Here is a 72089-nt window from a genome sequence, read left to right as displayed (position 1 = left end):
CAGTATGCTTTCTTAGAGATGTTCATATGGGGATCCTGGTCCTTCATGGGACGTTTCTCCGGTAGGCCCTGTATTGGGGGCAACACTTGTCCCAAGTATGTCAGTAATAACATCATCCATATTAATATGTCTTTCTTATTCATTGGTATTGTAGGCCGCAATTGTTTTCCACCTTCTCTCCTTCAGTGGGTCATCCTGTCCTAACTTGCTTCAATGATGGCACCAGCATGACTATTTCATTTTATATGCAGAGAGCACACTGTAATCACCTCATATGGTTACATGTTTTATATTAACTAACTTTCATTACTTTCTGCATTCATTTGATTAATATATTAAATGATTTCCCTTGTTACCGTCATTGGCTACACACTTTCTTGTAAGCTAGTAAATGTGTGCACACTCACACACATTTGTTGCATCTCGTTTCTAGCACTAAATAACACATGGGTCCTCTGTCTCCTCCAGGCAGGTGCCAAGCAGAGCCTGACTTTGTTCCAATTAAAAACATTAGATCATCCCTTTATTATCTATACACAAAAGGTTTCAGGGTCATTCACAGAGAGGCTATAATTCTCCTCAGAGATGGAAAATACCACAGGTGTTCCTTATCGTAAAACTCCCTACTCATTAACTTATCACATACACTTCATTTCCTCCTGTTTCCCAATGACTCTCAATGTCTGTCTCACATTAATGCACTTTCCCTTAACACAGAGAGGCCTTACGTAGGAAACTGCAAGCCAAGCTGTTTTGCATAGTTTCAGACTGTATCAGAATAATTCAGAGTATTAAATCAATAAAATAATTATCAAATATATAACATATCATTCATCTCCTCATACATATCTTCATTGGAGGAATCAATTTCCTCCCAGTTTGGTCTTTCTGTTGCATTGGACCATTTACATTGATCAGTATCATCTGCTTTGTTACATAATTATTTAATCAATGGTAACACACAATATTATATTATTCCCTCTCAAGAATTGTTGTTTCAATTATAATACCAATTGTAGCCAACCCTGCACCCTATTTCTTAATTAATTCCATTTATATTACCACAAGCAAACAAGACAAGCAATCTTAATCTTTAGTCACCACCATGTTTCTTTTCCATTCTTCATTACTTTTAAAATGTACATGAGTTCAATTAAAGCATCAGTAAAAGTAATAAATCATCTTCCAGTCTAAATGTATTATCATACAAACATTCCCATGTTTGTTTAATACTTCTATAATAAGTCAGGCACTCCTTTGTCTGCAACGGTTCTCAAAACTTTACCCCCAAAACAATCTATAAATAATCCTCTACACAGGGTATGATCCCCTTACAACACAGTGACAGAATGCTTAGTATTTAACACTGTGATAAGTTATTTTAGTAAAGCGGTTATTAAAATGCAGTCGGGTTCAGTGGAACTTTCAATTTTTGGGCAGGTCTCTTCTAGACCTCCCTTTTGATGCTTCTGATCTAAGAGCATTCATCCACTTCCTTAAACCCCTTTCAAACCTTCTTGGGCAGGTTTCCAGGATGGTGGCGCCCTGCCTTAGGCCCCCTCCTTTTTTACCTTTGGAGAGTTTTACCCATCATTGGGTCACCACCTCTTGTCACTGGTCTTGATACTGCTCAGTCCTCAATCCTTAATAATTTGGTATCAGTAAACAGATATTTATCACCAGAGAACCGACACAGCCAATGGAACATCTACAAATGCTTAAATATGGAGACAATTCAAAAAGCATTATTAAAAATTCATCAATCTATTAAAATTGTCCAAAGTAAAATATGCTAAACTAATTTATAGATCATTCATTTCCATTCAGGTTTTATTTCTGCTACTTTAGCAAATGTTACACAAAACTATGTATCATGGTGGAACTAACATCAGAACAAAGCGCTGTCAAGATTAATTCAATAATAGTCTCTAGATAGTTTTTTTAATCTACATTTATTCTTTCAGATTAATTTTCAACTTAATCTGTTGTCTTCAGTATAAACCCTTAACTTTACATTGCCCTCTGAATATATCAAATCTTTAATCATTGATGAGGAGAGCTGTTTGAACTCCTTCATATCAGTCTATCTAACATTATTGTCAAGGCACATCATTTTACATAATACATTTTTTTTATATATAAAATAAAATAAAACAACTTATGGATATTACTTCAAAATCTGCTCTTGTGTTTCTGTTTCAATCAGACATTTATCAAACATAGACCGAGAGTGAGGGGGGGTATTCCTCTCCCTCACACTGTTTCTAATCTCATTACAGCTATTTCTTTCATTTTAGAATCTCACAATAATATATTTAATTTATTCTTCAACAGTAAAAATAGTGATATTTATAATAATTGATTATATTAACGGCTTTCAAACTTTCCCATCCCGCACCATTTAAAAACAAAAAACTACTCTCAACTTACTTTCTTCTGTCCATTCAAACAACATACAAATAACCTTCTAATCTTTAATAAAACACAAGCTTTACATTCTCTATATAATCAATTCAACTTACTTTTATCCTTCTGTTCAAGCAGAGCTTTACATTTACCACACCTATCTTATTATTAATATATTATAATACATTTAATAATTTATTATTACTACTTTCTCCATTTCTTACACTTTCTCAGGTGAAGGAACTTCCATTCTATCTAATAAAATAATATAAATCAAGTTTTTAAACTAACAGAAAAGTAAAAGTTTAAACAGAATAAAGTCTTAAAGACAAACATATCTAAAAACATATCTCTTTTCTTGTGTTTTGAAATAATTGCTCAGTAAAATACACAACGCTCTTTTAATTTCTTGTGACTCTTAAATTTTTATCCAAAGTTTCATCATCATTTAACAGTTATCATTATTATACCTCTAAAATGATACTTTCATGTATTAACTATGGCAAACTAAAATAGTAGTAATAGAAATCGTCTAGGTTACGTATGTAACCTCCGTTCCCCGATGGAGGAACGAGACGTTGTGTCAGAGAAGCGACACTAGGGGTCTCTCTTGAGCGCCGATATCCACCTCTGATCTATGAAAAAAGGCCAATGAGAGTTGGCAACCAGTATTTGCATGTCCCGCCCCCAGACATACGGGTATTTAAGCGGCGCAAATACGGGAGTTCATTCAGGATTTTTCTGAGGAGCCGGAAATGGTCCGGCCACAACAGGGGCTCGGCTCAGCGACGTGGCAGGGGAGACACAACGTCTCGCTCCTCCATCGGGGAACGGAGGTTACATACGTAACCTAGACGTTCCTCTTCTGTCGCTCTCTCCACGTTGTGTCAGAGAAGCGACACTAGGGGTCCACTTAAAAAGAGCCATGCGCTGAGCCGTGTACGTGATCTGCTGATACAGGAGCGAGCAGGTATTCCTACGTGCAGAACGACCAACTGTATCAGGCTGCACGCACTCTTCCCCAATGCCCCATTTAAGCCATCAGGATTCCTTATCGTTACCCTGGAGGGGGAACAAGGTGACGGCCGCCAACATGGGAACGGGCCAGCCTGGCTGGGCCTCTTTTCTCTCTATGTTTCTCGCGATAGAGCAACTACGGCCGGGCCCTTACACGCATTGAAGGAAGGGGGTCTTAGCCCTTAGTAGGGCGGAGAAGACCCTGCGGAGGCCACACCTACCCGGGAGGGAGGCAAATTTTGAGTGGCAAATACATCGCATGGCCTATACTTAGGTCTTATGCGGAACAGTAGTGCGGTGGTAGATCCAGCCTCGCAGAGGGGAAGCATACAGCACGGCACCCGAGGCAGCTGTAACTGCCTAAGGAAAACACGGAGTCAACTCTCGTGAGGGGACAGAACTGTGGTTTTACACACAGGGGAGTCCGAACAGGAGGCTTTACCTGTGGGGCACCTATACCAGTACAGGGTAGCTAGTGGTACCGCGAGTGGTTTGGGTCGGCGAGTTCCTCCACGAGAACTGCGACCCACGAGGGCTAGGGAGGAGTCAACCAGTGTCCCAAACCTGGGATCTCCTGGGAAAGAAGGCGCACTGTTTCCCTGGTTAGGGGAAGGGCTGGGTGCAAGCGATTCACCCGGTCAGATCGTGGACGTGCCACCGAGTTCTCACGGGCTCGGTACCTGAGAGAACACGGGACGATACTGACTCAACTTCGGAGATTGTAGAATCTCGCAAAAGTGTTAGGTGTTGCCCAGCCCGCTGCTCTACAAATGTCTGCTAGGGCAGTGCCCCTAGCCAGTGCCCACGAGGACGCTAACACTCCTGGTGGAGTGGGCTCGGACCCGCAAGGGGGGCACGGCCTGGGTGTGATAAGCCAGGGAAATGGCGTCGACAACCCAGTGGGCGTAGTCTCTGCTTGGAGACAGCATTTCCTTTCTGCTGTCCCCCAAAGCAGACGAAGAGCTGCTCAGAGCGCCTGGTGCTCTGTGTGCGGTCCAGGTAAATACGTAAGGCACGTACTGGACACAGCAGTGAAAGGGCTGGGTCTGCCTCCTCCGGGCAGGCTTGCAGGTTCACCACCTGATCCCTGAAGGGTGTGGTAGGAACCTTGGGCACGTAGCCCGGTCAGCGGTCTTAGGATCACGAAAGTGTCTGCCGGACCGAACTCCAGGCAAGCGTCGCTAACAGAGAACGCATGCAGGTCCCCGACCCTCTTGATGGAAGCGAGCGCGATCAGCAGGGCGGTCTTGAGAGAGAGGGTCCTGAGTCCAACTGAGTCAAGCGGCTCGAAGGGGGGTCTCCGGAGTCCCATAAGGACGACCGAGAGATCCCAGGAGGGAAACAGGTTAGGCCGGGAGGGTGTCATCCTCCGGGCACCTTTTAGGAACCTGACGATTAAGTCGTGCTTACCAAGAGACTTGCCGTCTACCGTGTCGTGGTGGGCCGCGATAGCGGCAACATACACCTTGAGGGTGGAGGGGGACAGCCTCCTCTCCAGCCTCTCCTGAAGAAACACGAGCACTGACCTAACTGCGCACTTCTGCGGGTCTTCGGCTCGGGAAGAACACCAGTCCGCGAACAGACACCACTTCAGGGCGTAAAGATGCCTGGTCGAAGGGGCTCTGGCTTGGTTAATAGTATCTATGACGGCCGAAGGTAGGCCGGCTAGATCCTCCGCGTCCCGTCCAGGGACCAGATGTGGAGATTCCAGAGGTCTGGATGCGGATGCCAGAGCGTGCCCCGTCCCTGAGAAAGAAGGTCCTTCCTCAGGGGAATTCGCCAGGGAGGGGCTGTCATGAGGAGCGTGAGATCCGAAAACCACGTCCGGTTGGGCCAGTAGGGGGCCACCAGAGTGACTTGCTCCTTGTCCTCCCTGACCTTGCATAGCACCTGTGCAAGAAGGCTCACTGGGTGAAAAGCGTACTTGCGCAGCCCCGCGGGCCAGCTGTGCGCCAGAGCATCTGTCCCAAGGGGAGCCTCTGTGAGGGCATACCAGAGCGGACAGTGTAGCAGCCCAGAGGAGCCCTCAGCGTCAGAGCCCACGCCCTCCGATGTTGCGGCGAACTCATCTGCTTCCATCGCAAGAGGGTAGGCAGACTGGCTGTGAGGCGAGTCGCCGCCACCTCGAGCGGGGACGGGAGTCAACGAGCGTGCTGGGGCGCGGTGGTCCGAGGGGCGCATCCGGCGGAGCTGCACCTGCTGCCATCCCCAAATCACCTCCATCGCCAGCCGCGATCGTCCTCAATCCCGTGGGAAGAAGTAGCGACGCGGGCGGCTGGAGTGGCTTGCTTACGGTTGTAAGCAAGCCGTGACCGCTAACGTTGTCATGGTCATGTTCTCGCAATGAGAACATGAACCATCCACAAACGCAGCCTCAGTGTGATCGCTGCCCAGACACACGAGACAACGCCTGTGGCCGCCGGAAGCGGAGAGTACTCTACCGCGATCCAGGAACAACACAGGGGCGGAAAGGCATCTTTAAAAGACGCCGCCCTTAAAAGGACGCTCAACGCCGCTGTGTTTTTGCTCTTTTAGAGGAAATTACTCTTTTAAATAAAATCACTCTTTTATGAATGAAAGACTCGTGAGAGATCTTTCTTATCTGCAACTGTCGATGCGCTCAGGGGCAGGAAGTGCACAGCCGTGCAAACAGGAGAAAGCCGCTGTTGTGCGCCGTAGAATCCAACAGCATGCAGCAGAGGATAGCAGGAACTCGGTGTGTAATACGCAGCAGTCTGCAAACACGACCATCGGCTCCGAAGAAATTTTCTGAATGAACTCCCGTATTTACGGCTCTTAAATACCCGTATGTCCGGGGGCGGGACATGCAAATACTGACTGCCAACTCTCATTGGCCTTTTTTCATAGATCAGAGGTGGATATCGGCGCTCAAGAGAGACCCCTAGTGTCGCTTCTCTGACACAACGTGGAGAGAGCGACAGAAGGGGAAAGACACTCAATCAACACTTTGTAGCACACACTAACCTCCTTTTTTTTATTATTATTATGAGGGTACTCTCTGGAAGATTTGAGGGAGTAACCAATCCAATAGGTAACGCTATAACTTTGCCATATGTTTGTAATATTTACTCTTCAAATCAATAAATCAGAGGTTAGCTGCTGGATTTAAATTTAGACCCTCAGAACAATTTAGACATGGGCATTGAACCCCATTGATGGCATTCTGGAAAATCATAAAGTGATCTTATAAGACTGAAATCAACTTTTCCAGAGAAATTTTAATCCACATTATAAATGGCAAATCAATAATGATTACCAGCAGCAATGAGCGCAGGAGGACCAATCAGATCAATCACATCATTTTCAGTCTTCTTTGTGTCCGGATTTCCTCCTGCAGCATTAGTAACTTCTATAAAATCATCTTGCCCAGCGTCTGCAGTGGTGAGAAACTAGTTCCAGAATGAGTTAGTGAAACAACATACACATAATGATGACAAAAGAAACACAGAATAGACACATGAATATGAAGTTATTAACATTCATATTTGAGGAAGTTATGATGTTCAATTTAATCAGAATCAGAAATCAGAATCAGAAAAAGCTTTATTGCCAAGTACGTTTCTTACGTGTAGCAAGTGGCTCAATTTTAGAGACTACGCCACCCCAGGTTAACGGGGACAACAACCCAAATAAAGCACACAAATACGTTCCACCTAGAAAAGGCAAGAGGCATGGGCTTCCGTACAAAAAAAGGATTTTATTAACGCTAAAAGTTGATCAGCAATGATTTAAAACCAGTAATTCACATGGGTCATGATTGAATTGAACGAAGTCAAGAAAATAATAAACAAAGAAATAAACAAGATTCACAATAAATCTCCACAAGATTTACAATAAACCCTCACAAGATTCACAATAAACCCGCACAAGATTCACAATAAACCTTCTCAGGGGCTGAGGCTTCCGGACAGGAGCAGGCTAGTGTGCCGGCAACAGGTCCACCATAAGAAGCACGCCAACCCAACTTACACCCACCAAATTCACTGCAATTAGCCAAAGATAGTGACACGGCAATAATGAAACTGCACTAACACTCTTAGTGAAACAAAACCTGCAGTGAGACAGACAACCAGCCCGCTCCAGGAAGTCCTCAGCTCCTAAAGGAGAGAAAAAGAATATAGATAATTAATACACTAAATAATTCAAGTAAACAAAAAAAAACAAAATATTCAAAGTCAATTTATTGACTTTAACGAAAACCAAAAAAAAACAATTTACAATGCACCCAAAAATAAACAAAATATAAATACTATTAACAGAGTAAAGACAGACAATAAACAATTACAATGACCGCTGCAGGAACACCACACAGAATGAACTGCAGTATGCCCAGGGGTTATTGCAGGCAGAACGGCCACTCAAAATCAAATAATAAATGCACGATAAACAGGACAGGTTAATTCAACAACAAAAAAATATATATAAACAAAACGCATTCCAGGTCAGTCTATTGACTTAACAGTCCAATGTGACCGACACAAAAACAGAGACAACAATATTTACCTTGACCCAAAACAACCCAAAATAAATAATACTCTAAACACTCACGTTCACATCCAAACAAACAATGAACAACACAGTGACCGTAGCAGAAACTCACACCAAATACAGAGTTAACTGCAATAACGTTACGCCTGGAAGTGATTCCAGGCAGACACAGTCCCTCGGAGTCAACTAATAACTAGAAAACAAATCTACAAACAACAAAAGAAAAGAATTACCAAAAAAAACAAATAATCCTTCAAGCCCGCATAGACATACTTGACTTAAACGTAACGATGTGGAGAAAGCAGCAGCGTGGCTTTAAAGAGCGAGTGGCGGAGAGGGAGAGCGCGCTGTTTAATGCGACTGCTCACTTAACCCGCTTTAGCGTCCACGAAGACCTTCAGAACAGTAAACAAGAAAGATTACGACTAGCAAAGTGATCGACCAGTTACCCGTCCGATAATGCCATAAAGTACTATCCCAGTTTACCTACCAGAGAGTACGATCCAGTTACACGTCAACATATACATCAGAGAATCATTTAACAGCCTTGTTGACTGCAACAGCTGGTATTCCGATCAGTTAAGCTGCAATGCCACACCGATGGAAGCCCTGAAGGCGCATCGTACTAAAACAAATTACCACAACCTAAGTCAGGGAAAAAAAAGAAAACTTCCCACTACGCCCAAAGATGGTACCAAACCTACCTGGGAGTAAGCAGCAACCCACGCGCACAAACCCTCGGCAACCCAGCGGCACACTCAGTCTGTAGTTACAACGTAAGGGGCGGATGGACCTCAGCCTTCTGCCAGAGGGGAGTGTCTCAAAGAGATTGTGGCCAGGGTGGGAGAGATCAGCCACAATATTTCCAGCATGATTCAGGGTCCTGTAGTCGTACAGGTCCTGGAGTGGCGGCAGATTGCAGCCAATCACCTTCTCTGCAGACTGGATGACACGCTGCAGTCTGCCCTTGTCCTTGGCAGTAGTAGCAGCGTACCAGATAGTGATGGAGGAAGTGAGGATGGACTCGATGATGTATGTGTAGAAGTGCACATCATTGACTTTGGCAGGTTGAATTTCTTCAGCTGCCGCAGGAAGTACATCCTCTGTTGTGCTTTCTTGATGAGGGCGCTGAAGTTCAGCTCCCACTTGAGGTCCTGGGAGATGATAGTTCCCAGGAAGCGGAACTATCTTAATCTTAATCTTTCTCCACGGGCTTCACCTTAAATGATCCAAATCATTCTTAAATGTATTTTTCTTATTAGTTATTTTATCATCATATCAATGGCCCTCTTTGCCATTTGCTTTAATATAACAACACTTATCTTAAATACAACCTTTGTTTAAAATCCAATGACTTATTTGACTTTAGTTTAACGCAATACACTCGACTCAAAGCTTTATTGTTTGTACAGATAATGTGATTTCCCAACTGGAATTCAATCACTTTAAAGTGATCACTTTTATAATCTAAATATTCTTACTCATCACTTTGATATAACAGGAGTTATGATCTGGCACATGTCCATTCAACAGCTGCTCCCTCTCAGTTTAGTTATCTTACATCAGTTCCCCTTCTGTCACTCTCTAGACATTGTGTCGAAGGAAGTGACACAAGGGGTCTTCTCGAACGCAGAATCGTACCTCTGAACCTGAGAAAAGGCCATTGTCAAGTTGCCAGACAGAATTTGCATGCCCACCCCGGACATACGGGTAATAAAGGGAAGCAGGGCATCGAATGCCAGTCAGAATTTTTCTTCGAAGCCGAATGGTTGCGCAACAAGCAGCAGATCCTCACTGCTGTTCCACTCACCTCTATCAGTGTGAAGCATTGCTGTTGGATCCGTACGGCACATTTCCAGCTGGCGTCTCTCTCTCTTTGCACGCTGTGCAGTTCACACCCCTGAGCGCTTCGACAGCACTTTCTTCCTATTAAAAGAGTGTTCTTCTAAAAGAGTGTTCTCTAAAAGAGTTTGAGTTCCCACTCATAAACGAGCAATACACAGTAGGCGTTGAACGTCCTTTTCAGATGTCTTTCCGCATCTGTGTAGTTCCTGGATGCGGTTGATTTCTCTCCACTTCTGACGGTCATAAAAGCTGCCTCGCGTGCCTGGGCTGCGATCACGCGCAGGCAGCATTTTATGAATGGTTCATGTTCTCAGTGCGAGAACATAGCCATGGCAACATTGCGGTTGAGGCTTAATTTTCTCACGAGAGAAAGCCACTTCAGCCGCCCCCCGTGTCGCTCCTTCTTCCCACGGGATTGAGGGTGACCTGGCTGGCGATGAAGGCAATTTGGGGATGACGACTGGCTCGGTTTCGCCAGGTAAAAAACACCAACTCACCAACAAGTGCACCCAGTCAGTGCTCAGGTGCCTCGCTCACTTCGAGCCCGGCACAGCGGTTCCTCTAAAATGATTCCAGAGGCTCCAGGGGCATATGGCATCCTCAGCCACGGTCGCGCCGCTCAGGTTGATGCATATGAGACCACTACAGCACTGGCTACACACTCGAGTCCCGAGATGGGCATGGTGCCACGGCACGCATCGTGTGGTAATCACCCCCGCCTGCCATCAGACTTTCAACCCTTGGACAGACCTCTGCTTTTTGAGAGCCAGAGTTCCATTGCAGCAGGTGTCCAGACATGTCGTAGTAACCACAGACGCCTCTCGACAGGGTTGGGGCGCCGTGTGCAACGGGCACGCTGCTGCCGGCACCTGGGGAGGGCCCCAGCAGCGTTGACACATCAATTGCCTAGAGTTGATGGCTGTAATCTTTGCCCTACGGAGGTTTATTCCACTAATCCGAGGCAAGCACATTCTGATAGCACCGCGACGGTAGCGTACATAAATCTCCAAGGCGGTGTGTGTTCTCGTCATATGTCACAACTCGCCCGCCATCTCCTCCTTTGGAGTCAGCCGTGACTCAGGTTGCTGCTCGCAACTCACATTCCTGGCAACTGCAACACGACGGCGGATGCACTGTCGCGACAGGTTTCACCCAGCGGAGAGTGGAGGCTCCACCCCCAGGTGGTCCAGCGCATTTGGGACCAATTTGGCGAGGCACAGATAGACCTCTTTGCCTCCCAGGACAACTCCCATTGCCCGCTCTGGTATTCCCTGATGGACGCTCCCCTCGGGACAGATGCGCTGGCACACAGCTGGCCCCGGGGGCTGCACAAGTACGCATTTCCCCCAGTGAGCCTTCTTGCATAGGTGCTGTGCAAGATCAGGGAGGACGAGTCCCTGCCGGCGGACCTGTGTTTCCCTCAGGCAGCCCCGCTGCCTAGGCCCCGTGCCAGTTCATTAGTCAGTAAGTACCACTGCACTGTATCCCACGTCCAGCTTCACAACCCTTGTGGTGTATTTGCCACACATTACCTCCCCCTGGACTGGGCAAGGTGTGGCCTCTGCAGGGTCTTCCCCTCCTGAAAGAATAGGACATTTGCGGGCCGGACAGCTACCTTACCTCCGGTCCCGCCTCAGTGGCCGAGTTCTGAAGACGCCTCCTTAGGCCTCTTCCTAAGTCTCTAAGCCGCCCCCAACTGGGTGCGTAGAGCAGGGTAAATGCTTCGAGTCTTCTCTCAGCACCCTAGACTTGGGAGACCTGCTGCTCCTGACAGGCTCTCCTGCTGCCCCCGGGGATAGACCGCCTTCCCCGACTTAAGTTGGGCCCCAGCTGCTTTACGTCCTACGTGAGCGACATAGTGAGAGAGAAGGCCACGGCTGTTGGGCTTGCTCCCATGCTAGCATATAACACATTTTTCCCCCCCAGGGGTGCGGGAATACCTAAGGTGGGTATGCAAAATTTTCTTGAGGGGGCGTTGGGGAGGGCTACGTGCATTCGGCACAGGTGCCTCTAACACGCAGTAGCCTGCTTTGCTCCTGTTCCGACAGTCACGTAACACGCTCAGTGCGTGCCGTTTTTATATGGACCCCTTGTTTCACTTCCTTCGACACAACGTCCCTTGGAGAATCGAGGTTACATTAGTAACCATGACGTACTCCCTGTTGGCTTTAATTATTCAAAACAAACATTTTGAATAATTGTAATATTTACCAGAAAGCCACACATTAAATAACCTGACCAAGACAGCACACCTCTCTATTAACAGAATGGATTAATCATGAACCAAATGCTTGTAAAGCATTAACATACACATGCACAAAACAAAATTCCTGTAGGAAAACTTAAATGAATAAATTGAATGGACATGAAAAGCATAACAATACAAAAAAAGAAAAGGTACACACAGTGTTTTGTTGGCTGCAAATCATTAGTGGTATAGTACCATAAGTACAAAACAGTATATAAGCCAAAAATAGCTTTCTAAGAGGACAGGACTTTTAAGTATATTTCGACATTCAAAGTTCAAGCATCTTTCAGTGTAAATCCAGATAACAAAGTTGTAAAACATTCTCAGTGCCAACGTAATCTTCAGACATCTGTCAAAAAAATGTGTCCAACCTTAATCTGCTCTCCATTCATGACCAGCAAGGTCTGCTATGAGTGTAAGGACTCGGGGGTTCACTGGGAGCTGTTTTTTGTTATTCCTCGATTCAACTTTGGTGCCCGTCTCTGGGTTTATGCTGAAGAAGCACCTTAAAAAGATAATTGAATGACTGAATTTGTTGCTCATAAATAAACACTGATTAAAGCGTTAGTTTACCAAAAAATGAAAATTCTGTCATCATTTACTCACTCTCAAGTTGTTCCAAACCTGTATGAATTTCTTCTGTTGAACATGTGGGTAACCAAACAGTTACTTTACAAAAAAAGTTAACATTAATTACTCACCCTCATATCGTTCCAAATGCGTAAGACTTCAGTTCATCTTCTGGAAACAAATGAAGAATTTAATGAAATCTGAGATCTTTCTCTCCCTCCATTGACAGCTACACAACGACCACTTTCAAGTCCCAGAAAAGTAGTTAAGACATAAAGCAATAATTTCACTCCAGTGGTTTAACTTCAATTTTATGAAGCAACATGAGTGCTTTGTTTGGGCAAAAAACAATTTCCCACTTTATTTACAACAACATTGATCTGTAACACTTGTTCATGACACGTGTGTTGTATAATTGTGAGAGCAGACATTGTGTGAAAAACACATTGTGTTTTTTTAAATAAAGTAGTAAATTATGCTCTTTTGCACAAACAAAGCAATCACGATGCAGTTCATAAATTGAGGTTAATCGACTGGAGTCACATGGATTAGTTTTTCCTGAAAGTTAATGGTGCCCCACAACTGTTCGGTTACATTCTTCAAAATATCTTCCTTTGTGTTCAGCAGTACAAAGACATTCATACAGGTTTGGAACAACATGAGGGTGAGTAAATGGTCTGCACTTATATAGCACCTTTTTAACCTTAATGGTATTCAAAGCACTTTACACTGTGACTCATTCACCCATTCACACACCAGTGATGGCAGAGCTGCATGTAAGGCGCTAGCCTGCCATTGGGAGAAACTTGGGGTTCAGTGTCTTGCCCAAGGACACTTTAGCATATGGAGTCATGTGGGCCGGGATTCGAACCACCAACTGAGCCACAGCCGCCCTATGATGACAGGATTTTTTATTTTTTGGTGAACTATTCCTTAAAATGTTTTTATATGACAATACATTTTATTCATTCAAGCATGGGTTGAGAGAAATCTCTGCACTTCTGTATTTGGCCATCTGTGCGAACACAAAGTACATCAGTAGAGTTTGTTTCAGGCAGGTGCATCATAGTGCAATTCCTCAAAACCTCTGAATTTAAGAGACTTCAATGTCTCTTTCACAGGTACATAGTATGCAAATGGCTCTGTCCGATTCTCATCTCTACCTAAAAGTATTCTTTTTGGTTCAACATATTTGAATACTTTTTTAAAGGTCTGACTCCTTGAGGACTCTGTTCGCATAGGTACCTCGTGACACGCAGAAAACCACCACCATTGTGTCCTTGAGTAAGACACTTAACTCCAGGTTGCTCCGGGGGGATTGTCCCTGTAATAAGTGCACTGTATAATACATTGGTAATCAGGAGGTTGCTGGTTTGATCCCCACAGTCACCACCATTGTGTCCTTGAGTAAGACACTTAACTCCAGGTTGCTCCGGGGGGATTGTCCCTGTAATAAGTGCACTGTATAATACATTGGTACTCTGAAGGTTGCTGGTTCGATCCCCACAGTCACCACCATTGTGTCCTTGAGTAAGACACTTAACTCCAGGTTGTTCCGGGGGGATTGTCCCTGTAATAAGTGCACTGTATAATACATTGGTACTCAGAAGGTTGCTGGTTTGATCCCCACAGTCACCACCATTGTGTCCTTGAGTAAGACACTTAACTCCAGGTTGTTCCGGGGGGATTGTCCCTGTAATAAGTGCTCTGTATAATACATTGGTACTCTGAAGGTTGCTGGTTCGATCCCCACAGTCACCACCATTGTGTCCTTGAGTAAGACACTTAACTCCAGGTTGCTCCGGGGGGATTGTCCCTGTAATAAGTGCACTGTATAATACATTGGTAATCAGGAGGTTGCTGGTTTGATCCCCACAGTCACCGCCATTGTGTCCTTGAGTAAGACACTTAACTCCAGGTTGCTCCGGGGGGATTGTCCCTGTAATAAGTGCACTGTATAATACATTGGTAATCAGGAGGTTGCTGGTTTGATCCCCACAGTCACCACCATTGTGTCCTTGAGTAAGACACTTAACTCCAGGTTGCTCTGGGGGGATTGTCCCTGTAATAAGGGCTCTGTATAATACATTGGTACTCAGAAGGTTGCTGGTTCGATCCCCACAGTCACCACCATTGTGTCCTTGAGTAAGACACTTAACTCCAGGTTGCTCCGGGGGGATTGTCCCTGTAATAAGTGCACTGTATAATACATTGGTAATCAGGAGGTTGCTGGTTTGATCCCCACAGTCACCACCATTGTGTCCTTGAGTAAGACACTTAACTCCAGGTTGCTCCGGGGGGATTGTCCCTGTAATAAGTGCACTGTATAATACATTGGTACTCTGAAGGTTGCTGGTTCGATCCCCACAGTCACCACCATTGTGTCCTTGAGTAAGACACTTAACTCCAGGTTGTTCCGGGGGGATTGTCCCTGTAATAAGTGCACTGTATAATACATTGGTACTCAGAAGGTTGCTGGTTTGATCCCCACAGTCACCACCATTGTGTCCTTGAGTAAGACACTTAACTCCAGGTTGCTCCGGGGGGATTGTCCCTGTAATAAGTGCACTGTATAATACATTGGTAATCAGGAGGTTGCTGGTTTGATCCCCACAGTCACCGCCATTGTGTCCTTGAGTAAGACACTTAACTCCAGGTTGCTCCGGGGGGATTGTCCCTGTAATAAGTGCACTGTATAATACATTGGTAATCAGGAGGTTGCTGGTTTGATCCCCACAGTCACCACCATTGTGTCCTTGAGTAAGACACTTAACTCCAGGTTGCTCTGGGGGATTGTCCCTGTAATAAGGGCTCTGTATAATACATTGGTACTCAGAAGGTTGCTGGTTCGATCCCCACAGTCACCACCATTGTGTCCTTGAGTAAGACACTTAACTCCAGGTTGCTCCGGGGGGATTGTCCCTGTAATAAGTGCACTGTATAATACATTGGTAATCAGGAGGTTGCTGGTTTGATCCCCACAGTCACCACCATTGTGTCCTTGAGTAAGACACTTAACTCCAGGTTGCTCTGGGGGGATTGTCCCTGTAATAAGGGCTCTGTATAATACATTGGTACTCTGAAGGTTGCTGGTTTGATCCCCACAGTCACCACCATTGTGTCCTTGAGTAAGACACTTAACTCCAGGTTGCTCTGGGGGGATTGTCCCTGTAATAAGGGCTCTGTATAATACATTGGTACTCAGAAGGTTGCTGGTTCGATCCCCACAGTCACCACCATTGTGTCCTTGAGTAAGACACTTAACTCCAGGTTGCTCCGGGGGGGATTGTCCCTGTAATAAGTGCTCTGTATAATACATTGGTACTCAGAAGGTTGCTGGTTCGATCCCCACAGTCACCACCATTGTGTCCTTGAGTAAGGCACTTAACTCCAGGTTGCTCCGGGGGGGATTGTCCCTGTAATAAGTGCTCTGTATAATACATTGGTACTCAGAAGGTTGCTGGTTCGATCCCCACAGTCACCACCATTGTGTCCTTGAGTAAGACACTTAACTCCAGGTTGCTCCGGGGGGATTGTCCCTGTAATAAGTGCTCTGTAAGTCGCTTTGGATAAAAGCATCTGCCAAATGCATAAATGTAAATGTAAAACAAGTCTGATTCCTTTACAGCAGTAAAGATTTGAGAAATAGGCTCCATGGTTTAAAGACAAACTCTGCAGAAGTGAATGTAGCTTACTAAAAGTATATGTCTGTCCCAGTTCATGAATATTTTGCATCTCATCTACAAGATTTTGTATTGTAGAAGCTGGGAGAAGAAACTGTCCTTGTAATTTCAGATGAAATAGGCTAAAATTTCCCTAATACAAATCGTCAAAATTTTGAAACGGGCCAATTTCACTTTCTTCTGACTCACCTGTATTTGCATCCAGGTCAGCAGGACATTGTAATGAATCATAATATCTTCTTGCTGGAGGGTTTCTCTTCTCAGAAATCACGTGATTTTCTCTCTTCCACTGCTGTTTTTGACCCCACGGTTCTGACCAACACGCAGCCAACCAGAAACTTCTTATAAATACCAAAGCAGTTCCAAACACTTCATCAGGCAACAACTACTGCAGATTATCACATTCAGAGAGAGACAGAGAGAGAGAGAGAGAGAGAGAGAGAGAGAGAGACACAGAGAGAGACACAGAAAGAGAGAGACACACAGAGAGAGAGACACAGAGAGAGAGTGCAGCACATTCAATACAGGACCCCTCATCACCTTGTTCAAAGGTAAGGGTGACTATTGATTGATATTATAATACAGTCAAAACCTCTTCATGTCATATTAACAGGGTTCGTACTCAGGTGCTTGAAGAACTCGAATTGGCTTTTTCAAATTGAAGTACCGAAAAAATAGCAATTTTTACCAAGATGTGCTTAAAAATTTCTTGAATTATAGAAAATCTTAAAATACGTTGCTTAAATCATTTAATAAATGAAATGTACTAGACTGGTGTTTGCAAACGGCACACTTTTGAAACAAACCTACGGCACACATATCCCACATAGACTAACCATCATCAATATCTTTCCTTCTCAAGAACTTGTCCATGTTTTCTGTCCGTCTTATAGCGTGTTTATAATGTTTGAAACTCGACTACGCAGAATAAACACGTCACATATGTCAGCTACGCTGTGTGAGGTCACGGGTGGCAAGAGCGATAATTGAGTCATGAAAAAATGCTTCTTACACAAATATCTCATCATATTGATTGTTTTCCAGTAATATCACAATTCACACATAGAGCTTTTGTAAATCTAAAAACCGAACACATATTGTGGTAGATCATGTATGTCTATTACACTTTCTCCGTTAATGGGGAGTCTGTCAAAAATGCAAATTTGCTTCTTTTGTAATTTGTAGATTTGTTCTTGCAATGCCACGACAAATTACAGGGATGCAAACTCATGAGGGGCGAAAGAGGAAAGACAGTCACTGGTCCATGAACATTTCTTCTTGTTTTTAAAGAATCAGCTAAAAGCACCAATTCCAGCTATTTTAGTGACTCAAGTATATTCAAGTTTACAACTGTGCAGAATCAGCTGCAAAATAAAGAGTATTTTGGTGAGTCTTGCTTCTGTTTTTCACACATTTGTTGATTTTTATGAACTGATGAGTTCAGTGACCCCGTCTGGAAATGTCACTATGAGCGTCTGATGTGCGATGAGTGAATCAGTGAATCAGTGAATCATTTTGAGTGAATCAGTTAATCATTTTGAGTGAATCAGTGAATCATTTTGAGTCGTTCATGAAATCTACAGAGAGACTTTATAGTGTTTAATTAATTTTTTTAATTTTAATTTTTAATTTGACCAAATTAAATATAGTGCAGATCTAGAGTCTTCCTTCAGTCTGAGCATTATTCTTCATCAATAATAGTGTTTCAATAACGTCCTTCTCCTTTATTAAAGCATGAATCTCCTGACGTCAGAATAATAATTATAAACACAATCAGATCTACGGGATCATTTTCCTGCAGTATTTAAACTTATCAGAAAAGACCACAATAATAGACAAATAATAATCATTTTGAGTTTCAGTAATGGTCTTTAATTATTGTAAAGTGATTTCACATGAGTTGAGTCGCTCAACGCTCAGTTCAACGCCAGCGTCAAGCGCCGCATCGCGCCCCACATGACAAGAGCTGCAGAAAGTGTCACAGAGGTTTGACACATAAAACAGCGGGAGGTGTTCATAATAAACACTGAAAACATGTATTTGGAAGAGAGAAAAGGCCTGCAGTTCCTTTGATTGCAGAAAATAATAAAAGGTCTCGATTATGTTTAGAAGAGTTCAATAACTGCTGTCTCTGATATTCATAAACGATATAATAATTAAAAGACATTATGAGACATTCATTTTTAAATATTTCTTGTTGCTTAGTAACTCATTATTGGTGTGTGTGAAAAACACTGGTGTGACGTCACTTCATAAACTTCAACGTATTCAGCGCTGACGCGAGTCAAAACAGATGATTTCTCCGAAAGATGAGGAGTTTGGATCCCTGAAATGATTAGATTTTTTTTCATGTATTTATATAGTTTGTGGAATTTGATAATTTTCCACGGCACACCTGAAAATCTTTCACGGCACACAAGTGTGCTGCGGACCGCGGAACAGTGTTGGGAAAACTGCACTAGACCTCTGCTGAGGCAGCGCATAGACGCCTCTGTCACGTGACAGCTGTTACTTTTAGCAGCGCTGTTCAGAATGGACCAATCACAATCACTGCGCTGTTTAGAATGGACCAATCACAATCAAGTGTTACTGGATGATTTAAAAATATATATTTTATAGATACTGCTGTTGCGGATGTATGAATCTTTGCAGCTATAGGATTTAATTATGATTTACTCTCCAGAGTGAACAAATGAGATGAGATGTAAAACGTTTTGAATTATTTGAATGCAGATCAATGGAGGATTCAGATTTGTGTGTTCTCTAGCGCCACCTTGTGTAAATAAATAAAATAGGTTATTTCTGACAACATTTGAGTCAATATCAAAATATGTGGACAAACATGTCCCTTGACTTGTTTAGTCATTAAAAAGATTTCAAATAGTGTTTTTTTAAGTATATATATATTATTCTATAACCTAACCTTTATTGAAATGGCTTGACTCATGCGCTGTTTTGCAAATTTTTTTGAAAATATATTTGAATTTGTTGATTGCCTGAAATAATTCCTTGTTCCCTTCATCTGGTAAATTATGTGTATTTATTTTGTACTTATATTTTATAAAAGCATTAGTGAAAAAAAGCAAAACAAATGTATTATTAATCATTTTAATAATTTAAAAAGAACGTTTGTCCCTTGATTTCATGTTATTGGTTTTATCGATGTTAAAATCTTTTTCTTTATATGTTTAAAAAAAAATCAAAAAGTTGTAGAAAATAAGTTTTAAGGTTTAAGTTCAGAGGCTGCTTAAATATGCATTTAACTAATATTTTCACACCAACAGACCCCCTAGAGTCGCTCACCACCATGACACTGTCTTCACCAATCCAAAACAGTCTGACTGTAATATTACAGTATAGTGTAGATCAGAATAACTAAACTAAACACTTTCTGCAACACAAAAGTCCAGAAATCCAAAATAAAGTCACTGAAAAGATAAACTTCCAGATTCCTCAAAGACAGGCAGAAAGTAAAAACAAACAAGAATGTGCATTAATAAAAACTATAAGTGATCCCAAATGAAGCTGATTTCATCCAGGGTGTTCATCAGATGCTGGTTCCTTCAATCTGTACAGCCAAAAAAAGGTCCAGACCCGGAATCAAACCCAGGACACTGGTGCTGTGCACTAACCACTCCACCACCTGCAGACACTGTGTTACTAAACACACAAACAACAACAACAACAGAGCAATATAAAGTCGTCTACAGGTGGACTGGAGAAAAGGGATCTAGTGGGAAATGATTGAGCAGAAGGAAGACTCTCTCCCTCAGGCACCGGACGCTCCTCCCCCTCTCACACGGGTGTCAGCAGCCCCCCATTGTGTGTAGCAAACACCCCAAACATGCTCGAAAGAGAAAGTCTTAAATCATCAAGTTGGAATTGATTTGTGTATTTTGTTTTAAAGGCTGCAAGTTTAATAAAACTGCTTCACGCGGGTTTGAGGAAGTAAAATGTTGGAGCACTTTGTTGAAACTGCACAATCGACCCATTTGTGTAAAGAAACTTTCACTTCGATATTTAAACACAAACTCAACCCTGATTGCTTCATTGATAGTTCGAGCACTTTTTTAACATTCATATTTAATAATGAGGGTAAATTTGTAATATTTATAAAGTGTTCAACATTATAATTGGAGTATTTTATTATCCATATTATTACAAATAGGCTACATTATTATTATTCAAACATCCATCGCTACCCCCGGTTGGTATCCCCTGGTTTCCTCACATGAGTCCTGCCTTACGCTCTGTGTATGCCGGGTTAGGCTCTGTCTCACTGTGGCCCGGTAAAGGATTAAGCGGTAATGATAATGGACGGATGGTTTGTGGGAATACCAAATAAAGGAAAGTACTGTAGAATGATCTAATGGACACTTGTTTAACTCTTTCTTAAACCTGTAGACGGGCCACATATAGCAAACATGTAACTACATATAACTACATGTAACTACATGTAACTACATGTAACTAGGAGTACTTTCACAGTTGATCAGTTGATCTTCACAGTCTTTGTCAAAACCAGACCTGGTTTAAAAGTGCAACAGCTGTGGGCCTGTGTAGCTCAGTGCTAAAGATGCTGACTAACACCCCTGGAGTTCACCTGATTGACTCCAGTCAGGTCTCCTTAGCAACCAATTTGGCCCAGTTGCTAGGGAGGGTAGAGTCACATGGGGTAACCTCCTCGTGATCGCTATAATGTGGTTTGCTCTCGTGGGGCATGTGGTGAGTTATGGGTTTGGACGTTCCAAACTGGGAGAAAAAGGGGAGAAAATAATAATAATAAAAAATAAATAAAAGTCCAACAGCTGTTTCAACAAAGAGAGCAAAAGATTTTTTTATTTTATTGAAATCTGTTTACCCATTTTTCTGTATTTCTGAACACCAGAGATGAAAATGTTGTTTGATTTGAACTCTGTTATTATGTTGATATTTCTACTAACAGAAATACTGTTAATATAGAGATTCATGCCAGCTCTGTATGAGGAAGTTATATAAATAGATCAGAAGTAAGAAGATTTATGATGTCCGTGTCCTGAGACCAGAATTACTGCATGGTCATGTGATCGTGTTTAGCCAATCACAGCACCAAATTCATCTAAGACATTTTATAAATCGCCTCTAATGTCTGCGGATGTAGATCCTATAATGACGTATATAGATTTGATCTTATTTTCTTTCTTTTTATCTTATTAAATTAAAATGTAATCCTGTAATTATAGTTTGAAGAAGATAAATGTCTCAAATTATATTTAAAGGGAAATCACAGGGTGATGAAATCCACAATCACAGAACACTAAATATACAATAGTTGCAATCAGAGGTTTGTATAATTAGTATTTGTATATAGTGTTTGACATTGGCCCGGAGATTATTGGAGACAGTCTGTTTGAGACCTGGTGTTTATTGTGCAAGATCACAAACATCTAATAATAATTCAGATTCAATCACAAAGAAGTCACTGACACACTGTTAGACAAGGTTTGTGGAAGTGAAGTTTTAATTTAGTTATTATAATCATTATTTAATGAACCATACGGGTAGATTTCTTCTTATTTTAATATCATTCATCATTTATAATTTTTTTGTTTCTTTTCTCAGGAAGGCTGTTTTTGTGGATGTTGAAGAGCCAGCATGAAGCCTGCAGGTCTTTCCATCTTCATAGCGGTCCTCTCAGCCTCCGTCCTGGGGTGCCACTCCACGCCAGACTCCATGCCGGACTCCTACCCAAAGTGGCAAAAGACTAACATTAATCAGCCAAATGAAATGGAAATTCACTTAGTGTTGGGGCCAGACGATGTCTTCACTGAGGATGGAGAAGATGGAGAACATGGAGATAAAGCTTTTAAGAATTACAGAGATTGGTACTTTCCAAAAAAAAGTAGAAAGGCGTTTGTTGTTAAAGCAAACGTAGACAACAATGGTCACTTAAGTTTTGAGATGCTACATGAGCCACTCAGTTTGATCAATCAAAACTTGAATAATGTTCATAAAGTCAAGATTACTGTGATATCTCATGGGAACAGAGAAAGGGATAATAATGTAATAAAGTACAACATCAATGACTGGAAATACGACAAACTGGCTACTATGGTGCAGGACTTGATGAATAAGAAATTGATGATGAGAATACCGGGCAAACCCGAAGTTAATATGCGATTCATCACGTGCAATGCTGGAAGGGAAATTGCAAAGGAATACATGACTAGTTTCATGAAGGAAGTGAATAATCGGGGCATCAACCTTCGTGAGATTGTGGCGTACGACAACTATGTAGCAACAACTGACACACTTTATGTTTTTCATGACACATTTAAAATGTCTGAAGAAACATTATTTGAATATGAGCAAGATGAATTACTACTTGATGACTATATAGAAAACAAAGGTACATATGAAAAATCAAATCATATCAAAAATCAAAGAAGATTTTCGTTCACATATGAAAAAGGAAATGTGGATATTAAATTAAAAACAAGATCTACCAATCATCATAATAGGGAAGATGTTGACATGGAATCAAACATAAACCAGAATAATGACCAAACGAGCTTTAAAGAACAGGTTGATAAGAGTATGGCTGATAACACTTGTAACAGGCGTCGCCGGCGCAGGGCCCTGTGCAATGTAGAAGAGGGGAAGTTTCAGGAGGAGTTTGTGGTGAAGGAGAAGTCACTGCTCATGAAGGACGGTCGAGTGGAGGTGGAAGTGGCAAGCAGGAGAAACCCAGAAGTGACCCACCTGGTCTCCTTCTCTCTTGACGAGTCCAGAACCTTCTACACCCGGCAGGTTGAAGAGAATGCAATGCACCAGAGGAGTCGGGTGAAGAATGCGGCAGGTGGGTCTGTCCTTGACCAGATTAACAGAGGCATGGCTGTATATGGCACTGTGGCCGGCTTCATTGGAGCAGGGAAGTTTTTTGCAGAAAACGACACAGCCAGAGGAGCCTTTACTCTCACCCAGTCTCTGCACGGACTTGGGGATCTGACTGGTGTGAACAAACAGCTCTCCAGCATATCCCAGAATATATTCAAAAGCACTGTCCGCAAGGGAGCAGAGAAATTGGGTCTGGAGAAGACTCTGGAGAGAGTCAGCAGTTCACTGGAAAGATCTGTGGAGACTACTGCTGGACAGTTCCTGAAGGATATTCCTTTCGTTGGCCTGGGTTTCCAAGCCTATTTCATTGCAGAAGACTCAATTGACATTCAGACAAGTAACAACTCTGACCCAGAACAGAAGAAATATTATGGATTAAAAGTTACAAACCTTGTGCTAGATGTGTCGACTACCGTACTGACCCTCGCAGAAGTGGGTTTCCCTCCAGCTGCTCTCATTCTGGAGCCCATAATCATTGGCCTGACCATAGCAAGGATGTCTATCAGTGATTTTTACTGCGATGTTGTTAGTGAGCTGGACCGGCTGCCCAAGGGGGCTAATGACATACAGAAAATGGTCGCTGTTTTAAAAGGGTTAGAGGAAGGTGCTGTGGATTTTGTGACAGGAGGTCTCCTGAGAGATTTTCAAAAACTGGATGATGAATACAGGCAAAACCAAGAGCTACTGCAGAACTTGTCCTCTCCAGGTGCCTATTACAAAATAGTGGCCAATGATGGCAATGTCAGCACCATCGACCTGACAGAAGGGGAACTCTCTCAATACGGTGGTTTGATAACTGTCCGGCTGTCCAACAATGGTGACGTCACAATTCAGATCGGGGGCATCGACGATGGGCGAAGCGGGGTCAAAACCATCATAAAAACTTTCCACAACCCTGCGATTCAGAGTATTGTTCTCGGGGTGGGGGAGTCTCGCCAGTTCCTGTACACCCATAAAGCCGCGTACCTATGGTGGGTTATCCCAGTACACTATGAGAAGGTTATCTGTGGGGAACTCCTGCTCCACTCCTCCCTGTTTGGCACCTATTACGGGAACGACAAGGACAACTCCTTCTTTGCCCCCCAGCTGCCTGCAGCAGAGCAGCATCCCGCAGATCCCTCAGACCCCTGCGCTTACGGAGGCCCTGACTTGGACTATGTTATCCGGAACTACCATTACACCATCCACGGCCATGGAGGGGAAGACAGCTTCTTTCTTGGTCAGCAGGCTTCATTGCTCTCTGGAGGGGACGGGAGGGACCTCTACATCTTTCCCACAAGTGGAACCATTTCTGAGATTGATAATTTCGCCCATGATTCATTTGAGGATCACCTTGTGATAAAAGCACCGTTCAGCCACATTGATTGCATTCGGAAACACACTGATCTTCTCCTTGTTTACGGACAACAGAAGAAGCACCAGATCACCATTAGGAACTGGTTTGCCCACAGCGACATTGACCACTACCAGCACATGACGTTTCAGTCTGCAGATGGCGTCATGTTTAAAATAGAGGACAGAGGACTTATAGAGCACAAGTTCCATGCTAACTGTGTCCCAGAAACTCTGGACAAAACCAAATCTCAAAGTCCAGTGTCTCTCAGACTGGAGGGGAACTACCAAAGCGTAATTAGTGTTTTGGGGAGTAATTTTAGTGACATCATCGTGGGCAACAAGAAGGACAACATTTTCAATGGTGGCCCGGGGGTAGACAGGCTAGAAGGAGGAGATGGAGCTGACACATATGAGATCTTCCCTGCAGAAGGCTGTGATATCATCAACAACTATGCCACTGACCAGAAATTAGACTTGGTGGTGTTTCACGTACCTTTCCAGAGGATTCGTGCAGATCTGCAGGGGGAAGATCTCTTGGTTACAGATGAGGAAAAGCCCAGGTCGACATGCTTGAAGTTGCAGAAGTGGAACAATGACAGTCGATATCAACATTTGGCGTTTCTGTCTTCAGATCATGTTACTTTTTCCATCTCAAACAGTGAGGACAGCGGGGTGGTGGTGACACCATTGATAGTGGACCTCGGCACAGAGAAACATGGCAGCACTGTCGAACTCAACAAAGCTGACCGACACCTCCACAGTGTGGTGACTGTCTTTGACTCCCCCTATGATGATGTCATCATCGGGAATGCTCTGGGAAACTTCCTCAGCTGTAGCGGAGGCACAGACTTCTTGAAGGGAGGAGGCGGCAGTGATAAATACATCATCAAGGCTGGGTGCAGAGGAGCTAACATCAGCAATCTCGCAGAAGACAAAATCAGTGACGTTTTGTTTATCCAACATGCCTGGGGGACAATCAAAACAGAGCATCGATTCCCACACCTTGTGTTGAAGATGGAAGACACTGACATTGAAGTCAATCTGCTGCACTGGTTCGAGGGTGAAAACTTCCACCACCTGGCTGTGCAGACAATTGATGGCATCATCGCCACCTTGCCACTCAATGCATCTGACCCTGAGGTCATGATTCCCATGGAGATTAACCTCAGCAAGGAGGAGTGTACAGACCAGAAACAGATGTTTGATTTGAGCAAAGATCCCTGGAGGAATGTGCAAAGGTTCCAGGCCAAATCCAACAAGTGTTCATACACTGTGATTGGAAACGAGCTTGATAACTTCATCGACCCTGGCACTGGAAACATTAATAACTACCAGTACCTGCAGGGGGGCAATGGGTCAGACACATATGTACTCGGCCACGCATATGGCTATGAGAATGAAATTGACAACAAGGCGGAAGATGTGAAACCAGATAATCTCTTCCTCCAGGTGCTCTATGAAGACATTGAAGTTCTCCTGGAGAGACCCCACATCATTATGTTCTCCCGCTCCAGGAATGACTCTGTCCGTGTCCGCCTACTGAAGTATTTGCAGGGGCCAGAGTTCCAACACCTCCTGGTTCGTTCCTTGGATGGATTCCTATTTGAAATTGATGGTGATTCTTACCCCTACAAGTCTGTCCTCAGCATTGACATGACATCATCTTCCAAGAGCTGCAACATCAGTTGTGTCTCGACAAAAAACGAATACAGAAAAGTTTCTAAAATTCATGGCTCCACAGCCTTTAGTAACTACATCACTGGGAGCCACTACAGTTCCCTCATCACCGGGGGCAACATGGCCGACTATATCCTCGGCAACCAGGGCAGTGAAAAGATTGAGGGCTTTGGAGGAAATGATGTCATATTCGGAGAGGGAGGGGATGACGTCCTGGAGGGAGGAGAAGGGGAAGATGAGATTCGGGGTGGAGAGGGAGATGATTTTATCTATGGAGGGGGTGGGGCAGATTGGATTGACGGGGGTCCCGGGGTTGACACTGTGTTCTTCAGCGGAGACGTGAGGACTGGCAGTGGGGTTACAGTGGACCTGGCCATCGGGAGAGGGGGAGGAGCGGACGCAGAGAATGACACCTTCACTGGAGTTGAGAGGGTGATCGGGACCGAGTTCAATGACCTGCTGATCGGAGACAACGAGGACAACCAGCTAATCGGAAAATTCGGGAATGACACTCTGGTGCCGGGACATGGGTCTGATCTGCTGTATGGGGGTCCGGGGAGAGACTTCTATATCCTGGATGACAGCAGCGGAGTGAAACACATCGACAACTTTGCCACTGACAGAATTGAGGATTACATTCTCATTCGTAACTTTGCCCCAAAGGATGCCTGCTTCTTCACTCAAGAAGGAAACCTGGTCATTTCTCTGCACTACCCAGACCAAGATCCTCTTCTAAACCTGATGGGCAGAGACAAACTCACTATCATTTTAGACAACTGGAGCAACAACCACTCTCTTTACCAGCACATCAACTTTGTGTTTGAAAACGACACATACATTGACCCATCCTACTTCATCTCAGCCACTGAGATTAGCCCCTCCCTAAAGAATTTCAACTCATCCAGCATTTCCCTCCGCTTGACTCATGCTAAGGAGACGGCTGTTGAGGTAGAAGGCATGGTGCTGGGGAAGGCAGGGAGCGAGATGGTGTCAATGTTCCAGTATTGGTTGAAAGTGTCAGACCAGCTTTTCCACTCAGACAGTCTTGCTTGGGGTAACAGCACCTCATTGGAAATCACTGGCCTCCTTTCCGGAGTCCTTTACACCCTTCAGCTTTATCTGATGAAATGTGAGGTTCCTGTTTTGGTTTTGCAGGAGGTGGTGCAGAGAACCAGACCCAACCCGCCGCTGTCTCTGAATGTGCTGCATGTAACCCACAGCAAGGTGATGATAAACTGGAAAGCGCCCACTAGGGACTATGACCCCCACAGCGAGAGGTATGTTTTCGTGGTGCGTGTGAAAGAACAGAGCAGCACAGAGGTGGTACACTTTAACACCAGCAATCCCAGATTGGAAATCGATGACTTAAAACCCAAATCTCTCTACATAGTCTCTGTGTCGTCTGTAATGGAAGAGATGGAAAGTAGGGAGGCATTCTTCCCACCCATTGAAACTACAAACTTGTGTCAAGAATTCATCACCCCCAGGGGCAGCACCATCATTGAGGAGAAGATGACAGCGGACGGACCGATGGCGGTGATTAAGTGCCTGGAGGGCTATCGGTTGATCTCTGACTCTGAACTTCCATGCACGCCAGGTCTGTTTCCATCCCATGGGCCCTGTGTCCCCAGAGATTGCACCCACAGGGGCAGTATTGTTACTCATGGAGGATCTTTAAATGTTCCCTGTCTTGGGTTCCACTTTGAAAGCCATTGTAACTTCAGCAGTTTACAACCCAGCCCTCCACGGTGCTGCAGCAGCCTGTCGGAGATCGCCAATGGACAACTCCATTCCTCTCGGGACTCCAACTCAATTATAATGATCTACAGCTGCAACCCGGGGTACGATCTTTCAGGCAAATTCAGATTTACATGTCAGGTAGAATCTGGAGAGTGGTACCCCTCCCCAACACTTGTGATGCCACACTGTGAGCCGATCCCTTGCCCCGACCCTCCCCGGGATCAACATGGTCAATTCCAATCACCTACAGATCGCACAGGGCGTTTCAAAGAAGGCGACACTTTGTCCCTGAGGTGTGATTATCTCTACCACAGCTCCACTGAGGAGAGCAGCATAACCTGTCACGGGGGTCACTGGGGATTGGTCCCGTCCTGTGAGCCGAGCACTCGACTTGTCAATGTTCAAGATGGTCTTTATGACTTAGTAGGCAATCTCCAAGTGTGGAGGTCAGGCTCCTGGACATTTAGGACTCTCTTCAGTGATACTGGTAAATTCTCCAGGCACTCCTGCAATGTCAGACAGTTAGAGTTTATAAAGGTGACACAGAGGAGTTTCATAACACAGGTAGTGTGTAGAAAAGTAAAGCTTCAGACTGCAGGCTCGGAGTACACGGGAATTGTTGAAGGGAACGTGGACGGGGAAGGCTGGAGGAAGATCTGCATTCAAGACTCAACTGCAGCTAAAACTCTCTGCAGGAAACTCTTTCCTGGTCAGGGTGAGTAAGCACATATATATATATACACACAGCTATCTTCCGTATTAAAAGCAAAATCATTCAAATGAAAGCTTGAACAGTCTCATACAAGTCATAGCTGTGATTATATTTATATAGTTTTAGTATATAAATTAGTAGCAATAGTATAAATTGGCAGTAATAATATAAATTAGCGGGGAAAGTAGAGATCATCAAAAATTGCCCTCTGTGTGTTGTGCATATTTATGTTGTATATGTAGGAGTGATGTCACAACTGTGTCCAATTATCATTCAATAAAATACCCATTATAGCTCATAATGTAATTATTAACTATAATAAACACAATACCTCAATAAGAACTAGCAATTCTGACTTAAATTATATCTAGATTCATGATCTTAGAGATTAACAATTAATATTATGTATGTTTCAGAATTTCAAATCAATCATAAATATGTATTTGTTATGAGACCTAAAGAAACCCAACAATTATTATTTGTACATTTATTATTACATTAATTCAGAAGAATAAAGGTTAGACGTCATAGTTATAAAACATATATAAAGAAAAACTAAATAAGACATTTAAGGAAAAGTAATGCATTGTTAAATGTTGATAGTTGAATCCTCGATGTGCTCTCTGATCATAGTGTTCTGAATAGATATTATATAGAGACTGCGCAATAAGAAATACGGCCGCCATCTTAAACCGGTCGTACTCATAGTTTCGTTGTGCGGCAGCAGTTAAGCTGCCAGAGCACTGTGGAGCATTTTCCTGTTTAATCGCGGACCATCGCAAATAGGGCCCGGGGGATTACTTTTCACAAGTACGTTTTAACATTACCGTACTATTGGTTGTATTTTGTGAATAGAATATTACCAGATAATTGAGAAGGAGCAAGGATCTTTGATATTACTGTACTGAAATTGTAGCCAGCTAACGTTAGCTAGGCTATGTTTACTGCACCAGCCGGTGTTCACCCGGCATGGAGAGGTGGGGTCAGAGCCATATAGAGAGAGAGTTGCGACAACTCCATTGACTCCAATGGAACGTTTTTTTTACAGCAATGGCGGCTCGTGGAGCCTCTCAATAGTTCCCGGAAGTAGCAGCAAACACATGCCGCCCCGTAGAGATGCAGCAGAACAAACCGTTTGCGACGCACTTTTAAAAGGTGAGACGTTTAAAGAATAATATTATCTTATTCTGTATATTATCAGTACATCTAAATAAAAATAACTTGTAAATTAAAACCTTATAGTTGAGTATTACTCATTAAATTAGGAGATAAGGGATGTTATCGGATAACTAACAGATTAGGCAAGGATTGGAGCTGGATAAAGTTAGTAACGAACACCCTATTAATTGTAAAATCTGTTCTCTTGATTCAGTTTCATCCATCGTTTTAAAAAAAAGTAATATCGTAATATATTATTACAATTTAAAATAACTGTTTTCTATTTTAATGTATTTTAAAATGTAATTTACTCCTGTGATGCCAAGCTGAATTTTCAGCCTCATTACTTTTGAATGGCAGTTTATATACGAGTATGCTTAAGTTGTTTTAAAGCTGAATATATTGTGTATATGAATAAGTATTGTAAGAATTATACATTAGATATATAATATTTATAATACATAAATAATTATATTACTATATATAGAATTGTAAGAATTGTAAACAATAAGCTTCATTTCACTAAATTTTACATTTACGTAACTGCTGCTAATAGTTAATAGTTCATTGACCCATTGTGCGGTGCGAGCTGGAAATCACCTGTCACCAGCCTGTCGCTGTACTATCTGAAAAGTCATAAATATGGCATTATTACCATGAGATTAGTGAAAACAATGAACATGAGGTAACATAAAAAGGCAACAGAAACCCTAGCCTGAAATAAGTTGAGGCAAATAACGGTAGCTGAACACTAATCCTCAAATATTAGCTGATTTGATCTTTAAAAAACAACATCGCTGTAACAACATACTCATGCTACATACATATGTCGGTGTGTTACATAAATATATAAAATAAATGCATTTATTGACTACTAATTACCAGAAATCGCAGTTCTGTCACTCTACTCTAACTGTTTTAAATGCCCGCCAAAGCACTTCCTGGAACTATCTGAAGTCTACGTGAATCACGTGACGATCAAGCATTTAGAACTTCCGTTGTCGCAACTCTCTCTCGGCTCTGCTGCCTACTGGCATCTTAGACCGGTCACCCGCTCCACTCAGTGTAATCTGTATGACAGGTGCAATGAACTGTCAGCGCATTCAATTAATCATACCTCACTGAATACCGAACTGATTTTCACAGGGAGTTGTTTTGCTGCAAAGGTCATTCATGTAGTTATGATACAGGACACATGGTTCGGCGTATTTTAATATTCATAGTAGGCTTAACAGTATTAATATTCTGAGATAAGATATAAAGTGACCAGACGTCCAAAATCTAAATATGTGATGTAGGATATAAGGTATTTAATAAATCACACACTATAAATATGATAAAGAATCAGAAACAGATAGTTGCAGTAAAGTAAGATATTTTAATAAGTTGAAGAAACTATTTATAGCTAACAACAAAATACTACGTTACTAGCTAAGCTACAAGTAGTGACTGCCCAACACTGATAATACAGTCTATGACACTTGTGTAAAATTCACTGGCCACTGTTATTATACCAATAATAATTGTTTTATTCCTACATAGAATTATTGTGTCAATTGTAATCTAAAGCCCTATTCGGATTCGGGATTAACTTTAGGGTAACGTTAGATGGAGTAATAATGTCATTTTACCACAGGACGTCTGTAATATTAATGGCCAATTCGCACAGGATAATAAATATAGGTTATCAATAAAACTAGCAGAAGTGGGAGGGGTAACGTCTCGGGTTACATGTGTAACCCTTGTTCCCTGAAAAAAGCGGAACGAGATGTTGCGCTGCTAAGCGCTATGGGAAACAGCTTTCGCAGTGAGCCGAGCTGAAATATTGTGTGAAACACGTCAATGAACATTGACCGGAATTTATAGCCTCGGCTGATGTAATCATTAGATGCACCTGAGGCCAGGCTATAAATGGATACGTCACCAGGTGTCATCAGATACTTCTTTTTGAAGAGCAGTCCTGGGACGTCCCAGTGCGGCAAAGCAGCGCAACATCTCGTTCCGCCTTTTTCAGGGAACAAGGGTTACACATGTAACCCGAGACGTTCCCTTTACAAAAGGCTTCACTACGATGTTGCGCTGCTAAGCGCTACGGGGAACGCAATACCCACGCCGCCGCACTTGGGGCTGTCCGGACCCCTACGGTTGTGCAGTGTACTCACAAAAACGCGAGAGGTCTCAGACATGAGCTTGAGATGTCGACTCAAGGGCATAAGAGCCCGGAGTAGCATAAACATCTAAACCATTAATTTTTTGATGTATGTGTGCGGAGAAGACCAGTCTGCCGCATCACAAACTTGTTTAGGCATGGGCTGAGATGCCGACTCAAGGGCATAAGAGCCCGGAGTAGCAAAGCATCTAACCCATAAAGTTCGATGAATGTGTGCGAAGAGAACCCTATCGCAACACAAACTTGTCATAAAAACTGATGAATGTGAGCGGAGAGGACCAGCCTGCCACATCACAAACTTGTTTAGGCATGGGCTGAGATGTCGACTCAAGGACATAAGAGTCCGGAGTAGCAAAGCATCTAAACCATAAAATGTGATTAGTGTGCGCGGAGAGTGCCAACCTGCCGCACCACAAACTTGTTCGGTGTCAACTCAAGGGCGTAAGAGCCAAGAGTGGCAAGAACATCCAAACTATAAAAGTTTAATGAATGTGCGCGGAGAGGACCAACCTGCCGCACCACAAACTTGCTGCAGAGGGAGACCTCTAGCCAAGGCTTTAGAGGAGGACAGCCCTCTGGAAGAGTGCGCCCTAAAACCTACTGGCGAAGCTTGAACACGCGCTTCGTAGGCCCGGGCAGTAAGGTCCCTCACCCAAAGTGACAACCCGGTCACGGCTTCAAAGTGAAGAACTGCTGCCCTGACTTTACGCCACTAGCAAATGCGGTGGACATAATTCTGAAGGGCACAGACTGGACAAAGTCTGAGTAGTCTTTAGCTGCTCCGGCATTACAAACGGCAGGGAGCAGAAGGCTTAGAGAATGACTGGCCAAGGGTCGAGAAAGGCACCTTGGGCAGGTAGTCAGGGTGAGGGTGCAAAGAATGCTCTTGGTCCTACCTGGGGCAACTCAAAACAGGCCGGCAAAAGAGACAGAGCCTGTAGGTACCCAAGTCTCCTTAGAGACGTAATTGCCATATGAAAAACCATCTTGAGAGTCAGAAGTCTACCAAACGCTGACTCAAGAGGTTTTAAAAAGGGGGGGTCTTACCCTATGAAGAGGTCCTAGCAAGGATGCCTCTTAGAGGGCACCCCGCCCACCAAGGCGTGGCAAGCCGAAGTGGGAGCCACATAGAACCTGGCAGTGGCGAGGCAAGTGCCCGCTGACAATTCTTTCCACAGAAAATCCAGAACTGAAGCAAACCGGCAGTTAGCTGGTTCTGTAATTTGAACTTATTAGAAGGAAACGCATGCAGGAGCATTTGTGCCATGTATGCGCCACCACGATCAGCACCCCCGAGGGGGGGGACTGGGTGACTCGGGGAGAAGTAGAGGAGACATTGCGCTATCAACAGAGGCGAAGAGGTCCTCTTCTGCCCAGTAAAATCTACCCAGATCAGTTCCAAGGGAGGGAGCCCTAGCACTTGAAATGGTCTCGATAACCTCAGGAGAAAGCCCTGTGAAACTCAGTTGGTACCCCTACAGGGGCCAAGCATGAAAGGTTTCACAATTCGGGCCGGGGATGAATATGTCCCCCGAGCCTGAGAAAGAAGGTTTTACCTGTTCGGAATCGCCCAAGGTGAGCCGTCGAGGAGAGATATTAACTCCGAGAACCATATCCTGTTCAGCCAGCGCAGCGCCATTAATAGGAGGCAAGACCCTTGCTGGTGAACATTGCCAAGACTCCCGGGAGCAGAGAAACCGGGGAAAGAAATGCATACAGACGCATTCTGGGTCATGTATGTGTCTTAACGTCCAGACCCAAGGGGGCTGGGTGATTTCAGGGGGAAGTAGAGGAGACATTGCGCTATTCATAGAGGCGAAGAGGTCCTCTTCTGCCCTAAGATCTCACCCAAACTTGTTCCAAGTGGAAAAAGCCCGGCATTCAAAAAGGTCTCGATAACCTCAGGAGAGAGCCCTGTGTCCTTCAGTTGGTACCCTTAGGGGCCAAACATGAAAGATTCCACAATTTGGGGCAGGGATGAAGTATTGCCCTGTGCCTGAGACAGAAGATCCTTCCTGTTCGGCATTGCCAAAGGCGAGCCGTCGAGGGAAGAGATTAGCTCCGAGAACCAAGCCCTGTTCGGCCAGAGCGGTGCTATCAGTAAGAGGCAAAAACCCTTGCTGGCGAACTCTGGGCAACTACTACCTTAGGGTGGAGTTCTTAACTCCCCCGTTGGTATTTTCTGTCTGGACCGTAAATCTGCTCCCATATACGGGCATCCAGGGATATAACTGACCTGAGTGACAGGAGCTTGCCCTGGGCCCTAAGGAGAACCCAACGTGTCAGAAATACAGCTGACAAGAACGTGGGTCTCCTTGATGATTTATGTAAGAGGCTACCGCTGCATTGTCCACCCGCACCAAGACATGGCAGCCTCAGGAGGAGGTATTTCAGGGCCAGAAATACAGCCATCAACCCGAGACAGTGACTGTGACAACCGAGCTGACGACCCTCCTATCCCCTTAAGCTGGACGACCACTTAAGGCCGCTACCCCGCCCATCAGGGAGGCGTCTGTTGTTAGCAGCCTGCGACAACAAGACGCACCTAGAGTGGGACCCAAGGCAGAGAACCGGGGTCTGAACCACATAGAAAGGGAACGAAGCCTGAGGCGCGTAACCCTATTTAGCCTAGGGGTTTTGGCCCTTGGAAGAAATCCCCTGGCTTTTGGCCACAACAAAAACGGTCTCATGAGCAGAAGGTCCAGAGGGATCACTGTGGACGCCTTCGCCCTGAGACATGGAAATCATTGATACTGATAACAGTGCAACCTTGACCTAGCCTGACTTTGCTCAGGGTGATCTAAATGGACTCAATACTAGCGGGAGACAGTCGTGCCCGCATTGAGATTGAACTCCATACAATGCCCTGATAGACAGTGTTCTGAGTGGGAGAGAGGACGCTTTTCTTGGCGTTGAGCCTCAACCCCAGAGAAACAGATGAGCTAAGACGATGTCCCTGTGCTGAACTGCCAGTTCCTGGAACTGCGCTAGGATCAGCCAGTCGTCTACATAATTCAGAATGCAGATGCCCCGGAGTCGCAAGGAGCCAGCGCTACATCATGCATTGTGAATGTGCGGGTAAAAATGGCTAGGCTGAGTGAAAGAACCTGACCCTGGAAGACTTCGCCCCCGGAAGTGAACCTCAGGAACTTTCCATGTTGTGGCAGAACTTCTAAATGAAGTATAGAAGTGCGTCATAAGATCGATGGTGACCAGCCAAACGAATTGTAGGGCTTGAGACACGACCGTCTTGACAGGCATCATCTTGGACTTGAACACCCATGGGTAGTTCAAGCTTTAAGATCTAAGCCAGACGCCACCCCTCACCCTCCATGGGTAACGGGAAGTATTTAGTGTAATAACCTAACTCTCTCTCTGGAAGGGGAACACATACCGTGGCCCCTTTAACCAGGAGAATGAGTTTTTGTTTTTACAACGGTAGTGAGAACACGCCGTTGAAACACGGAAAAACGGCGAGTGAATTAAATCCTGACGCCCTTATAAGACCCACAAAAAGAATATATCCGGCAGGAGTTTCCACGCTGCCAGGATCTCTGAGATGGGTATTATATTTTAACACTTCCTGTTGAGGGGTTGTCGAGTGTTTTGCGTCCTGAATAAGATGCAGGAACAGCGAAAACACCCAATTTTGGTGGAAGCCTCTGCAACCCGAAACACCAAGAGGTGGCGGGAATGGGGGGCTTCGAGGGGGTACCGGGAGGGGTGAAGTGAAACACGCGCCCCGTCCCGAGGGGAACTACCCCCTAATCTAGGTGTAAGACCATCAGGGTTTTCTCTTGGGTCTTGCTTCGTGGCTGGCGAGGGCGGCGAGGCTGTCCCCAATCCCTGGGAGGAGGAGCACGACTCGCCACGCTTTGTTTTTGAGCCTCCCGTCAGTCGGGACCGAGGCGGGTCTGCGGCTTGCTCGTCAAGCGCAGAACCCACACTCAGGTCGCCCAGGGGGTCAGCCTGGTACGCCTGTAAAACAGCATAGTGTGCAGAGCAGCACCAGCCTGACCTGCTGCTTGATAAGCCCTTCCCACTAAAGTGGAGGTTGTCCTACAAGGCTTTGAGGGGAGAGAGGGCTACTTAAGTGACGATGCCGAGCCCGGCGAGAGATAGCCCGCAAGCGTCTCTTCGACCTGCGGCATCACTGAATACCACCGTGCCTCAGCACCTACGACAGTCGAATATAATGACGTCGAGGGTATGTGAACACGGGAAGAAAATATATATATATTTTTTTTTTTTTAGGGGTTCTCCATGAGCGAAAAAGCTCTTAATGGAGGTTTATCAAAGAAGGGAAGGAACCCATGAGGCGTTCCCTGTCTTAGACTGGAAGATAAAATCTATCCCCTAATTTGGAGCGTTTGGGGGTCTCTTTTTCGTGTGGCCAGACCAATCTGGCAACCGCACGAGTAACAACATCGAGCAATTCCTCCGTAGATTTTTTATCGCGGACGGAAAGCTCGGAGGCGGGAAGAGAATAGCGATCCACCTCATGATCCGAGAAGCGTCGAGATCATGTGAAGAAACAGCTGGGTTTGGGGAGAGAGTGAGAGAAAGGGATCAACCCGTCTCTTGCTCCTCAGCCAAAACCATGCACGAGCCCCACGAACGATCTTCTTTTCGAGAGTGCTGACTCCCGGAAGCAAGCGAGGCGAGCACGACGCACTCTGCCTGTTAAAGCAAATCGCAGTGCTCGCACCCGCCCTGCTGCAACGCGAGAGCAGCGTGCTCCCAAACAAACAGCAAAAACTGATGTGTGTCGTCTTCAGCTATAGAGCGAGAAGAGGGGAACACGCACCGTTTGCGGCTTTCAGTCATTCTCTCTTTTTTAGAAATATATATATAAATATAATATTTTCTAAACAGAAGAGAAAAGAGAACAAAGAACAAAGTTCACTGCACACTGTTTAACTGATTCTAACTCCTAACAGAGGAAAGAAAGTTTTGACAGGGTGTGTGAAACACACAGAAACAGAATCGCTCTGAAAAAAGAGTTTCTGACGACACCTGGTGACGTATCCATTTATAGCCTGGCCTCAGGTGCATCTAATGATTACATCAGCCGAGGCTATAAATTCCGGTCAATGTTCATTGACGTGTTCCACACATTATTCAGCTCGGCTCACAGCGAAAGCTGTTCCCCGTAGCGCTTAGCAGCGCAACATCGTAGTGAAGCCTTTTGTAAAGGGAACTCGATTTGCGCATCGCCGTCATGCGTGTATTAAGTTACATTGCTTCCTGATATTACGTGCGCAAACACAAATAACAAATAAAAATATGTTTATACAACAGGGCCGTTGAATCAGACCCGGCGCCAGACACAAATTCACGGACGGGCATTACATTTTTTTCAGGGGGGCACAACTGAGATAAACCTAATTCCCTAATTGCATAATAACATTAAATGATATGACCGATTATGAATTGAATATGTATGATACAATGATAATGATCGATAGTAGCCTGTTACATAATGTACTGACGCTATTCAAATTCAGAACTGACGCTAAAGATTTGTGCGGTTTAGGCTCGCGCAGCCTCTCGATGAAACAAATAGGCCTAACTGCAGCTCACACAAAGAAACTCAGTTAGCATATATATTTATAACATGAAGCAACACCATACAACCAAGTGCTGAATACCATCACGATTGAAAATGTAACACTGATTTCGACAGTTCAATAAACAAGTAATTCATATTAAGTAACTTACATTTTAGATGCAATATTGACTTTTTGTTCTATTTTAAAACAAAGATCCCAGCAGAAACAGAACGCATCTCACAGTCAACCGCCTGCCACCTGTGGCCGTGACGTCCCTTGCTTGAGGCTTTGGCAAGTAACGTTAGACCAACTAGTATCGCTGGAATGGCTAGCTTCTGCAGTGTTGGGAGTTGGATCGACCTCTTGTGAACTGCTACACCCTGGGTCTTCTCCCCTTACCTCGCTGCTCTCTTCTCCCAACTTTGGTGGTCTTTGATTAAAGAAACGCTGTATATCCATGGTAACTGTCACACGAAATAGCTCAGCATAGTTGTTTAAAAAAAAAATAACAGCTATCGTTATTAAGTGCTACTATGCTTAGGACACAAACAAACATTCCCGCGCTCACTATCGACAAAAAAATCAAATCCATTTAAAAATATTATTTTTAAAATCAGACCAAACACATTTTTATTTTTATTCAGGAGTTTATTCATCATGTATATACAAAACGACAACTTACCAACTTGTAACAAAGTTACAGTAGCCTATTGATAAAAAAATATAAATAAAAGTGCAAACAAGCAAGGACTGGTGGTTGGTCGACTCCCGTAGACGGTGGGCCGAGGGCCCGTATCTGCTTTACTTTTCGAAATGGATGATCCCCATGGAGGGAGAACCTGAATTTGTAAAGTTGGGACAGTTGTTTTATTCTCAACGATATGAAAAAATACTACTGTTATTGTGTCACGAAATGTAGTTTTAATAGTTTTTCAGTCGACAGTTGTCTAAAGCTCAAATCTATGGTTTATTCATAAAGATAGAGCCTATTTGACGTTTTCGGAGTGAGAGATCCAGGCGCTCAGCGCTCATGTACCCCACCTGGAACAGCCTTACCTCGGCTAGTGCTTCTGACGTTTGCCGCTGGCTCTGATGTCTAGTGTTTTTTTTTATTTTTTTTTTATTTTTTTTTATTGCAATATTAACAAACAGAACAAGTCGATACATACAAGAAATATAAACAATCTTTCAAAACAAAAGAGAAATTATGATTCAGAAAACATTAAGAGAGGAATTGTGAAAGAAATTTAAATCTATTCAACAATAGTCTAAAAAGAAAAGAGAGTAAGAGAAGAAAAAAAAAAAAAAAAAGAGAAGAGGGCACAAAAGAAAAAAAATTTAAACAATTTCAACTTCTTGTTAACAGAAGTTGAAATTGTATTTAAATACATCTTCAATTCTTCTTTGAAAAAGCTAAAGTGGGGTTTACTTTTTATATATTTACATTTATGGATATGAAACTTTCCAATATATAAAAGAAGGTTTATACAAAAACATGCATTAATTAGATTCTTGTCTTTAACATAAAATCCAAAAAGAATGTGTCTATATGATAAAGAAAAGTTACATAAAACCTTTTGGACAATCAGAGCATCAATATTGTTCCAGAAAGACTGAGTAAAAAGACATTCCCAAAACAAATGATCAACAGTTTCAGAGGAGGCTTCACAAAAAGAGCAGGAAGTATCAATATCATTTCTAAATTTCTTTAAAAAGTATTTAACTGGATAAAATCTATGAATAATTTTATAGGATATTTCTTTAACTTTATTAGTTAGAAAGAATTTCTGAGGAAGTGACCAAACATATGACCATTTAATATCATCAAAAGGTTATTCCAATAAGAAATGGAGGAAGGAATTGAAGTAACAGGGTCCAAAAATAATGACCTAATTTTATAATTGGATTTATGTATTGAAAAACAAATAGAACCAACCACAGTAGATTCAGGGCTAGGGGGAGAAACAGAAGTCACTGTAGCACTATTATTGTTTCTAAACAGCATACAGATTTCCAAAGAGATGGCCTTGAAAACTATATTTCCCCTTCTGTCGCTCTCTCCACGTTGTGTCGGAGAAGCGACACTAGGGGTCTCTCTTGAGCGCCGATATTCACCTCTGACCTATTGAAAAGGGCCAATGAGAGTTGGCAGTCAGTATTTGCATACCCCGCCCCGCATACAGGTATTTAAGCGGGGCAAATACGGAGGTTTAGTCAGAAAATTTCTTCGGAGCCGATGGTCTGTTTGCAGTCTGCTGCGAGAATACACACCCTGAACGTTCCTGTATCTCTGACGATCTGCTTGCTGTTGGATTTGACGGCGCACAACAGCGGCTTTCTCTGTACTTTGCACGGCGTGCATTGTTGCCCCTGAGCGCTTCGACAGCGCAGACACACACACACACACTGTGTATTAAAAGAGTTATTTCCTTTAAAAGAGCAAATTTCTCTAAAAGAGCAAACACAGCGGCGTTGAACGTCCTTTTAAGGACGCGTCTTTTTCAAGATGCCTTTCCGCCCCTGTGTCGTTCCTGGATGCGGTAGAAGTCTCTCCGCTTCAGACGGCCACAGGCGCTGTCTCGTGTGTTTGGGCCGCGATCACACCGATGCGGCGTTTGTGGATGGTTCATGTTCTCACTGCGAGAACATGACCATGACCACGTTGCGGTCGCGGCTTGCTTTCAACAGAAGGCAAGCCGCCCCAGCTGCACCCCGCATTGCTCCTTCTTCCCACGGGATTGAGGACGATGCGGTTGGCGCTGGGGGCGATTTGGGGGTGGCAGCGGGTGCAGTTTCGCCGGGTAGCCCCCCGCGAACCTCCCGTTCCCCGACACGCTCGCTTGTCCCCGTCCATGCTCGCGGTGATAGCGGCTCGCCTCACGGCCCGGCCGTCTATCCTCCCGAGTCCGAAGTGGATGAGCTCGCCGCTGCATCGGAGAGTGCGGTGTCTGATGCCGAGGACTCCCCTGGACTGCCGCCTTCGGGCCAGCAGGCCCAGGCTGAGGCCGACGCTCAGATGTCCGACATGCTTTCCCGGGCCGCCGTGAGCGTGGGGTTGGATTGGAACCCTCCATCCTCCCCACAGCCTTCGCGGTTGGATGATTGGTTCCTGGGGGCAGCGCGCCATTCGCGGCCTCGCATCCCCCCGGTCCCGTTTTTCCCGGAGGTGCATGATGAGCTGACGTCTCTCCGCTCGCCTAGGTGCCAACCGCTCCACTCTCTCCACCCTCGACGGCGGAGAGCGCCAAGGATACGGCGCAATTCCCCAGGTTGATAGGGCAGTTGCGCACCATCTATGCCCCGGTAGCCCTACCTCCTGGCGCGGTCGCCCCGTACTCCCATCCAAGCCCTGTAGGACAACATCCTCGCTTAACGCGAAGGCCTACAGTGTGGCCTACACTCCACCCTGCATGCGATGGCCCTCCTGCAAGTCCACCAGGCCAAAGCTCTCAAAAACATGCACGGGGTGGACCTGATCCTGATGTGCTGCAGGAACTGCGCTCAGCGACCGACCTCGCCCTAAGAGCGACGAAGGCCACAGCGCAGGCACTCGGACAGACGATGGCCACCCTAGTGGGCCAGGAATGCCATCTTTGGCTCAATCTGGTCGATATGCGTGAGGCTGACAAGAATCGCTTCCTGGACGCACCTGTCTCCCAGATTGGCCTTTTCGGTGACACCGTCGAGGACTTGTCTCACGAACCCCCTCTAGGACCCGGAAGGCTCCCAAGCGTTCCTGAGACAGCCGACCCAGAGCCGAAGACGTTAGCTCCGGAGGTGGTAAGACCGCTCCGTCCCCCGGTGGAGGGCCGGGAGGAGAATCCTTTGTTTTTCATTTGCCACACCCCCTGACGGGGTCTGTGGTACCCACATTCTCAATAAAAGAGCTCTGGGTCACCTGGCCCGCAAATGCCGTTCTCACGGCAATCTGCTTTCAGATCACGACAGTCCCGGTACACCGGACGCGGCGATCCCGCCTTCCGCTTGCCCTCGACTGCCCCCCGGCTGGCCGGTTCAGACGAGTCCAGAGGACGCCAGCATCAGACCTCCTCCTCAGTCACGAACCCGCCCCCTGCCGGGTGCGCGGAGCAAGGTAAGTGCTTTGAGTCTATTCTCAGCACCTCAGCCTCAGGCCGCAACGAAGCCGCCCGACGCTGCATTACCTGTTCCGCCCCGCTGCGAGGCCCCGCCGGGTACGTCCAAAATACTCGTCCCTTTGGTGCCCCTAGCGCAGAGCTGGGAAGCGTGGCTTTCGCTTTCCAACGCATCACGCTGGCTGCACCGGACCATTCGACTCGGTTACACAATTCAGTTTGCCCGGCTCCCACCCCCCTTCAGGGGCGTACGCTTTTCCGCAGTACACGGCGAGCATGCCAGTTCCCTGCGCACGGAAATCGCGACCCTCTTAGCCAAGGGCGCGGTAGAGCCCGTCCCTCCAACCGAAATGAGGAAGGGTTTCTACAGCCCTTACTTCATTGTACCCAAGAAAGGCAGCGGCTTACGACCAATCCTGGACCTGCGAGTTTTCAATCGGGCCTTGTTAAGACTGTGCTCACGCAGAGAAATATTCTGGCTGGCGTTCAGCATCTAGATTGGTTCGCAGCGGTAGACCTGAAGGACGCGTACTTCCACGTCTCAATTCTGCCACGACACCGACCCTTCTTACAGTTCGCGTTCGACGGCCAGGCGTTTCATTACAAAGTCCTCCCCTTCGGCCTGTCTCTGTCCCCTCGCGTCTTCACGAAGGTCGCAGAGGCGGCCCTTGCCCCGCTATGAGTAGCCGGCATCCGCATACTCAACTACCTCGACGACTGGCTCATCCTAGCACACTCTCGAGAGTTACTATGCACAAACAGAGACCAGGTGCTCCGGCACCTCAGCCGCTTGGGGCTTCAGGTCAACTGGGAAAAGAGCAAGCTCACTCCGGTTCAGAGCATCTCTTTCTCGGGCTGGAGTTAGACTCAGTCTCAATGACAGCACGTCTCACGAGCGAGCATGCTCAGTCGGTGCTGGACTGCCTCGCTTCATTCAAGCCAGGCACAGTGGTCCCTCTAAAACTTTTCCAGAGGCTCCTGGGGCATATGGCGTCCTCCGCAGCAGTCGCGCCGCTGGGGTTGATGCATATGAGACCACTCCAGCACTGGCTCCAGACTCGAGTCCCGAGACAAGCATGGCACCACGGCACGCATCGGGTAAGAATCACCCCCGCCTGCCTCAAAACACTCCGACCCTGGACAGACCTCTGCTTTTTACGGGCAGGAGTGCCCCTGCAGCAGGTGTCCCGACGCGTTCTGGTCACAACCGACGCCTCCCGGTCCGGGTGGGGTGCCGTGTGCAGCGGGCATGCAGCAGTGGGCCGTTGGAAAGGGGCCCTGCTGCGTTGGCGCATCAACTGCCTGGAGTTGCTGACCGTCCTTCTTGCTCTCAGGAAGTTCCTCCCGTTAGTTCGGGACAAACATGTCCTCATGAGATCGGACAGCACCGTGGTGGTGGCGTACATAAATCGCCAAGGCGGCGTACGCGCCCATCAAAGGTCACAACTCGCTCGCAGTCTCCTCCTATGGAGCCAGCAGCGACTCAGGTCGTTGCGTGCCACTCACATCCCCGGCAAGCTCAATGTCGTAGCGGACGCGCTATCACGACAACGCCTGCCCGGCGGGGAGTGGAGGCTTCACCCCCAGTCGGTCCAGCTGATTTGGAAACGGTTTGGCAAGGCCCAGGTAGACCTGTTCGCCGCCCAGGAAACCTCCCACTGCCCGCTCTGGTACGCCCTAACAGAGGCTCCCCTCGGGACAGACGCACTGGCACATAGCTGGCCCTCGGGGCTGCGCAAGTACGCATTTCCCCCAGTGAGCCTTCTTGCACCGGTGCTGTGCAAGGTCAGGGAGGACGAGGAGCAAGTCACGTTGGTGGCCCCCTACTGGCCCACTCGGACTTGGTTCTCGGAACTCAGGCTCCTCGCGACAGCTCCTCCCTGGCGAATTCCTCTGAGAAAGGACCTCCTCTCTCAGGGACGGGGCACGCTCTGGCACCCGCGCCCAGACCTCTGGAACCTCCACGTCTGGTCCCTGGATGGGACGCGGAAGAGCTAGCCGGCTTACCGGCGACCGTTGTGAATACAATCAACCAAGCCAGAGCCCCCTCTACCAGGCACCTTTACGCCCTAAAGTGGCGCTCGTTCGCAGATTGGTGCTCTTCCCGAGCTGAAGACCCGCAGAGATGCGCGATTAGGTCAGTGCTTCTGTTCCTGCAGGAGAGGCTGGACAGGAGGCTGTCCCCGTCCACCCTCAAGGTGTATGTTGCCGCTATTGCCGCCCACCACGATCCTGTAGATGGCAAATCTCTGGGTAAGCACGACCTGATCCTCAGGTTCCTGAGAGGCGCCCGGAGGTTGAATCCCTCCCGGCCAGGCCTAGTTCCCTCCTGGGATCTCGGTAGTCTTGGCAGGACTCCAGAGACCTCCCTTCGAGCCGCTTGAATCAGTTGGACACAGGGCCCTCTCCCTGAAGACGGCCCTGCTGATCGCGCTCGCCTCTATCAAGAGGGTTGGAGACCTGCAAGCGTTCTCTGTCAGCGACACTTGCCTGGAGTTCGGTCCGGCAGATACGTCTGTGATCCTAAGACCGCGACCGGGCTATGTGCCCAAGGTTCCTACCACACCATTCCGAGATCAGGTAGTGAACCTGCAAGCGCTGCCCCGGGAGGAGGCAGACCCAGCCCTTTCGTTGCTGTGTCCAGTGCGCGCCCTGCGCATAAACCTGGACCGCACACAGAGCACCAGACGCTCTGAGCAGCTCTTTGTCTGCTTTGGGGGACGGCAGAAAGGGAATGCCGTCTCCAAACAGAGGCTCGCCCACTGGGTTGTTGACGCCATCACACTGGCTTATCACACCCAGGCCGTGCCCCTACCCTTGCGGGTCCGAGCTCACTCAACAAGGGGTGTTGCGTCCTCGTGGGCACTGGCCAAGGGCACCTCCCTAGCAGACATCTGTAGAGCCGCGGGTTGGGCAACACCCAACACCTTCGCGAGGTTTTACAACCTCCGCGTTGAGTCGGTTGCGTCTCGTGTTTTGTGAGGTCCGAGCCCGTAGAACTCGGTAACACGTAGACTGACCGGCCGGGTGGATTGCTTGCGCCCAGCGCCCTTTTCCTGACGTCAAGGTTAAGTAGTGCGCCTTTTTTCCCAGGGCGCCCCACTCCGAGTCGGGACCCTGGTCGATTCCTCCCCAGCCCTCCGGGTCCGCGGTTCAGCGGAGGAACTCGCCGACCCAAGCCACTGCGGGTACCCTGATGGGTACCCTGTACTGGTATAGGTGCTCCACAGGTAAGGCCTCCTGCTCGGACTTCCCCTGTGTGTATTTCCACGGTTCTGTCCCCTTACGAGCGGACCACCCCCGTGTCTCCCTTAGGCAGTTACGGCTGCCCCGGTCGCCGTGCTGTAGCAACTCCCCCTTTCGAGGCTGGCTCTACCACCGCACCATACTTTCCACACGAGCCCTAAGACGGCTGTGTGACGTGTCTGCCACTTTTCCTCCCCAAGAAAAAGGGCAGGTGTGGTCTCCGCAGGGTCTGGGTAAGACCCCCTTCCCTATATGCGTGTAAGGGCCCCGGCCGTGATTGCTCTATGCGAGAAACATAGAGAGAAAAGAGGCCCAGCCAGGCTGGCCCGTTCCCATGTTGGCAAACATCGCCTTGTTCCCCTCCCAGGGTAACTAGAAGGATCCCGATGTTCGTTTGGGGCATTGAGGAAGGGTACGTGCAGCCAGGTACAGACGATGCGCGGCACTGGATGAATCCCTGCCCGCCTCTGTATCGGCAGTTCACGTACACGGTTCAGCACATGGCAAGATTGGAATGGGTCCCCTAGTGTCGCTTCTCCGACACATCGTGGAGAGAGCGACAGAAGGGGAACGTTTGGTTACGTATGTAACCTCCGTTCCCCGAGGGAGGGAACGACACGTTGTGTCTTTCCTCCGCCATGTTGCTGAACCGAGCCACTGTTGTGGCCGGACCATTTCCGGCTCCTCAGAAAAATCCTGACTAAACTTCCGTATTTTCCCCGCTTAAATACCCGTATGAGGGGGCGGGGTATGCAAATACTGACTGCCAACTCTCATTGGCCCTTTTCAATAGGTCAGAGGTGAATATCGGCGCTCAAGAGAGACCCCTAGTGTCGCTTCTCCGACACAACGTGTCGTTCCCTCCCTCGGGGAACGGAGGTTACATACGTAACCAAACGTAAATTCTTTACTAGATACTGGGAATTGGTATCCTGAAACAAAATCGGAATAATTAAATAAATTACCTTCACTATCAAATAGCTGGTTAACTAACATCACTCCATTATTGAACCAGTTTTCAAGAAATAAAGATTTCCTCTTATGAAGAATATTACAGTTGTTCCAAATTAAAAAATTGTGTGGCGAGAAATTATGCTTGTAAATAAGTTTCCAAGCCATAAGCATCTGCTGATGATAATTGGAAAGTTTGACAGGAAGTTTACTAATTGAATAATTGCACATTAAAAGAAAATGTATACCTCCTAATTGAGAAAAAATATATCTTGGGATTATACTCCAAATAGAAGATTGATTGTGAAGGAAACGTTTAAGCCAATTAATTTTTAAGGTATTGTTAAGAGAATCAAAATCAATGAAATTTAAGCCACCTTTATTATAAGAATTCAAAATAACTGATTTTCTAACATAATGAGTTTTATTTTTCCAAAGAAATTTGAGCAACATTACATTAATCAACTTGCAAGTAGATTTATCCACAAATAAAGATTGAGCAGCATAGGATAAGCGGGAAATCCCTTCTGCTTTAGTAAGCAGAGTTCTGCCTTTCAAAGATAGATCTCTTAACAACCAAAAGTTACATTTTTTTTGTGTTTTCTCCACAACTGAACTAAAATTCATCTGACATCTTAATTTAGTATCTTTTATTATTTTTATTCCTAAATAGGTGACACTTTCTTTGATGGGAATGTTTGAGATTGAGGTTGCAGCACATTTTTTAATCGGGAGTAATTCGCATTTATTAATATTAAGCAAAAGGCCAGATGCCTTAGAGAAAGACTGAAGAGAGGTTAAAGCAGTTGGGATCTGAGAGGCATCTCTTAGAAACAATGCTGTATCATCTGCCAGTTGGCTAATAAACAATTCCGTACCAGCAATAGAAATTCCCTTCACAGGGCTCTCTTTTATATGTAAATTTAAAAATTGAGTAGCTATTAGAAAAAGATATGGGGAAATGGGGCAACCTTGTCTTACACCACGCTTTAAAAAAAACCTAGGAGAGGTGCCATTATTGAGTCGGATAGAGCTATTACCATTACGGTAAAGCATTTTAATACATTTGCAAAAAAATTACCGAAACCCAATCTGTGCAGGCCTTGTAACATAAATTCGTGTTCTAAGCAATCAAATGCTTTATAATAGTCAAGAAAGAGGATAAAACTATCAGTAGAAATAAGGTCTGAATAATCCAACAAGTCAAAAATCAAGCGTATATTATTAGAAATATGTCTCTGATGCATAAAACCTGATTGGCACTCATCTATTATATTATTAAGAATAAGTTTTAGCCTCTTTGCTAAAATCAAGGCAATAATTTTATAATCGGTATTCAATAAAGAGATCAGGCGGCAATTTTCTAATAGAAGGGGATCTTTATTGGGCTTGGGAATCAAGGTTATTAGCCCTTGACATAAAGAGAGAGGAAGCGTGGTTTTCTCAATACTCTCTAAAAACATTTTATGTAAAAAAGGTGCTAATTTTTGACTAAATGCTTTATAAAGCTCTGCAGATAGCCCATCAGTACCTGGGGATTTGTTACTTTTTAAATTATTTATGGAATCAAGAATTTCTGAAAGACTAATGGGTGCATCACACAGACTACAATCTTCATTATTAATTTGTTTTATGTGAGATAAGGTCTCAAAAAATTCCGTGGTGGACTGCTGGCAAAATTTAGAAGAATATAAATCATTATAAAATTTAGCACAAAAGTCTGCAATTATCTTAAAGTCAACAGTTACATTCCCATCAATACATATTTGCTGAATATAATTTTTAACTCGCTGCCTTTCTAACCTAAAAAAATAGGCAGAACTCTGCTCACCCTCCTCTAGCCAATTCCGGCGAGATCTGATGAAGGCGCCTTCAGCCTTCCGTTTATATATATCCTCTAAATTATGTTTTTGATCAACAAGCTCAATTTTTTCTGAGTCTGTAAGATCACCTACATTTTTACATGATAATGCCGAAATTCTAGCCATAATCTGGTTTTCATTACTTTTTCTTAATTTTGCTAACAAACTACTGTATTTCCGACAGTACTTCCCAATTTCGTATTTAAGAAGTTCCCAATTAATGCAAAAAATATTCTCCTTATTAGCTTTATGCCATTAAAAGGAAATTAAGTTATCAATCTTAGTGAGAACTTCGTTGTGTTGAAGAATTGAGGTGTTAAGTTTCCAATATGAAGATCTTTTACTCGAGGGAGCGGATACAAATGGAATATAGATAGAAATGGCCTTATGGTCAGAAAATAGTGAGGGAAGTATATCAGTCTTTATATTTGATAACTCTGCTGAGGTCAACCAAAAATCAAGACGGGATTGTCTAGAAAGGGAATTATTGTTCCATGTGAATACTTTTTGCAAGGGATGGGTTTCTCGCCACACATCAATAACAGAAAATTTTTGCATAAAGGATAATATATACTCAGAATTAGTATTAGTAAATTGGGGGGGGGCATCTATCCAAGGTACAATTCAAAACCACATTAAAATCACCACCGAATATTAAGGAAGAATTTGGAAATTTAGAAAACATATGACATATACGCATTTCTAATTTATTAAAAAAAAACCTTATTATCTTTTGGTGAATTATATCCATAGATATTAGCAGTAATACAAGTCATATTTGCAAACTGAAAAGCAAGTATAATGTAGTGACCATTGATGTCACAATCAGTAGCCAGAATCTTTCCACCAAAATTATTTTTTAAAATACAAACTCCAGCAGAATATTCATTTCCATGAGACATCCATATTTCCAACCCCCATTGTGATTTCCATAAATTGACATCTTGTAAAGTTGAATGAGATTCTTGTAAAAAACAAAAATCTGTGTTGAGACTTTTAAGATACAGAAAGACTGCTTTACGCTTAAGAATGTTTCGTAGCCCTCTACAATTTAAAGAAATAACAGATAAGGACATAGAAGAATAAAGAAAAGAAGAAAAAAAACAGAACAATAATAGAAGAAAGAATTAGTTCTAAGAACAAGTATAAGGACTAAGTCACCGAGACAGAGAACCTAACCGGTCAGAACAAACAAGGGATGAGGTCAACAATCCCTTCATTAATCTATCTAGAAAATAAATATGTACAATTGAGGAACAACAACTATAATACCCCTTTTAAGGGGTTGAAATAATTCCAAGGTCAAGTCAGCGTAGCATCAGTCAGAGCGGAATTCCTTTTAAGCAGGAGGAAATATTTCCATACCATCCACAAATGCTCGCCACCGACGAAAAAAGCTCTTTTGTTCTCTTTACGGGCCTTTTCAACTATGGGCCAAAGCGTAATCCTCCTCGCTCTATCGGCCGGTGACAGATCTTCCGTGATTTTCAGTCGGTTCTCAATCAGAAACTCAGCGTCCTTGGCGGCACGCCAGACAGCATCCCGGTAAAAACGCGAGGTGAATTGGAAGATGATTCCACGAGCTTTATTATTTGAATTAACACGGCCAAGTCAGTGTGCCACATCAACTACTTCGGGGAATTTATCTTTAAATTGTGGTAGAAGACGTTGGCACACGTTGATAACCTCATGACGGACGTTTTCTCTTTCTTTCTCTGGAATTCCGTGGATTCTCATGTTCCATCTGCGTGTGTAGGCTTCTAGATGAGCCAGGCGATTTTCTCGCTCAGTGGAGTTAATTTCTTCTTTCTTCACGTGCGAATCAATAGAATCAACTCTTTTTTTCAAACTTTTAACCTCGCTGCAAACAAACTCAATGATTTCCATCATTCCAGAGATTCGTTCCGTATTCCTACAGATCTCTTCCTTCATGTCTTTAATCACCCGCGAGTTTTCGCCAATCAACTTTTCCAAACCGTCTGATCTGTTTTTCACCAACTGAGAGAGCTCAGAGAGTTGTGTGGAAATAATTGCCGCGTTTACGTTATCAGTTCTTCGAAGTTTAACGGCCGGAGAACTGCACGGAGTGTCGGGAAGCGGTGGAATCACCTCCTCTGCCAGCATAATTTCAGACTCACAAATTTGTTCACAATAATCATGCAAACTGTCTTTCAATACCCCGGATGCAGGATAAACTGCTTGTTTATCGTCACCTGTACTAGCAATTCTAGCAGGAGTATCCGACACTGTTTTCCTGTGACTTCTTCGCACCTTTCCTCTTTTCAGATCCTCCCATTATTGTTGTTCCAAGAATTCAAAACATTAATTAACGGAAATTCTCAAAAAAAAAAAAGCCTCTAAGTTCGTTATAACTACTATAAACAGTTTGGGATTGCTGACCTCACAAACGTACATGTGATCAGGGCGCCATCTTGCACGCTCCTACTAACGGGCGATCTTTGGTCTCAGTAATCTATAATTTGTTCCTTGGCAAATCGTTTTGGCTGAGGGCAAAGTGAAGTTTCATATCTTTATATTTAGGCTATTTTAACGTTGTATCCTGCAGTAGATGTCTATGGTTTTTATGATGTTGTGTTTCCAAGCAATACCATGGATCAAATGTGTGAAATCAGAACGGTATATTTGTTAAAGATTACAACGAAATGACAGGACATCGTATGACAAAAGATGGTTACATAAAATAAAAACTGTGAAAATGCATAACGTTACCTCTACATTCACATTTTGTGTCAAACTGAATATGTAGCATAAGTGGGCAAAATAAGTTCAATCTTTCCTGGGCTAAAATCACTTCTCGAAAAGATGTGCACAGACAGCAACTTCATATCAGCGGGCCAGTGTGTTAACAAACGCGTCACCAACACCGACACTTTCCCACGCACGCTATTGGATGAAGGCAACAAATACGTCATGCATGTCGGACCCCACACGTAGCCGCCTGCTCTATTCGCCGGGAAAATAACCTGGAGAAAGTTACCGATATTATAGTAATGTGCAAAGTATGTGAATGGCAACCATTTTTATTTGCTTTGTTGAGAAGTGTAGTGGTTATATATAAAAAACTGGGTTATCCATCCCCACAGATCGTCTGAAAACACGAAATCTCCCCTCGGCCCACCGTCTACCGCGGGACTACTAACATTTCCGACTAGATTTGATGGTCGAGTGCGGGCGCGGGCGGAAATGGGTTGCGGGAGAATAAAACGATTCGTGGGACTCCCTATCTAAATAAAACATCCAAAAACAAATACATTGCTATTCATCTATTGCACAAAAGCAATAAGAACATCTAAATAACGATTTACAGTCGCAAGCACAAGTAGCTGTTCTCATTATAACGTGTTTGTGCAGCGTTGTGCAATGTAGCCAATCACAGACATATGTGTTGATTTCTAAAACGCAATGGCCAATCAGATGCATTTCAGATAAAATCCACTCACCGCTCAAAACGTTGGAGTTTTTGTTCAGTGCTGAATTCTGCATGCTGCATAATAAAAGAGCTTTGTGAGATCGTGATTAAATGAGATGTGAGACGTGACGTAGAGTTGATGAAGGGAGACAGGATCATCCAGGGCGGGCACTAGTGACTCACAGGGCGGGCCAGGCCCCCCAATGCCCGCCCATGGCGCCAGGACTGCGTTGAATGCTTGTATCTGATAACCGAGAAGCTCTTGTAATTATTACTTTACCCCACCCAGAGCCATATAGAGTGCCGAAGTTATGACGTCACTTTGTAGGCCAAAACGCGGAAGTGAGTTAGCATTTTAGCACTTCCGGTTCCCTTGCCCTAAAGTCTATGGGTTTTTTGAATGGGTTTTTGCTAAATCGCCTGAAATAAGGTCTGTGGTTAACAAAGCCTCTAAATATTTTCACGTTTTGATCTATGAAATAAAACACACCAGTTATAACCTGATTTTGGTTTTTTAAACTTTATTGTGTCTTAAAAACGGTGATTGCTAACAAGTTGCTAAAAGGGACTACATCCTTTGGCGGGGACTTTAGACGTCATCATGACAAACAGGAAATCTCTCACTAGCCCGCGTTTCAGCCTCACGTTCTTAGAAGTTTACCTTTCAGTTAATACACATAACATTATATATTTAGTCTTTTCAAATTGTAGTTTTTCCAAATATTTTTGTACACAGGATTCTGTGATTTATAGTGGTTCTCTCCTCGATCTATGGTTTTTCTATCGTCTAAGAAAAAGGACATAAGATTGGAAATTGATACGGCCATAGCTAACGTTAGTGCTTATGAGATGGTAAAATCGCGGGTTTTTTTCTGGCGAATTAGCAAATGGTATGCAAACATACAAATGGTATGCAAACATAATACAGTGAAAGATAATCTTTAAAGTTTATTTGGGGCACAATGATCAGGCATAATAATCTTAATCACAAAGAAAATAATATTAAGGTTTATATAAACTAACAAAATAATAAACGAATAAATAAAACATTAACAAAAGATTTTAAAAAAATCTCAGAGAGACACGCATAAACAAAATTAGTTTCTAACATTTTTGGAAAAAACGAATGGGGAATATTTCTCATGAGAAAGTGGATAAGTGTTCATACACAGCGCAGATCATAATGAGCGAGCGTGTTTTTTAAATAAAGTTTGAGGAAGCTTGATGATGACGTTGATCCGCGACCATGGTGTGCTGTAGTCCGTTTATAACCTATCTGACGGCTTTATTTAGGCTTCAAAATGTATACATTTTGGATTAACTTGTAAATATTATCTTGATAGACAAAACGTGTAAGGGTCACAACTCTTTGTTGAACACAGATCTTATTTTTTGCGATTTTCCAAAAGTCTATGGGGAAAATGCATAGCTTTTCGATCGAGGGAACCCATGCGCTGCTAACTTCAGAATTGTCCTACAAAGTGACGTCATAACTTCGGCACTCTATATAGAGAGAGAGTTGCGACAACGGAAGTTCTAAATGCTTGATCGTCACGTGATTCACGTAGACTTCAGATAGTTCCAGGAAGTGCTTTGGCGGGCATTTAAAACTGTTAGAGTAGAGTGACAGAACTGCGATTTCTGGTAATTAGTAGTCAATAAATGCATTTATTTTATATATTTATGTAACACACCGACATATGTATGTAGCATGAGTATGTTGTTTCAGCGATGTTGTTTTTTTAAAGATCAAATCAGCTAATATTTTAGGATTAGTGTTCGCTTACCGTTATTTGCCTCAACTTATTTCAGGCAATGGGCTTCTGTTGCCTTTTTATGTTACCTCATGTTCATTGTTTTCACTAATCTCATGGTAATAATGCCATATTTATGACTTTTCAGATAGTACAGCGACAGGCTGGTGACAGGTGATTTCCAGCTCGCACTGCACAATGGGTCAATGAACTATTAACTATTAGCAGCAGTTACGTAAATGTACAATTTAGTGAAATGAAGCTTATTGTTTACAATTCTTACAATTCTATGTATAGTAATATAATTAATTATGTATTATAAATATTATATATCTAATGTATAATTCTTACAATACTTATTCATATACACAATATATTCAGCTTTAAAACAACTTAAGCATACTCGTATATAAACTGCCGTTCAAAAGTAATGAGGCTGAAAATTCAGCTTGGCATCACAGAGTAAATTACATTTTAAAATACATTAAAATAGAAAACAGTTATTTTAAATTGTAATAATATATTACTGATATTACTTTTTTTTAAAACGATGGATGAAACTGAATCAAGAGAACAGATTTTACAATTAATAGGGTGTTCGTTACTAACTTTATCCAGCTCCAATCCTTGCCTAATCTGTTAGTTATCCGATAACATCCCTTATCTCCTAATTTAATGAGTAATACTCAACTATAAGGTTTTAATTTACAAGTTATTTTTATTTAGATGTACTGATAATATACAGAATAAGATAATATTATTCTTTAAACGTCTCACCTTTTAAAAGTGCGTCACAAACGGTTTGTTCTGCTGCATCTCTACGGGGCGGCATGTGTTTGCTGCTACTTCCGGGAACTATTGAGAGGCTCCACGAGCCGCCATTGCTGTAAAAAAAACGTTCCATTGGAGTCAATGGAGTTGTCGCAACTCTCTCTCTATATGGCTCTGGTAGGCAGTAGCGGTCGATAGGGCGTCTATCTATATGATGTCTATGGTGTTCTGCCGTCTTTGTTCGTCACGCGCGTGTTCGGTTCAGTCACGCATGACGTATACTTGCACTCATAGATATTACATCTATATGATGTCTATGTTTGCACTAGCTTCCAAATGTCCATGTGCGCATGTGCAATGCTCCAGCATCTAGTTGAAGAGATGCACATCATGTATTGTGACGATATCAACAGCATTGATTCAGTTCAGTTACTGTAATCTGTAAATACACGTTATTGTGATGTTTAAAATTAAGTTTTCATAATACAGTCGTCCTCTCTGTTGAAGTTAGTTGTGTTGCAGCAGCACAGCAATCTTTTGTTGTTCCCGACAGAGAGCCCCTCTTCTACAGGACAGTTTTGAAGATTACATTGTAGCTTTCCTTGACGAAGAACTTCAGAAGTTCAGGAAGATGAGATGTTTTGAAGAGACACAATATGTTTTATCAGGATCAGATATATTCAAGAGGAAGAGGGAGTCCAGAGAGTGGAGAACCTTGTTTTGAGTTTAAATAACACCATGTATGGGTGTTCCCTTGTATTGTAAATAACTGTGTGTGTGTGTGTGTGTGTGAGTGAGTGTGTGTGTGTGTGTGTGTGTGTGTGTGTGTCTGTCTGTCTGTGTGTGTGTCTGTGAGTGTGTGTGTTTGTCTGTGTGTATGTGTCTGTGTATGTCTTTGTCTGTGTGTGAGTGTGTGTGTGTGTGTGTGTGTGTGTGTGTGTCTGTCTGTGTATGTTTCTGTCTGTGTGTGTCTGTGTGTATGTCTGTGTATGTGTGTGTATGTCTGTGTGTGTATGTCTGTGTCTGTGTGTATGTGTGAGTGTATGTGTGTGTCTGTGTGTGTGTGTGTGTGTCATTAAGGACCTTCATGATGGCGAGCGGGCCCGGGTAAAACTACGTGGTCGGGAGTCAGAGCCATTCCCTGTTCCCCTTGGAGTGCGACAGGGATGTCCTCTGGCTCCCACATTATTTAATATCTATTTCGACCGCGTGGTTCGTGAAGCCTTCGATGGCTGTACTGGAGGAATTTCCATCTGGTACAGATATAATGGGAGGTTGATCGATGCCCGGGTGCGGTCAAGGGATGCTCCCTACTGGTCAACCACATTATGTATGCTGATGATCTGGTGATTGCTGCTCACTCAGAGGAGGAGTTGGAGGCGCTGATGATGAACCTGGAGCTTGCCACTAAGAGATGGGGCCTTACCATCAGCCCAACCAAAACTAAGCACCTTTCTGGGTATTATGTAACATCGGACACTACACCCCCACAGCTCCCAATTAGTGATGGGGCAGTTGTGGAGAGAGTGGAGTGTTTTCCATACCTGGGAAGTGTGCTTATGACCAGCTCCGGTTTGACAGCAGAGGTCTCACTCCGAATCAGTCGAGCAGCATTATCTTTTCATCGGTTGCGTAACGCTGTGTGGAAGCAACCCGGTTTGTCGTTCCGCACAAAGCTTCAGGTATTCTCTGCCACGGTTGGCAGAGAATACCTCTGCACGGCTCTGCAAGGTTGCGTTGGCTGGATCATGTAGCCCGCATGCCCGGCCACTGCATGCCTAGACAGCTTTTGTTCGGCCGGATAGAGGGGGCTAAGCGGGCAGCACGGGCTGGAGAAGAGATGGAGTGATGTGGTACAGGAGGATGTGGAGCTGAGTGGACTTGCGATGACTGGTACCAGCGGTGTCAAGATCGGCCTCTTTGGAGGAGGCTTGTGAAGGATGCTACTGGCCAGTTGGAGGCAGTCCAACAACAACGGAGGGCAGAGCAGCGATGCTCACAACAACAAGCAGAGCGCAGGGTGGCTAAAGCACAGCAAGTTGGCACAGTAGGGGGCACAGGTGGTGCATCAGCCAGTCATATCAGTCATTCGACCCGTGTCACCTGTTGGATCTGTCCCGTGACCTCCTGCCAGTGGGCGTTCGACACTTCACGTGGCCTTAACGTGCACATAGCCTGGCACAAGCGTCGTGGTGACGTCACCGCCACTTAGTGGCAAATGGCGGTTGTTGTTGTGTGTGTGTGTGTGTGTCTGTGTGAGTGTGTGTGTGTGTGTATGTGTGTGTCTGTGTGTGTATGTGTGTCTGTGTATGTGTGTGTCTGTGTATGTGTTTGTCTGTGTCTGTGTGTGTATGTGTGTCTGTGTGTGTGTGTATGTGTCTGTGTATGTGTGTTTCTTTGTATGTGTGTGTCTGTGTGTGTGTGTGTTTGTGTAAAAATGTGTGTGTGTGTGTCTGTGTGTTTCTGTGTATGTGTGTGTCTGTGTATGTGTGTGTGTTTGTGTAAAAGTGTGTCTGTGTGTGTGTGTGTGTGTGTGTGTGCGTGTGTGTGTAAAAGTGTGTCTGTGTGTGTGTGTGTGTGTCTGTCGCGACCCTCTAAAGGATTAAGCAGTTCTGATAATGGATGGATGTTTTCATGTTGTGTTTATATCTCCATGGTAATGTTGTGTGTTCTTGTATTTTGTTGTTGTGTGTACAGAATGGACAGCGTCAGTGATTGACAGTGGAGGGTTTGTTTCTCAGCATACACACACCTGTGATTCATTGAGCTGCAGGTTTAAGCCAGAAACTCTAAACTGCAACAAACAGATCCAGTGCAGACACCGCTGTGATCCCTACACAGTTGGCAACGGAGATGTGTCTTGTGCTTCTCGTTTCGAAGGAGAAAGTTGCTCTGTGGAGTGTCACAGACTCTATAATCTCAACGGCCCCTCCCACATCCAATGTACCAGTTCTGGATGGTCAAGTTTTCCCTACTGCATCGGTGAGTGGATGTGTACATGATTATTATTGTTGTTCATTTGGCTGATGTCTTTATCCATAGGGGTGACCTAAAACATTTTATACGTTTTTTTATATGAAATCATCAATTATTGTACCCCATTTTTATAAAAAAAATGTAATAATTTTAGTCGTTGCCAATTATGCCCCGTTCACACTAGCATACCCGTATCATGAGGGCGTCTGTGTGTGTTTACACTAGCAAATAACCGAGCCGAGCCGGAACAGAGCCGTGAATCTCCAGCCCTGCAACATCTGAATCTGGCTCGGGGCCGAAACAGGCTGTGGGCGGAGTTACAGCATATCGTCATCACGCTCAAGCGTCGTAAGAACAAGTGGCTAACCCCAGCAACTCAAACGGGATATGTTTTCATAACTCCTTACTTTTATGCCGCGGGACACATAACAACACACATCTGACTGAAATACTAAATAAAATTACCCCTCTCTATAATACACATAGTGAATAAAATATTTAACTTAAGATATCTGTATTATAAAGTGTCTCCAGTTCAGATGCTGTATCAGAAGTTACACTGATAAGTTGTTTACACTTTGAACACCGGTGCTGCATTTACTGTAGAATTAATGCACTTGTAAGTTGTCATGATCGTTATATCGGAGGTGCGTTATTTTGTATACCTTTAATATGGTCGCAGGTCTTTGTTTAGGTATATATTGCTCAAAGTGACATACTTGGCAACTCCCTCTTTTTTTAAACTTCTCCCAGAAATCTCCTGAGACCAACTTTCTCCCGTATTTTAAACTTAATATTTTGCTATAGTATTTATTTTTTGCAGATATTTAAAGCTCTAAAATATCAGTGACCTCAATGTAATACTGGAAGAAATCTGTCATGGTTTAGGACCATGGGGGAAGGCCACGCTGGTGTGCGTGAGGGTTTGGGACACAGATGAATTCGCATTAACCATATAAATAAGTATTCTTGTAAATTCCAATCCGATCGGAATACAACCTTTAGGTTTATAGGTGAACACAAGAAAAGGACACGCTTTTGTTTTCAGAGCACTAACATTATGATTTTACTACAATTATATTTTTTATGTGCACAGCAAATTCAGAGTTACAGTATCAGTAAAATATCCCAATAGTACAACAATGAAGAACATCTAATAGAACAGCACTTTTCTAGGAGCTGTGTACATAAACATGAACTGAATGGCTCATCTGGTAAAAGTACATTCCTGACCATAAATATTTATTTGACTAACTTGAAAGACTCTCTTTCTCTGTTACAGAAAGTGGAAATTGTGGCTATGACTTTGAGAGAGGACCCCATTTCATCCAGTGCTTGTCAAGGCTTTGGGTGGAGGCAGGCTGTAGCCTTGAAACCGACGGGTCTCCTACCAGGAACCCCGATTTGGTCAGAAAGTGGAACACCATGACTGTGGGTGATGTGAAGAGAGATATGGCCAAATACCCAAATGATGGTGAATTAAAACCCCACTGCCAGAAAAAGAAGAAACCCCCACTGCCAGAAGATGAGTGCTTCCCTGCCCATGCCACAGTCCTCACTAGTGATGGCTCGAGCAGGACCATGGCAGAGCTGCGCTTGGGGGACAGGGTGCTGGCAGTCAATGCTGCTGGTCAGCCCACCTTCAGTGAAGTCCTCCTGTGGCTGGACCGGCGGAGAACAGGAATGGAGCGCTACCTCCTGCTGGACACGGAGGGCTCTGAGGAGCCCCTGTACATCACCCCCGATCATGTTCTCTTCATCGCCCCCGACAACACAACAACTAGTGCCACAGCCGCCCGCAGGGTCCCAGCGTTCGCCAAAGACATTCTCCCGGGACACCTTCTCTACCGACACGATCCCAGCACTGGATCACTGGAGGCCAAACGCGTGACTGACGTGCGCGAGTCAGAGAGCCTGGGGGCCTATGCCCCCCTCACCGTGGAGGGGAACCTGGTGGTGGACGGACACATGGTATCCTGCTACACCCTGGAGTGCCGGCAGCATCTCGCTCATCTCCCCTTCGCCCCCTACAGGCTCCTCCACACCCTGCGCTCCTCCATCCCTCTCCTCGGGGACCTGCTGCTACCCTCCCCACAGCAGGGAGAGGACAGAGAGGAGGGGGGGCAGGAAGGCATGCACTGGTACGCCAATGCCTGGTACCAGCTGGGGCTGTGGATGGGGTACCCGTTTGGGGAGACGTGCTATCCCAGCGAGCTGCAGAGGTACCACTACCCCAGACCTGCTACTGATCCACTGTGAAGTCTGGCCACCTACAACTCCATCACAGTCTGATACTGATATCACAATATATAGCATGACAAACTGATAATCACTGATAATCAATGCTTACCATTAATCGTGCATCATATTTCCTGTTATAGAAATATTTACATGCATCTGTATAAGTCCATGTGTGATGCATAATTATTCAAATGAAAGTGCAAAACTTAGGACAAGACACATTATTATTTCCGGTGTCTTCTCCTGCACTTATTTTAAGTTGAATAAGAAACAATTGAAAAGAGATATTGTACAATTCTACTGAACTCTGCGTCTCTGTCGTTTGATTAAATGTTATAATAAATACAAATTAAAAAAAAGACTCGATTTCTTCATTAATTCTTGAATGTATTTTTTTCAATATCATTACATTTTAAATGCAAGTCCTCGTTGTTATAGTGGTTAGTATCACAGAGTTCAAATAAGAACAGTGTTTGATTAATAAAAATAGAACGATAGTGAATTAATATTTCAATCTTTCATGTTATTTCAATAAGCACAAGTCCAGGATTGAGAACGACTGATCTAAGACAAATGAGGATGTTTGAGAGAACTTGTGAATCCTCATAACCCACTGATCGACCCAGTGATGGAGATAAATATGTTTTCTGTAGCAGTTAAGCAGCGTGTGCTGGAAAGCCTCAGAACATGGGTGAAGTAACAGCGCAGTGGCGGTCTTACCGGACAATTTCCCATCTTTACTGCTTTTGTCCACTCGTACTGTCGCTTAAAACATGCAAAAGTACCGTGCTGAGACTCCAGACAGAGCTGAATTGGGCCAATTCTCACTATTAATCAATGTACAAAAAGACCGTAACCAAAACTCTTATAAACCCCCATAAAGCACCACTGCAGTGCCACGAGCAGAGCCCAAAGAAGAGTCCCGTCAGCTGGACCTGAAGCTCAGGACAGCACCGCTAAAACACTCCAAACCATTGAGGGGTGAGAGAATTAAAGACATAGAGACAGGTTAAAGAGACTGTATAAATGGGGAATTGCATGTGAATATAATGTGATATATTGTAATAGATATCACCTGGATAAGGGCGTCTGCTAATAAATACATGAGAATAATAGAGGCTGAGAGTGAAAAGATAAACGGTGGGGTGGAGAGGGTGAGAGAGAGACATGGTAAAGGCTGAGAGAGAGAGAGAGAGAGACATGTTGAAGGCAGAGAGAGAGAGAGAGAGAGAGAGAGAGAGAGACATGTTGAAGGCAGAGAGAGAGAGACATGTTGAAGGCAGAGAGAGAGAGAGAGAGAGAGAGAGAGAGAGACATGTTGAAGGCAGAGAGAGAGAGACATGTTGAAGGCATAGAGAGAGAGAGAGAGAATTTGAATTTCAAAATCCATTTATTACAAAAATTAAAACATCGTCCAGTCAATTAACACATTGTTAAAATAAAATCAGAACAGACAAGACAAAATTATCTTAAAAGGGGTGAAAAATATAGGTTGTCATCAATAATCTCACACAAAGCCCCCTTATTACACCAGATCTGATCAAAAGAAACAAGATCCTTCATGGCTTTAAAGTACCGAAAATCAATTAAAATTCTAGATTTCACTGAATTGAAAAACACTGCCTCTAAATTATAGCTTGTGTCTCGTTCAATTTTATGTTTTCTGGTGCTATAAATTGCCATTTTAGCTTGGTCTAGCAAAAAATTCAAAAGTTGACACTGAAACCTGTGTCTCCGGACATATTTAAAACCACAAATAAAAACTCTAACAGAAAATGTTTCACCAAAACAAACAAATAAATTCTGTAGTACAATAAACAAAGACTTCAGTCTAAAACATTGCATAAATACATGGAACACAGTCTCTCTGCAAACAAAAAGGACAACCATGACTAACACCAGGGTTTAAAACTGAAATAAAAGGATTAACTGCAACTGCCCCATGTAGTATTCTCCACTGTAAATCGCTTATTTTCTTAGTTAATGGTGACTTGTACAGAGCTCTCCATTCTGGGTTTATGCCATCTCCCATCTGTAAGATGGTACGCCAGGGAGTATCCACTTTATAGTCAAAAAAACTTTTATTCAAAGATTTAACACAACTTTTATACAAGGCTTTTCCAGAAGCCGGCTCTAAACCCAATAGTGACACATTTTCAGAATACAAAAAAGCACCTTTGCACTCTTCTAAATTAGGTGATAACAGCAGATTAGGAAAATGATCCCCGCAGTTCGGAATGATGGATCCCTCAGAATAGTCCTCCAGCAGTTTACACTCTTCCGTAGTAAGAGCAGACCTCCACTTTCCAAGGAGTTTAGCTACTACACGTGTTGATCGAACGCCCAGATGTTCAGCTACCAGATCAACATTCTTAAAGTCTGTTCCCGCTAGCCGTACTAGATGTCCAAGAGATATTACACCAGAACGGAGTAAAATTCCTTCAAGTGCTGGGAAAGGTCCTTTACTTGATAAGTCCAAGCATGAACCATGAATCAAAGGTTCTTGTAACGTCCAGTATAAGGAACCTGCATTATCCAGTTTTTGCACTATAAACAAAGTCCAAACTTTAAAAAAATTATGATAAAAACTGGGTAACTTGGACAAGTCCATCTTTTTAGGGTTCAACCAGAACAAAGACTTGTCCAGGCCTAATCCTTCAAGATTCTGCAGAATTGCGAAAGCTATTGATTTCCAGCTTGAGTCCACTGGTCCAGTTAAAAGTCTCTGTGCAAATTGGAGTCGGAAAGCTGCTATTCTGCTCTGTAAATGTATAAGCCCATGCCCTCCCTCTTCCTTGGGCAAATACAGAACAGCTTTTGGAACCCAGTGCAGCTTGTCCCAAAAAAAATCTATTAAAATTGACTGAATTTTTAACAAAAGACCTAGTGGAGGATCAACACAAATTAAGCGATGCCAGAGAGAAGATGCTACCAGGTTATTAATAATCAATGTACGCCCTCTATAAGACATTTTGGGAAGTAAATACTTCCATTTGTCAAGGCGACCTTTTACTTTTTCAACAACCCCTTCAAAGTTTTTTTGTACAGTCATTTCACTTCCCAAAAACACTCCAAGGTATTTAAAACCTACCTTAGTCCAGGTTAAACCATCTGGGAGGTTTGGTTCTCCACTTAACCAGTTCCCAACCAGTATGGCTTCACTTTTAGACCAGTTTACCTTAGCAGAAGAACACATTTTAAACTCTTTTAATATTTTAAGCAACAAATCTACATCTCTCTGACAATTAATTAAAATAACAACATCATCAGCATATGCTGATAGATTAAATACATTTGGAAAATTTGTAATATACACTCCATGCAAATCTGTTCTTAACTTGTTTAAAAGAGGCTCTATTGACAAAGCATAGAGCATACCAGACAAGGCACACCCTTGTCGAACACCTCTAAAAACTTTGAAAGGGGCGCATAAGTCACCATTAACTTTCAATATGCTTTCAACTTCACAGTACAAAACCTTTAACATAGAAACAAATTCAGGATTAAAACCAAATGCAGCTAAAACATTCCATAAATAATCATGCTCAACTCGATCAAAGGCCTTTTCTTGATCTATTGACACCAGACCAAAATCTAAGTTGAGACTCTTACCATAATCTAATACATCCCTAATAAAAGAAATGTTATCAGAAATTCGTCTACCAGGTACACAATAGGTCTGGTCAGGATGGATTACTTGTTCCAAAACTTCGCCCAATCTTTTAGCCAGAACCTTGGAGAGCAATTTATAGTCACTGCACAGCAAACTCACGGGTCTCCAGTTTTTAATATCATTCAGATCTCCTTTCTTAGGCAACAGAGTGAGAACCGCTCTACGGCAACTTATGGGTAGCCGCCCATTGGCTAAACTTTCCCCAAGCACCTCTAGCAGATCCGGTACCACCTCAGGCCAGAAGGCCTTGTAAAAGTCCACTGGCAGTCCATCGACTCCAGGCGCTTTGTCACACTCCATACTTTGGAGAGCTCTTCCAAACTCCTCCAGAGTTAAAGCTTTGCTGAGTCCAGCATTAGCTTCATCGGATAACTGAGGTAAATTATTAAGAAAAACATTACCATCAGTTTGTTCATGAGTGAGTTCACTTTTGTACAGTTCTTCATAAAAACGAATTGCTCTTCTTCGAATGTCAGAAGGGTCTGACAACAAGGCTCCAGCTTCTGAGCGTAAGGCATGAATAAACCTTCTCTGCCCGTTTTTTTTCTCCAAATTAAAGAAAAATTTTGAGGGTGCATCCATCAATTCTACACTCAGAAAACGTAATCTGACCAGAGCTCCTTGTGTGACTGTGTCTAGAAGATCAGCTAAAGAGCTTTTCTTTTTATGAATATTTCCAAAATGGGTCAAATTTCCTGTACTATCAGCAATCTCTTGAAGTTCTAATAATTCTTTCTCTATAATTTTCATTGAACAGGTTATGTCTCTCGTGAAGTTGCAAGTATATTGCTGGCACAACTGTTTAATCTGTACTTTTGCAATGTCCCACCACTGCTGTAAGGACTTAAGAGGATTTTGTAGTTCTAATAATATTCCAAAATTCTTTAAAAATATCCTTAAAATGGTTGTCACATAATAAATTATTATTAAAATGCCAGTAAGCACTTTTTGGTTTAATGGAGCTCAAAGACACAACACACTGTATTAAGCTATGATCAGAAAAGCTTACTGGAACAATTGAACAGCTTCTGAAAAAACTAAGCTGGTGTTTGAAACCATAAAACCTATCTAATCTTGCTAAAGAAATTAAGTTATCATAAGCATGAGCCCATGTATATTGCCTCTGATTACCATGAACATTTCTCCAAACATCAACAATCTCATGTGATTTCAATAGCTGAATGAGCCGCTTTTGTGAAAGCATATGCGGTTCAACATGATTTCGATCTAAAATGTGCTCAGTTAAAATCCCCTCCTAAAAATAATAAATCATCAGAATTGCAATGACATAAAACATCACTCAGTGTATCTAGAAAAATCATTCTTTCTAATGCATTATTTGGGACACACATATAAAAACAAAAGAACGATTTTCATAGGAAGCTATAACTTTTAAAAGTCTACCTTTTATAATTTCATCTACCTGATAAGAACAGGGAATAAAGTTCTTAGAGAATAAAATGGCAACTCCACCACTAATTGTGGTCAAATGACTTAGAACAGATAAACCATCAAATTCTCTTGCCCAATCAGAAGAATTTAATACATCAGTATGCGTTTCTTGACCAAACAAAACATAAATTGTTTTCTGTTTTATTATCTCAAATAAGTGAAATCTTTTCCTTATATCCCTTGCCCCATTTATATTTAGAGAAGAAACACAAAATTCTCCCATAAATGTGAAGAGAAATAACCATAGCAGATCCAGCCGAAAGAGAACACACAGTGAAAGATTATATTTATGCATTATCTTTACTAACATTTAGTCCAGGTTGTACATTCAATTTAACAAGAATTTTCTTCAGACGATACACTTCTTGATTAGTGAAACCTCCATCACTCCTGAAAGCCTTTACTTTTTCAATAAACTGTAACACGTCGGGGAAATATTCATCAACACAAACTTTTCTTGCATTTTCTGTCACTTTAAGAAAAGACTTTATGTCTTCTGCACTGTAAGACCGGCTGGGGAATCCACTCTGAGGTAAACTACATAATACACTAACGCTACATTCAGAAGAATCGCTCTCACCCTCTGTATCAGTCTGACTCTGACTCATGCTACAATCATCTATTCTTTTCGCCTGTTTACCAACATCATGACGTTGTTTTAGTCTCCTCTTTTAAGGCGCTTTAAAGGCACAATCTTCCAAATCAATCACAGAACAGCGATTCCCCTCTATACCGGCTAAAAATTGCTCAAATGCAGCGGCAGATCCGTCACTGTTCTGCGACTCGTTCACCTGACCGCTCACCGCGGATACTTCCTCTTCCTCCGCCTCAGCGGCACCTTCACTCTCCCCTTCAGTAGTCTTATCTACCAGCACAACTTCTTTTGCTCTTTCAGTGTTTGTTACTGCTAACGTTACCGATTTTTGAGCCATACTTGATCCAGGCACCTCAGCATCAATAGGTAATACAGTGGCAACATTCTGCATTTCCTCGTCACGAACAACGTTATTTTCCTCACCATCAACTGGTAGAGGATTCTTATTAGTCACATTCAATTTGACTGGACAAGCGCGGATAAGATGACCTGTTTCTCCACAACCAAAACATTTCATAGTATTTGTTGTGGCGAAAATGACATAGTTAAAGTCGTCATGACGAAAATTTAGAGACAGATCTAATTCGTCCAGGTTGTCTTGAAGAACCATATAGACATACTGTAACGCCTAAATGACACAATATGCTTCAAAAGTGGTGACTTGCACCCAATTGGAATCATTTTTATGGGAGAAACCAATTTACCATAACGAGAAAGCATTCTGGTCAACATTTCGTTTGAAATAAAAGGTGGCACATTAGAAAGAGTCACTTTTTTAGAAGGAGTAGAAAGAGGAAGCACTTGGGTAAAAATACCATTAAGCACTACTCCAATTTCTACCAACTGGTTCGCTAATTCAATTGTCTTCACAAACACAACAATAGCGCTGTTCATGCGAGACGCAGACAGAATGTTCTCAGGCCCAATCACTTCTCCTACAGCCAGGCTACAGTCTTCTATACTAACCGCTACGTCTATTTTCAGCACCATGACGGCGTCAAAAAATCAAACTTCCGCTACCTGGGCCAGCCATGCTCCCAGTACAAAAACCGGAGCTGACGCTCTAGGACAATTAAACACCTCCTTACCCCCGGAAAAAATAAAAAACAATCCCTAAAATTAAATCTCCAAAAGAAACAAACAATACAAAAAGATAGAAAAATAGATCACTCGTACCTGACACACACCCCAAACACTCAGCTCACACTCAACGCTCCTCCCACTCACTCAGCACATGCGCACAGAGGGAGAGAGAGAGAGAGAGCGAGTATTAGCATCTTTGCATTTGTTGCATTTGCTTGTGTTGAATGTTCAAATATTAATTGTGCTTTGGCAGAAATGAAGAAACACTCACTATGTTTCCATGCAGGCAGTATTTGGATATGTGAGTATTCACGATACAATATTGTTTCATGAGTTTAGGAATTGCACTTCCAAACGTATTCCACTGCCCGCTAAATCACATCTGATGGTGATGTTCATGTCTTGAGCTCAAAACACACTTACAAACACCAACAAGTGTCTGAAATAACATCCGACTCTGATCTAATGTGGATTCTGATGACAGAAGCAGAATTACATTCATTATTGAGATTTATGTGATGCTCTTACGCATACTTTCATAATAAATATACTTTATACTAAAACAAATACCAGAGACAAATGTCTCATGTGCTGAGAACGTGCTAACATGCTAACCATAAAAATATCAATCATAAAAGTTTAAGAATGGCGTCCTTTTGAGTCCCGCTCGCACCAGAGAATTATTGGACCTGTGATTGGCCAAAATGTGCCATTGGACTGTCCCGAGACCCTCTACACTTCCCTGAGGAACACTTGACCTCTGACCCACTTTCTGTAGATCTGAATTTCTGAAAGAGTAAAACCAGATCAGGGGCAGATACAAGGAGCTTACTGTAAAGAAATAGGAAGATATTGCCGGAGGGTGGGGGTGCATCTGGACGATGAGGAGGGGGAGATCTCCTAAAACACAACACCAGAGCTCACATCCACACGCTCACTGACACCTTCACTGAGACTCTCTGTCATATTAAAGAAATACACAGATGTTCATCCAGCTCCTGATCTCCCATCATCATCATGTTCAATAATATCCATCTACAATGTTCAGTCCAGTTCACACCACTGACTGGAAATCAAATCTCCTCCCCCTTTTCTCCCCAATTTGTAACACCCAATTCCCAATGCGCTCTGAGTCCTCGTGGTGGTGTAGTGACTCGCCTCAATCCGGGTGGCGGAGGACGAATCTCAGTTGCCTCCGCGCCTGAGACCGTCAACACACGCATCTGATCACGTGACATGTTGAGCTCATTATAGCGACCACAAGGAGGTTACCCCACATGCCTCTTCCCTCCCTAGCAACCGGGCCAATTTGGTTGCTTATGAGACCTGACTGGAGTCACTCAACACACCCTGAATTCAAACTCACGACTCCAGGTGTGACAGTCATTTGTGCAGTTTTTTAAGTGTCCCAAGGAACCACCTATAAAAAACATGCAATGTGCAAGGTGAGGAAAGTGATAAGATACAGTATCCGGATCTAAACACACATCAGATACAGTGTCCGGATCTAAACACACAACAGATACAGTGTCCGGATCTAAACACACATCAGATACAGTATCCGGATCTAAACACACATCAGATACAGTGTCCGGATCTAAACACACATCAGATACAGTGTCCGGATCTAAACACACATCAGATACAGTGTCCGGATCTAAACACACAACAGATACAGTGTCCGGATCTAAACACACATCAGATACAGTGTCCGGATCTAAACACACAACAGATACAGTGTCCGGATCTAAACACACATCAGATACAGTATCCGGATCTAAACACACATCAGATACAGTATCCGGATCTAAACACACATCAGATACAGTGTCCGGATCTAAACACACAACAGATACAGTGTCCGGATCTAAACACACAACAGATACAGTATCCGGATCTAAACACACATCAGATACAGTGTCCGGATCTAAACACACAACAGATACAGTGTCCGGATCTAAACACACATCAGATACAGTGTCCGGATCTAAACACACAACAGATACAGTGTCCGGATCTAAACACACATCAGATACAGTGTCCGGATCTAAACACACAACAGATACAGTGTCCGGATCTAAACACACATCAGATACAGTGTCCGGATCTAAACACACATCAGATACAGTGTCCGGATCTAAACACACAACAGATACAGTGTCCGGATCTAAACACACAACAGATACAGTATCCGGATCTAAACACACAACAGATACAGTGTCCGGATCTAAACACACAACAGATACAGTGTCCGGATCTAAACACACAACAGATACAGTGTCCGGATCTAAACACACAACAGATACAGTGTCCGGATCTAAACACACATCAGATACAGTATCCGGATCTAAACACACAACAGATACAGTGTCCGGATCTAAACACACAACAGATACAGTGTCCGGATCTAAACACACAACAGATACAGTATCCGGATCTAAACACACAACAGATACAGTGTCCGGATCTAAACACACAACAGATACAGTATCCGGATCTAAACACACAACAGATACAGTGTCCGGATCTAAACACACAACAGATACAGTGTCCGGATCTAAACACACAACAGATACAGTATCCGGATCTAAACACACATCAGATACAGTGTCCGGATCTAAACACACAACAGATACAGTATCCGGATCTAAACACACAACAGATACAGTATCCGGATCTAAACACACAACAGATACAGTGTCCGGATCTAAACACACATCAGATACAGTATCCGGATCTAAACACACAACAGATACAGTATCCGGATCTAAACACACAACAGATACAGTATCCGGATCTAAACACACAACAGATACAGTATCCGGATCTAAACACACAACAGATACAGTATCCGGATCTAAACACACAACAGATACAGTGTCCGGATCTAAACACACAACAGATACAGTATCCGGATCTAAACACACATCAGATACAGTGTCCGGATCTAAACACACATCAGATACAGTGTCCGGATCTAAACACACATCAGATACAGTGTCCGGATCTAAACACACAACAGATACAGTGTCCGGATCTAAACACACATCAGATACAGTGTCCGGATCTAAACACACAACAGATACAGTGTCCGGATCTAAACACACATCAGATACAGTGTCCGGATCTAAACACACAACAGATACAGTGTCCGGATCTAAACACACAACAGATACAGTATCCGGATCTAAACACACAACAGATACAGTATCCGGATCTAAACACACAACAGATACAGTGTCCGGATCTAAACACACAACAGATACAGTATCCGGATCTAAACACACATCAGATACAGTGTCCGGATCTAAACACACATCAGATACAGTGTCCGGATCTAAACACACAACAGATACAGTGTCCGGATCTAAACACACATCAGATACAGTGTCCGGATCTAAACACACAACAGATACAGTGTCCGGATCTAAACACACATCAGATACTGTGTCCGGATCTAAACACACATCAGATACAGTGTCCGGATCTAAACACACATCAGATACAGTGTCCGGATCTAAACACACAACAGATACAGTGTCCGGATCTAAACACACATCAGATACAGTGTCCGGATCTAAACACACATCAGATACAGTGTCCGGATCTAAACACACATCAGATACAGTGTCCGGATCTAAACACACATCAGATACAGTGTCCGGATCTAAACACACATCAGATACAGTGTCCGGATCTAAACACACATCAGATACAGTGTCCGGATCTAAACACACATCAGATACAGTGTCCGGATCTAAACACACAACAGATACAGTGTCCGGATCTAAACACACATCAGATACAGTGTCCGGATCTAAACACACAACAGATACAGTGTCCGGATCTAAACACACATCAGATACAGTGTCCGGATCTAAACACACATCAGATACAGTGTCCGGATCTAAACACACAACAGATACAGTGTCCGGATCTAAACACACAACAGATACAGTGTCCGGATCTAAACACACATCAGATACAGTGTCCGGATCTAAACACACAACAGATACAGTGTCCGGATCTAAACACACATCAGATACAGTGTCCGGATCTAAACACACATCAGATACAGTGTCCGGATCTAAACACACATCAGATACAGTGTCCGGATCTAAACACACAACAGATACAGTGTCCGGATCTAAACACACATCAGATACAGTGTCCGGATCTAAACACACAACAGATACAGTGTCCGGATCTAAACACACATCAGATACAGTGTCCGGATCTAAACACACATCAGATACAGTGTCCGGATCTAAACACACATCAGATACAGTGTCCGGATCTAAACACACAACAGATACAGTGTCCGGATCTAAACACACAACAGATACAGTGTCCGGATCTAAACACACAACAGATACAGTGTCCGGATCTAAACACACAACAGATACAGTATCCGGATCTAAACACACATCAGATACAGTGTCCGGATCTAAACACACAACAGATACAGTATCCGGATCTAAACACACATCAGATACAGTGTCCGGATCTAAACACACATCAGATACAGTGTCCGGATCTAAACACACAACAGATACAGTGTCCGGATCTAAACACACATCAGATACAGTATCCGGATCTAAACACACAACAGATACAGTGTCCGGATCTAAACACACAACAGATACAGTGTCCGGATCTAAACACACATCAGATACAGTATCCGGATCTAAACACACATCAGATACAGTGTCCGGATCTAAACACACAACAGATACAGTGTCCGGATCTAAACACACATCAGATACAGTATCCGGATCTAAACACACAACAGATACAGTATCCGGATCTAAACACACAACAGATACAGTGTCCGGATCTAAACACACAACAGATACAGTGTCCGGATCTAAACACACATCAGATACAGTATCCGGATCTAAACACACATCAGATACAGTATCCGGATCTAAACACACAACAGATACAGTATCCGGATCTAAACACACAACAGATACAGTGTCCGGATCTAAACACACAACAGATACAGTGTCCGGATCTAAACACACATCAGATACAGTATCCGGATCTAAACACACATCAGATACAGTGTCCGGATCTAAACACACAACAGATACAGTATCCGGATCTAAACACACATCAGATACAGTGTCCGCATCTAAACACACATCAGATACAGTATCCGGATCTAAACACACAACAGATACATTGTCCGGATCTAAACACACATCAGATACAGTATCCGGATCTAAACACACAACAGATACAGTATCCGGATCTAAACACACAACAGATACAGTGTCCGGATCTAAACACACAACAGATACAGTGTCCGGATCTAAACACACATCAGATACAGTATCCGGATCTAAACACACATCAGATACAGTGTCCGGATCTAAACACACATCAGATACAGTGTCCGGATCTAAACACACAACAGATACAGTATCCGGATCTAAACACACATCAGATACAGTGTCCGGATCTAAACACACAACAGATACAGTATCCGGATCTAAACACACATCAGATACAGTGTCCGGATCTAAACACACATCAGATACAGTGTCCGGATCTAAACACACAACAGATACAGTGTCCGGATCTAAACACACATCAGATACAGTGTCCGGATCTAAACACACAACAGATACAGTGTCTCAATAACTCTCAATAACACCACAATATATATTATAACAAATTATATTCTTCAATTGTATCTAACAAAATCACAGCTTTTTTATTTTTTATTTTTGACAGGGTTTTTAGGTATTGAACCAAATAATTCTTGAAAACTACAAACAGGGGGAGATTTAAATCTACATTTATGTATAAAATGTTTGGCCAAAACAAAATATTGCAGGGACGTTTTTTTTTTTTTTTTTTTTTTATTATTATTTTTATTTATCGAAGTTTAACAAAACAAATACGCAGCGGCGATTTTTTTTTTTTTTTTTTTATTGAATTTTAAGAAATACAATTTCAGTCAGGGGTACAATGAATAAACTAAATAAACAAACATAAAAAGACAAACAAAGCAGTGACAAACTTAAAAGTTAAACAAAAATGTGAAAATGCTTACATATAGATACGCACTTTGCAGCTTTCTTATTTTTCAAACCCAGTATTGTTTTTAGGTATTGTTGAATTTCTGCTCTCAAAATTAAAAACAAAGGCTTGTTTCCTCCACATTTACATTTATGAATACTAAATTTAGCTAACAGAAGAAGCAGATTAATTAAGTAGTATTCCTTATGACAAGATTGGTCATAAAGGAAAAAACCAAATAACACATTTTTAAAGCAGAGTTGAAAACTGGGCATGATATGAGCCTTAATAAAGGAGCAGAAATCTGACCAAAACAAACTGAATGAGGACAACTCCAAAATAAATGATAAGATGTTTCATCATGTAAATCACAAAATGTACAAGATGTATCAATATCACAATTAAATCTGTTCACAAGATAATGATTACATGG

The 72089-nt window shown here is 43.6% G+C and overlaps 1 protein-coding gene across 2 annotated transcripts; it reads left to right on the top strand.

Moving 5' to 3' along the window:
• The first annotated feature begins 16651 nt into the window (after positions 1-16651).
• Positions 16652-59166, top strand: LOC127626099 (uncharacterized). 2 transcript variants are annotated; one of them, XM_052101655.1, is made up of 4 exons: positions 16652-16829; positions 21884-28621; positions 56304-56588; positions 57865-59166. In XM_052101655.1, exons 2-4 carry the CDS (start codon positions 21913-21915, stop codon positions 58839-58841), a joined length of 7971 nt encoding a protein of 2656 aa, XP_051957615.1. In that variant the 5' UTR covers positions 16652-16829; positions 21884-21912; the 3' UTR covers positions 58842-59166. The 2 variants fall into 2 exon arrangements, with proteins under 2 accessions (XP_051957615.1, XP_051957613.1); XM_052101653.1 differs by having other exon boundaries at positions 16653-16829; positions 21880-28621.
• The last annotated feature ends 12923 nt before the right edge of the window (positions 59167-72089 follow it).

This window comes from Xyrauchen texanus, chromosome 32, assembly GCF_025860055.1.
Source record: "Xyrauchen texanus isolate HMW12.3.18 chromosome 32, RBS_HiC_50CHRs, whole genome shotgun sequence".
NCBI classification, from domain to species: Eukaryota; Metazoa; Chordata; class Actinopteri; order Cypriniformes; family Catostomidae; genus Xyrauchen; species Xyrauchen texanus.
This window is presented reverse-complemented; position numbering and strand designations above follow the sequence as displayed.

What these genes read in the sequence shown, in the direction of transcription:
- LOC127626099 (XM_052101655.1), top strand. Translation starts at nt 21,913, where the DNA reads ATGAAGCCTGCAGGTCTTTCCATCTTCATAGCGGTCCTCTCAGCCTCC. An exon ending in GAAACTCTTTCCTGGTCAGG is followed by an intron (nt 28,622 to 56,303) that starts GTGAGTAAGCAC and finishes TTGTGTGTACAG; the next exon opens with AATGGACAGCGTCAGTGATT. An exon ending in AAGTTTTCCCTACTGCATCG is followed by an intron (nt 56,589 to 57,864) that starts GTGAGTGGATGT and finishes TCTCTGTTACAG; the next exon opens with AAAGTGGAAATTGTGGCTAT.